The sequence below is a fragment of the Canis aureus genome, chromosome 22 (assembly GCF_053574225.1).
Source record: "Canis aureus isolate CA01 chromosome 22, VMU_Caureus_v.1.0, whole genome shotgun sequence".
Classification (NCBI taxonomy): Eukaryota; Metazoa; Chordata; class Mammalia; order Carnivora; family Canidae; genus Canis; species Canis aureus.
In genome coordinates, this window is record NC_135632.1 from 46,661,117 (window position 1) to 46,733,205 (window position 72,089).

The 72,089-nt window shown below is 37.9% G+C and overlaps 1 long non-coding RNA gene across 1 annotated transcript; it reads left to right on the forward strand.

Annotated features, from left to right (window-relative positions):
• The first annotated feature begins 1,241 nt into the window (after window positions 1-1,241).
• LOC144294387 (uncharacterized) lies at window positions 1,242-24,400 on the forward strand. Its single transcript, XR_013361786.1, has 4 exons — window positions 1,242-1,664; window positions 5,584-5,683; window positions 19,098-19,220; window positions 23,926-24,400. It is a non-coding gene; the product is annotated as an uncharacterized LOC144294387 (long non-coding RNA).
• Window positions 24,401-72,089: the final 47,689 nt, after the last annotated feature.

A 72,089-nucleotide genomic window follows, 5' to 3' on the forward strand; every position in this document is an offset into this window, starting at 1 on the left:
AGAGATTCCTCTTTCTTTACATCTAAAATATGAACACATTACAAGCAGGAATATGACAAACATGGGTCACACAGAGGTGAAACCACAACACTTCCATGACTGCCTCCAATGTAACAAGGACAATTTGAGTGTGTAGTTAAAGAGAAAGGAGATAACTATATTCTAACTTTTAATACTGGTTACATAAAGGGAGAAAGACTCTAAACATATTCATTAAAGTAAACGTTCCCATTTTCCTTCATATAATTCTGAATATTTTACAGTAACTTATTCATGTATGGTGTGAATAAAATAGCATGAAAGTATACCCTTAACTCAAAACAGGAGAGGGGCTTCTTATCCAAATTTCCTTTATGGTGATCTCACTTCCTTTCTTCACTTGAATCAGTGACAATATTCAGACTGCTGTGCTGCTAATTTAAGGTTTACAGAGTTTCCACTCATTTTTCTTGATCTATAAAATACTCTCATTTATATCCCTACTTTACAGATGAGAAAATAGAGGAACAGAGAGGCTGATTGATTTCCCCAAGGATGTGTGCGTGTGTGTGTGTGTGTGTGTGTGTGTGTGTATAGTAAGTTATAAACCTAGACTATCATTACAATATTTAGGAGTTTTCTCCCTAACAAAATAGAGTATCCACCTTCGTGCTAGAAAAAAAGCTGAACTCATAAAAACAAAGGGTGGAATGGTGGTTACAGACTCTTGGGGAGGAGGCAGCTGGGGGGATATGGTATAAGGGTACAAGCTTGAAACCAGTAGATAGATATGTCATAGAGATCTAATGCATAGTATAGAGATTATAGGCAACAGTACTGTATTCTAAACCTCAATGTTGTTAAGAGGCCAGATCTTAATTGTTCTCACCACAAATGAAATAATCATGTGACATGATAGAAATGTCAGCTAATGCCAGGGTGGTAATGATGTTACAATATATAAATGTATCAAACCAATGTGCTGTACACCTTAAACTTACATATTATATGCAAGTTATAACTCAATAATTTTTTAAAACATTAAAAGAACAACAACAGAGCTATTGCCCCAAATCCCAGTTTCTTCCCAAGGTTTTTGAATGTATTTTCAGTCTCTCATACTCTCATTCCATATTCAAGAGTGGTAGTCATGTGAAGGCATCTGGGTAAGAATGTGAAAGGAAAGCGAGATCTCATCTGAGAACTAGAGCAATGTTCTAAGAATGGCTTCGCAGCATTTGTTCAGTCTTACAGAAGGAACTTAGAATTTTCCTGTGAAGTCAGTAAGTTAAAATAAGACAAGCAAAATCTTTAGGAAATTAGTTTGCCCAGTGTCATGTTTCAAAAATAATAGTATTCAGCAATAGCAAGATTTTGTTTTAAGGTCAGGGCATTCAACTTTCTTGCTATTTTTAGTGACTTCACTACCTGAAATATTCAATGAATTATTCATAGCTGCACAGAAATGGCCATACCCTCTGTTGGTATTTTGAAATAATGACAGATTTCTAGAATGTTTGCTACAACTGAGAATGTCGGCTATGGGTAAAGAAGCAGCAGTGCCACCAGTTCCCAGCCCTTCTCTCAATACCTGGGAAACAAGCATGTCATTTTGCTAGGAAAATCTTTCTAACCTCCAATACAAGTGGCACTAGAGAAACCACGAGGGAGCTATTATTTTAGAGGTGGGTAATCATCATCATCATTTCCACTTTTGCGCTTCTTCTGTTGGCACTCATTCTTGGTCTGGTCCTTTTAAGTCACTTGATATTGCAATTTTTAAACTTGCAAGATAGATAGGCCTGCCAGAAGATATTGCTATGAAACAGTGATAATAATTGAAAGATGGTTCTGAAAATTATATGATGCCCCTCTTGCTAATTACTCTCCAGCAAGCAACTGAGATTATAATATTGAAAGAAACTCAAACCCCCAGCAGTATGGCTTATGGCTTATCCCCCATGTGTAGGCAGAGCTCTGTACTTTAATGACTGCTGTGAGACAAGAAAGGCAGAAGAAAGGAGGCCAAGGTGAGAGAGGTCCTGAGTAGGGGCATGGGTGGGATTTACTAGGGTGAAAACTAAACAAATCTTCAATGAAGTTTTCCTAATCAAAATTATTAAAGATTTAATTAAAAAAAAACATGGTGATGATGAATTAGTTGGAGTTATTTCAAAGATAAGGAAGAAGAAGAAAAGGGAGGGAAAAGAAAAGGAAAAAGGACTCACTGTAAAGTCTATCTTCAAGATTTTTAAGGGTCAAGTCAGACATGCCAAGACTCACATTCATACTTCACCTTGAGGAAGTGACTACACTACTGAGCATTAAAGTTTTCCTCACATGTAAAAGGAGGATACCTCAAAGAGTAGGGGCATTGATCACATACAGATACATCTGTACAAAACCTGGCACACAAGGGGAAATCAATAAATGTGTATCAACTTTCTTTCCTCTACTCTTACTAAAACAAATTCCCATGGCCTGAAAACACATATACATCAGCATCTACCCAATCTAATCTATAGTAATGATTGGGGAAGTAGATCTCCTTAATAAGTTACTGTCTCCATTTCTTCCTCATGTTGGTTGTGCTATATTCCTGTACTTTCCAAAGTATAAAAATTATTCCTGTCTCTTTTTAGAAGGCACACCTTGTAGATTTGGAAGGGAAGACCCAGACGTCTTAGTGCCAAACCAAACCAAATAAACAACAAAAAGCCTGATTTAGCAACTCCCAGGGGCATCAGACTTATTGGGCCAGCTACCTAAGGCCTTCTAACACCAAGGGGATTGCCAACTTTTACCAACATATGGCTCTTTAAATATTTTCTTTACACTAAGTAAATTGTATCAGCCATTTAAAAGTGATAATTGATTTTCCCTTTTCAATATGATCAAGAACTGGGAATTTTTAGTTCACAGGATTGATACAATGATATTTTAGGAAAGAAGCTGTGATAACTTTGTTTGTTACAGATAGAGCTTCCTCTCTGAACCTACACAGAATCAACTTCAAATTCTAACTGTGCAACTTACTACTTGTGCAATGAATAGCAAAGTCTTAAACCTTCTGAGTCTCAGTAATTTTGTTCTTATATGGAGGGTATTTAATGACCTCCTCTGTGCATAAGACTGTGAGTTTGAAACCAAACAATCATGCAAGTGGATAGAGCCAAGAATGTGGTAATTCTCCAGTAAATGTTAGATCACTTACAAAATTTCACTATAACCTAAATTTAAATCTTCTTCCACTCAAAAAATTTTAAAGTGGTATAAATTACTGGACTTAGAAGGATTTGTTCAGTAGCCTACAAGACCTTGAATATAAGGATATAAATTAAATAGAATTTCAAACCCCCTATATATACCTTTTCCCTCCCTATTCCTTAAGTAATGTCATATACCATTTTTACCATCCTGTGTAGACTTTCAGTTATTGTGGTATACTTATCTGCTTCTCTGGGTAGGTGGGATCTAAGTCATTAAAACACTGATTGTATCGCTCCCACATTTTTATTGTGGTATGCTTAACCATGGTATTTGTTCCTGAGTACATATCAAATTAGATATATAATTTGTTGAAGATTTCAAAGAAAGTCTCAAACATGAATAAACGGCTTGACTATGAGGTGAAGGAAACTATTTAAAAATGACTTTTATTTGAAATTATAGAATCAAAATCTATCTGGAATTGGAAAGTGTCTAGGTGATCATACTGTCCAACCTCATTTAAAGCTGTAGAAATCAAGGTCCTAAGAAATAGAATGGCTTCCTTGATTATAGAAGTTTTAAGTACAAGAAGTCCCAGGATCCTGAGATTTGGAGTCTTTTCAATAACAGGAAGAAGGCGGCAAAGGAAAAGCCAAGGAGTCATCATGATATTCATGTTCAGAGATCTTAAGGATTGTCACCTGTTTTCTATCTTAAGGCTATATCCCACTATCCCAGCTAGAAGAAAAAGTGAAGCATTATCTTTGGTTCTGCAGTATCCCTTTGTGGTTCTTAGGTCAGTGCAAGGACTTCATAGTAAGCCCCTAAAAATTATAGTATGCAGTAGAGTAAAATGATTTCATGTATTAGAATTAGAAAGTGCTATTTAATTTCCATTTGACTTAAAAAATAGTTATACTGTTCCAATTTTCCCACCTAAAATATGAGAAATAATTATAGTACCATTATAGATTTAGTTTATGAAATCAGTAAAAAATGTATGTAAAGTGCATTATATTATGCTTAAGACCCATGTGTTTTCAATAATTAGTTCTTTCCTCCCACTGCCAAATGAAGAACACAGAGATAGTCAACCACATAGAGTAACCCGACATCTGATGAATGAATGATGGGAGGTCCAGGCAATTTCTGTGTGAGCTTGGAAAGAAGACCTCAAAATGAATTCATTCTTGGAGATCCCTGGGTTGCTCAGTGGTTTGGTGCCTGCCTTCAGCACAGGGCGTGATCCTGGAGTCCCAGGATCGAGTCCCACATCGTGCTCCCTTCATGGAGCACTTCTCCCTTTGCCTGTGTCTCTGCCTCTGTGTGTGTGTGTGTGTGTGTGTCTCATGAATAAATAAATATTTAAAGAAAAAAATGAATTCATTCTACTCAGTGTTTATGCCAACAAAAGCTTCCATCCAACTTAGAGGATGTAAGGTATCCTCCATCGTAGTAAGACTTGAGCCTGCACAATTGGAGTTCTTATCATTGTGGAATGTAGCTGCTGAGTAATGGTTTTCAAATTTGGAGAGTATATAAACCTGAATTAGTCCAGAGATCACATCAGTATCCTTCTATTTATTCAAGTATTTATGAACTTTTTTTTTTATGATAGTCACAGAGAGAGAGAGAGAGAGAGAGAGAGAGAGGCAGAGACACAGGCAGAGGGAGAAGCAGGCTCCATGCAGGGAGCCCAATGCGGGATTCCATCCCGGGTCTTCAGGATCGTGCCCTGGGCCAAAGGCAGGCGTCAAACCACTGTGCCACCCAGGGATCCCATTTATAAACTTCTTATATTGACCTATCCTTCTCTAAAGGAGGAGGGAGAGTTGAAAAAGAGAAAAATAATGACAAGTATGATACAGGTAGTAAACAATCATTCATTGATAAACTTGTTTACAGGACATGAAGGTATCCACCTGGGATATATTGTCTCATTTAATATTCACTATAATATTTAAGATAGACATTATTTCCCCCATTCCCAGAAAGGCTAAACACTTATCTGATGACTCAACCCAAATAGATTAAACCTGGAATTCAAAGCCACGTGTCTGACTCCCAAATCTAAATTATTTTTACTCTTCTAAACACATTATTAGTATGGCCAAGACATGATCAATATTGACAAATATGAAAAAAAATAGGGATGTTATTCTGTATCTGATGAGAGTTTTTGCATAAATATTTAGAAAGAGCATTTTCAGTCACTACCCAACATTGGGAATAGAAAATAATTGCATACATTATTAATTCTGGTGACCATTTATTTCTGCTCTCCTATTAATAACTGAGGGCTCAGTATAAACAAGAAGTAAGGATAATTGGAGGAGGGGCAAGATGGCAGAAGAGAAAGGTCCCCAAATCACTTGTCCCCACCAAATTACCTAGATAACCTTCAAATCATCCTGAAAATCTACGAATTCGGCCTGAGATTTAAGGAGAGAACGGCTGGAATGCTACAGTGAGAAGAGCTCGCGCATCTATCAAGGTAGGAAGACGGGGAAAAAGAAATAAAGAAACAAAAGGCCTCCAAGGGGGAGGGGCCCTGTGAGGAGCCGGGCTGAGGCCGGGGCGAGTGTCCCCAGGACAGGAGAGCCCCGTCCCGGAGGAGCAGGAGCTGCACCGACCTTCCCGGGTGGAAAGGGGCTCGCGGGGAGGTGGAGCAGGACCCAGGAGGGCGGGGATGCCCTCGGGCTCCCGGGGACACTAACAGACACCTGCGCCCCGGGAGAGTGCGCCGAGCTCCCTAAGGGCTGCAGCGCGCACTGGGGACCCGGAGCAGCTCGGGGGGGCTCGGGGGCGGCTCCGCGGAGGGGGCTGCGGGGCGGGAGCAGCTGGCTGGGGGCTCGGGGGCGGCTCCGCGGAGGGGGTGCGGGGCGGGAGAGCTCGGGGGGGCTCGGGGGCGGCTCCGCGGAGGGGGCTGCGGGCCGGAGCGTGAATCCAACAGCGCAGGCTCCGGAGCACAGGGCGCCGGGACACAGCCCAGGATCCGGCCTCCCTGGGACAGGCAGAGGCCGGGAGGGCCCAGGACAGCAAGGACGCTCCTGCCCGGAGCTGAGCAGATCAGCGGCCCCGCCCCGGAGCCTCCAGGCCCTGCAGACGGAGAGCTCTGTGGTTACTGCGGGGGCTGACTCCAGGGCTCCAGAGCTGGCCCCGCCACTGCGGTTGTTCCTCCTGGGGCCTCTCGGGGTAAACAATCCCCACTGAGCCCTGCACCAGGCAGGGGGCAGAGCAGCTCCCCCAAGTGCTAACACCTGAAAATCAACACAACAGGCCCCTCCCCCAGAAGACCAGCTAGACGGACGAGTTCCAGAGGAAGTCAAGGGACTTAAAGTACACAGAATCCGAAGATACTCCCCCGTGGGTTTTTTTGTTTTTTGGTTTTTGGTTTTGTTTTTTTTTGGTTTTTTTTTTTTTTTTTTGGTTTTTGATTTCTGTTGGCTTCCCCCACCCTTTTTCTTTCTTACTTTCTTTTTTCTTTCTCTTTTTCTTCTTTTTTCCTTTTTTTTCCTTTTTTCTTTTTCTCCTTTCTTTCCTTCTCTCTCTCTTTCTCCTTTTCCCAATACAACTTGTTTTTGGCCACTCTGCACTGAGCAAAATGACTAGAAGGAAAACCTCACCTCAAAAGAAAGAATCAGAAACGGTCCTCTCTCCCACAGAGTTACAAAATCTGGATTACAATTCAATGTCAGAAAGCCAATTCAGAAGCACTATTACACAGCTACTGGTGGCTCTAGAAAAAAGCATAAAGGACTCAAGAGACCTCATGACTGCAGAATTTAGATCTAATCAGGCAGAAATTGAAAATCAACTGAATGAGATGCAATCCAAACTAGAAGTCCTAACGACAAGGACTAACGAGGTGGAAGAACGACTGAGTGACATAGAAGACAAGTTGATGGCAAAGAGGGAAACTGAGGAAAAAAGAGACAAACAATTAAAAGACCCTGAAGATAGATTAAGGGAAATAAACGACAGCCTGTGGAAGAAAAACCTATGTTTAACCGAGGTTCCCAAGAACACCAAAAGGGACAGAGGGTCAGAATATGTATTTGAACAAATCATAGCTGAAAACTTTCCTAATCTGGGAAGGGAAACAGGCATTCACATCCAGGAAATAGAGAGATCCCCCCCAAAATCAATAAAAACCGTTCAACACCTCGACATTTAATAGTGAAGCTTGCAAATTCCAAAGATAAAGAGATCCTTAAAGATGCAAGAGACAAGAAATACCTGACTTTTATGGGGAGGAGTATTAGGGTAACAGCAGACCTCTCCACAGAGACCTGGCAGGCCAGAAAGGGCAGGCAGGATATATTCAGGGTCCTAAATGAGAAGAACATGCAGCCAACAATACTCTATCCAGCAAGGCCTCATTCCGAATGGAAGGAGAGATAAAGAGCTTCCAAGACAAGCAGGAACTGAAAGAATATGTGACCACCAAACCAGCTCTGCAAGAAATTTTAAGGGGGACTCTCAAAATTCCCCTTTAAGAAAAAGTTCAGTGGAACAATCCACAAAAACAACTGAATAGATATCATGATGACACTAAACTCATATCTCTCAATAGTAACTCTGAACGTGAACAGGCTTAATGACCCCATCAAAAGGCACAGGGTTTCAGACTGGATAAAAAAGCAGGACCCATCTATTTGCTGTCTACAAGAGATTCATTTTAGACAGAAGGACACCTACAGCCTGAAAATAAAAGGTTGGAGAACCATTTACCATTCAAATGTTCCTCAAAAGAAAGCAGAGGTAGCCATCCTTATATCAAATAAACTAAAATTTACCCTGAAGACTGTAGTGAGAGATGAAGAGGGACACTATATCATACTTAAAGGATCTATCCAGCAAGAGAACTTAACAATCCTCAATATATATGCCCCAAATGTGGGAGCTGCCAAATATTTAAATCAATTAATAACCAAAGATAAGACAAACTTAGATAATAATACACTTATACTTGGTAACTTCAATCTAGCTCTTTTTATACTCGATAGGTCTTCTAAGCACAACATCTCCAAAGAAACGAGAGCTTTAAATGATACACTGGACCAGTTGGATTTCACAGATATCTACAGAACTTTACATCCAAACTCAACTGAATACACATTCTTCTCAAGTGCACATGGAACTTTCTCCAGAATAGATCACATACTGGGTCACAAATCGGGTCTGAACCAATACCAAAAGATTGGGATCGTCCCCTGCATATTCTCAGACCATAATGCCTTGAAATTAGAACTAAATCACAACAAGAAGTTTGGAAGGACCTCAAACACGTGGAGGTTAAGGACCATCCTGCTAAAAGATGAAAGGGTCAACCAGGAAATTAAGGAAGAATTAAAAAGATTCATGGAAACTAATGAGAATGAAGATACAACCTTTCAAAATCTATGGGATGCAGCAAAAGCAGTCCTAAGGGGGAAATACATGGCAATACAAGCATCCATTCAAAAACTGGAAAGAACTCAAATACAAAAGCTAACCTTACACATAAAGGAGCTAGAGAAAAAACAGCAGATGGACCCTACGCCCAGCAGAAGAAGAGAGTTAATTAAAATTCCAGCAGAACTCAACAAAATCAAGACCAGAAGAACTGTGGAACAGATCAACAAAACCAGGAGTTGGTTCTGTGAAAGAATTAATAAGATAGATAAACCATTAGCCAGCCTTATTAAAAAGAAGAGAGAGAAGACTCAAATTAATAAAATCATGAATGAGAAAGGAGAGATCACTACCAACACCAAATATATACAAAGGATTTTAAAACATATCAGGAACAGCTATACGCCAATAAATTAGGCAATCTAGAAGAAATGGACGCATTCCTGGAAAGCCACAAACTACCAAAACTGGAACAGGAAGAAATAGAAAACCTGAACAGACCAATAACCAGGGAGGAAATTGAAGCAGTCATCAAAAACCTCCCAAGACACAAGAGTCCAGGGCCAGATGGCTTCCCAGGGGAATTCTATCAAACGTTTAAAGAAGAAACCATACCTATTCTACTAAAGCTGTTTGGAAAGATAGAAAGAGATGGAGTACTTCCAAATTCGTTCCATGAGGCCACCATCACCTTAATTCCAAAACCAGACAAAGACCCCAACAAAAAGGAGAATTAAAGACCAATATCCCTGATGAACGTGGACGCAAAAATTCTCAACAAAATACTAGCCAATCGGATCCAACAGTACATTAAGAAAATTATTCACCATGACCAAGTAGGATTTGTTCCCGGGACACAAGGCTGCTTCAACACACGTAAAACAATCAATGTGATTCATCATATCAGGAAGAGAAAAACCAAGAACCATGTGATCCTCTCAACAGATGCAGAGAAAGCATTTGACAAAATACAGCATCCATTCCTGATCAAAACTCTTCAGAGTGTAGGGATAGAGAGAACATTCCTCGACATCTTAAAAGCCATCTACGAAAAGCCCACAGCAAATATCATTCTCAATGGGGAAGCACTGGGAGCCTTTCCCCTAAGATCAGGAACAAGACAGGGATGTCCACTGTCACCACTGCTATTCAACCTAGTACTGGAAGTCCTAGCCTCAGCAATCAGACAACAAAAAGACATTAAAGGCATTCAAATTGGCAAAGAAGAAGTCAAACTCTCCCTCTTCGCTGATGACATGATACTGTCCATAGAAAACAGAAAAGCCTCCACCCGAAGATTGCTAGAACTCATACAGCAATTTGGCAGCGTGGCAGGATACAAAATCAATGCCCAGAAGTCAGTAGCATTTCTGTACACTAACAATGAGACTGACGAAAGAGAAATTAAGGAGTCAATCCCATTTACAATTGCACCCAAAAGCATAAGATCCCTAGGAATAAACCTAACCAAAGATGTAAAGGATGTATACCCTAAAAACTATAGAACACTTCTGAAAGAAATTGAGGAAGACAAAGAGATGGGAAAATATTCCATGCTCATGGATTGGCAGAATTAATATTGTGAAAATGTCAATGTTACCCAGGGCAATATACACGTTTAATGCAATCCCTATCAAAATACCATGGACTTTCTTCAGAGAGTTAGAACAAATTATTTTAAGATTTGTGTGGAATCAGAAAAGACCCCGAATAGCCAGGGGAATTTTAAAAAAGAAAACCAATGCTGGGGGCATCACAATGCCAGATTTCAGGTTGTACTACAAAGCTGTGGTAATCAAGACAGTGTGGTACTGGCACAAAAACAGACACATAGATCAATGGAACAGAATAGAGAACCCAGAAGTGAACCCTCAACTTTATGGTCAACTAATATTCAATAAAGGAGGAAAGACTATCCACTGGAAGAAAGTCAGTCTCTTCAATAGATGGTGCTGGGAAAAATGTACATCCACATGCAGAAGAATGAAACTAGACCACTCTCTTGCACCATACACAAAGATAAACTCAAAATGGATGAAAGATCTAAATGTGAGACAAGATTCCATCAAAATCCTAGAGGAGAACACAGGCAACACCCTTTTTGAACTCAGCCACAGTAACTTCTTGCAAGATACATCCACGAAGACAAAAGAAACAATAGCAAGAATGAACTATTGGGACTTCATCAAGATAAGAAGCTTCTGCACAGCAAAGGATACAGTCAACAAAACTCAAAGACAACCTACAGATTGGGAGAAGATATTTGCAAATGACGTATCAGATAAAGGGCTAGTTTCCAAGATCTATAAAGAACTTATTAAACTCAACACCAAAGAAACAAACAATCCAATCATGAAATGAGCAAAAGACATGAAGAGAAATCTCACAGAGGAAGACATAGACATGGCCAACATGCACATGAGAAAATGCTCTGCATCACTTGCCATCAGGGAAATACAAATCAAAACCACAATGAGATCCCACCTCACACCAGTGAGAATGGGGAAAATTAACAAGGCAGGAAACCACAAATGTTGGAGAGGATGCGGAGAAAAGGGAACCCTCTTACACTGTTGGTGGGAATGTGAAATGGTGCAGCCACTCTGGAAAACTGTGTGGAGGCTCCTCAAAGAGTTAAAAATAGACCTGCCCTACGACCCAGCAATTGCACTGCTGGGGATTTAACCCAAAGATACAGATGCAATGAAACGCCAGGACACCTGCACCCCGATGTTTCTAGCAGCAATGTCCACAATAGCCAAACTGTTGAGGGAGCCTCGGTGTCCATCGAAAGATGAATGGATAAAGGAGATGTGGGCTATGTATACAATGGAATATTACTCAGCCATTAGAAACTACAAATACCCACCATTTGCTTCGACATGGATGGACCTGGAGGGTATTATGCTGAGTGAAGTAAGTCAATCGGAGAAGGACAAACATTGTATGTTCTGATTAATTTGGGGAATATAAATAATAGTGAAAGGGAATATAAGGGAAGGGAGAAGAAATGTGTGGGAAATATCAGAAAGGGAGACAGAACATGAAAGACTCCTAACTCTGGGAAACGAACTAGGGGTGGTGGAAGGGGAGGAGGGCGGGGGATGGGGGTGACTGGGTGGCAGGCACTGAGGGGGGCACTTGACGGGATGAGCACTGGGTGTTATTCTGTATGTTGGTAAATTGAACACCAATAAAAAATAAATTTATTAAAAAAATATATAAATAAAATTAAAAAAAAGAGTAAGGTTAATTAAGACAGATATTTAACTTTGGGAGGCTTATTAGTATAAAAAAGAAGGAAAATAAGAATATATGGAAGAAAGAATAGATATTTTCAGATTATTTTAAGAGTTTTTTAATATTCAGAAATATTTTCAAAAGACCCATTAATTCCAATACTTAACATTTCTTTTAGGAATCCTGATTGAATCTTGACTTATTTGCTCAGCTGTTTATAACAAAAGGATCATTATGTTCTTTGATTCTGCATCACACTTTCCACATAATGGCTGTTTTATTTTGAATGAATTGATAAGCGAGCTTTCAGAGGAATATCACTAATATACTTAAAAGCACTTTTCACGGCATCAGAACAATGCTTCTACTTCAGTTCATAATTGTCATCCCCATCCCTCTACACCCCACCCGCTTCAACTTTCACTGTTACAATTCCTAATGGTAGTTTTCCTGAACACTGCCTGTGAACTTAAGTGAAGGAAAATTTATGTCAGGATGTTCTGCTGACAGAATATATGCCCAGGAGAGATGCCATCTACAAGGTGAGAAAGGAGCACATGAAGTTAAGGGAAGAGCAGGGCTGCTGACATCTCAGAGCTCCATAAGCCAACTTACAACTTCTTGAACTCACCTTACTAAGCTTACACATCAATCTTCTGCCTCCTAGATTCATACGGGCTCAACCAGCTCCAAACACATATACTCAAAAAAGATTCCCATGTATTTCAACTGACTCTGTGTCCAGCTCGTCATTAGTGTATGAAAATGAGATTTCAGAATTACAGGGATTAAGTAGTGGTCTTCGTGTCACAGTGGGAAGGTTTCCATGATGAAAGAGCAAGAGAGAACAACTTTTGCACACAAATTTCATGAAGCCAGACTTACTTTAATGTCCCCCAACACAAAACACAAGTAACAAACAAACTTAGACATATACTTAAAAAATATTTAAAGTTTGTATGAGAAAACCTTTAAAATAATTACCCATTATAAAAAATTCATTTGAACAGAGAGAAAAAGAATATGTTCATGTAAAGGGAGACCAAGGAATATTGCACATGTATCAATTCTTCCTAAGTAAATGTATAAATTTCATGTTATCCCAATGAAATGCATACATTGACCATAGCGTTGAGGGCCCATCTGGGTTCTCTATTCTGTTCCATTGATCTATGTGTCTATTTTTCTGCCAGTACCACACTATCATGATGATCACAGCTTTGTAGTACAACTTGAAATCAGCATTGTGATGCCCCCAGAGCAGATCCAGCTTCTGGTTTTCTTTTTCAATAACCCCTGGCTATTCAGGGTCTTTTCTGATTCTACACAAATATTAAGGTGGTTTGTTCCAACTCTCTGAAGAAAGTCCATGGTATTTTGATAGGGATTGCATTAAATGTGTAAATTTCCCTGGGTAGCATTGATATTTTCACAATATTAATTCTTCCAATCCATGAGCATGGACTATTTTTCCATCTCTTTGTGTCTTCCTCAATTTCTTTCAGAAGTGTTCTGTAGTTTTTAGGGTATAGATCCTTCACCTCTTTGGTTATGTTTATTCCTAAGTATATTATGCTTTTTGGTGCAATTGTAAATGGGATTGGCTCCTTAATTTCTTTCTTCAGTCTCTATGGTCAACTAATATTCAACAAAGCATAAAAGACTATCCACTGGAAAAAGGATAGTCTCTTCAATAAATGGTGCTGGGAAAATTGGACAGCCATGTGCACAAGAATGAAACTAGACCATTCTCTGACACCATTCTCATACACAAAGATAAACTCAAAATGGATGAAAGATCTAAATGTGAGACAAGAATCCATCAAAATCCTAGAGGAGAACACAGGCAACACCCTTTTTGAACTTGGCCACAGCAAATTCTTGCAAGATACATCTATGAAGGCAAGGGAAACAAAAGCAAAAATGAACTATTCAGACTTAATCAAGTTAAAAAGTTTCTGCACAGCAAAAGAAACAGTCAACAAAACTAAAAGACAACCTACAGAATGGGAGAAGTTATTTGCAAATGACATATCAGATAAATGGCTAGTATCCAAGATCTATAAAGAACATATTAAACTCAACAACAAAGAAACAAACAATCCAATCATGGAATGGACAAAAGTCATGAACAAAATTTCACAGAGGAAGACTTAGATATGGCCAACAAGCACATGAGAAAATGCTCCACATCACTGGCCATCAGGGGAATACAAATCAAAACCACAATGAGATACCACCTCACACCAGTGAGAATGGTGAAAATGAACAAGACAGGAAACAACAAATATTGCAGAGGCTGTGGAGAAAGGGGGACCATCTTGCACTCTTGGTGGGAATGTGAACTGGTACAGTCACTCTGGAAAACTGCGTGGAAGTTCCTCAAAGAGTTAAAAAATAGAATTGCCCTACAACCCAGCAATTTCACTGCTGAGGATTTACCCCAAAGATACAGATGCAGTGAAATGGCAGGACACCTGTACCCCAATGTTTATAGCAGCAATGTCCACAATAGCCAAACTGAAGGAGCCTCGGTGTCCATCAAAAGATGAATGGATAAAGAAGATGTGGTCTATGTATACGATGGAATATTACTCAGCCATTAGAAATAACAAATATCCACCATGCTTCATGTGGATAGAACTGAAGGGTATTATACTGAGTGAAGTAAGTTAATCGGAGAAGGACAAACATTATATGGTTCCATTCATTCTGGGAATATAAAAATTAGTGAAAGGGAATAAAGGGGAAAGGAGATAAAATGAGTGGGAAATATCAGTGAGGGTGACAGAACATGAGAGACATCTAACTCTGGGAAATGAACAAGGGGTGGTGGAAAGGGAGGTGGCAGAGGGTTAGGGTGACTGGGTGACAGTTACTGGCAGTGCACTTGACGGGATGAGCACTGGGTGGTATGCAAAATTTTGGCAAATCAAACTCCAATAATACTAACAGTTGTTATTTATAGAGTGCTCCACTAAAAAAGTAGCAGAATACATATTCTTCTCAAGTGCAAATGAAACATGCAATGAGCTGGACTATATCCTGAGTCATAAAATAAGCCTTAACAAATTAAATATGTGCATTCATTTATCAACTTTATATTTTTTCTTGGATCATAAAAAATTAAAATAAAAATGAATAACAAAAGATATTTAGAAACATCCCTAAATATTTGGAAATTAAACATATAAACATAAATAAACTAAAGGGAAATCTCAAGGGAAATTTTTAAAATATTGACCTAAGTAAAAGTGAAAATAGCATATCGAATTTGTGAGAAGCAGCTAAAGCAGGGTTGAGAGGGAAATTTATAGCATTAAATGTTTATGTTAGAAAACAAGGAAGATCTATGCTTCTACCTTAAGAAACTAGAAAAATATGAACATATTAAACACAAAAGAAGCAGAAGGGGGGGATCCCTGGGTGGCGCAGCGGTTTGGCGCCTGCCTTTGGCCCAGGGCGCGATCCTGGAGACCCGGGATCAAATCTCACGTCGGGCTCCTGGTGCATGGAGCCTGCTTCTCCCTCTGCCTGCGTCTCTGCCTCTCTCTCTCTCCTCTCTGTGCATTCTCATAAATAAATAAATAAAATCTTTAAAAAAAAAAAGAAGCAGAAGGGAAACATAATGAAAACAAAATAGAAAAGCAATAGAGACTATCAATTAAACCCAAAGCTGGATCCCTGAAAAGATCAGTAAAATTGATGTCTTTAGCATTGCTGACCAAAAAGAAAAGGAGGAAGAAACAAGATATCCATATAAAGAATGTGCACATCACTAATGATCCCAAAGCCATTAAAAGAACACTGAAAGAATACTAAGAAAAATCCTATGCTCATTAATTCCCACAATTTAGATGACATGTACCAATTCTTTAGAAGGCACAAACTACTAATTCCCACTAAAAAAGGAAAAAGTAATAGAAACAACCCTATATCTAGTAAAGCTTTAATTTTTGTTAGAGATTTATTAAAAATGAGACAGAAGATTGTCAGATCCAGATTGTTTCAAAGGTGAATTATACAAAATATTTAGGGAGAAAATAATAAAATTTCCACAAAATCCCTTCCATAAAATAGAAAAAAAGAAGGAATAGTTCCCCCTTTTCCTCCTCATTGTATAAGCCCAGCGTTAACATAAAACTAAAACCAGGCAAGCACATTAAACTGTAGTTCAATATCCTTCATGAATATAGACACAAAAATTCTTGACAAAATGTCAGCAAATTAAATACAACAGTATCAAAAAGGATAACTGTAATAATCAAGTGGGGTTCATTCTGGGAATACAAGACTGATTTAACATTCAAAAATCAATCACTGAAATTCACAGCAATGACAAACTAAATAAGAAAATCATATTTTCATTTCAATAATTACAGAAAAAAATGAATAAAATTCAACATCCATTTATGATAAAAACTCTCAGCAAAGTAAGAATAGATGGTACCATCCCTATCCTACTAAAGAGTATACACAAACATTCCATATCTTATTTCATATTTATTGTTGATCATACATAATTATCTTTTCCCCAAGGATCAGAGATAGGGTCAGGATGTCTTCTCATGTCATTCCTACTCAATATCAAACAGGAAGACCTACCCAGTATAACAAATAAAGAACAAAACATTCAGAATAGAAAGAAGAAATAACTTCTGTACTTCGTAACAGCCTGAATGTCTCTGTAGAAAATCTCAAAAAACCTACACACACACACACACACACACACACACACACAAAATCCTCCTGAAACTAATATGTGAGATTAACATGTAGAATACCAAGTCGTTACATAAAAACCAATTGTTCTGTATGCTAGCAATATGCAACTGGAACTTGAAACTGGAGGAAGAAACAATATTAATCACAATAGTACCAAAATAATGAAGTATTTAAGGATAAATATATCAAAACATGTGCAAAATATGCAGGCTAAAAATTACAAAACAGTGGTGAAAAAGAATCAGGTATGAAGCTAAATAGAGAAATGTATCATGGTCATGAACTGAATATCCAAGATTTTAAATGCCAGTTCTATTTGATCTATAGACTCAACACAATCTCAATCAGAATTGTAGCATACTTTTCATAGGCTATGACAAGCTGATCTAAAGTTATATGGAAAGGTAATGAATCTATAATAGTTATAACCATTCTGGGGAAAAAAACTGTGTTGGTAGACTAAAATTACTTGATATTAAGACTTACTATTAATTGCAGTAACTAAGATACTGTGGCGTTGGTGAAAGAGCAGACATTGATGGGTGAAACAGAAGGGAGAGCTCAGAAATGTACCCACACAATATAATCAACTGATTTTTTTTCACATAGGGTCAAAGGCAATTTAATAGAGAAGGAACAGTTTTTAGGACAAATGGTGCTGATGTGTTAGAACCATTTGGATATCCACATGCCAAAAAGCAAACATTGACATTACATCTCATACAAAGATGAACTAAAAACAGCAATATAAAATATAAAATTACAAAACTTCCAAGAAAAAAAGAAATACCTATGTGACCTTGGGTTTGGCAATGAATTTTTAGATACTACATCAAAGACATGATCTATAAAAGAAAAAATGAAAAATTAGATTTTTCAAAATGACAAGCTTTGGCTCTTCAAATGATTTTCTTAGAATGAAGAGACAAAATGCAGACTGAGAAAATTATTTTCAAGTCACACATCTGATAAATGATTTTTATCAAGATTATTTTAAGAAGTCTTACAATGCTATAATAGGAAAACAAACTACCCAATTAGAAAAATGGGCAAAGTATCTGAAGAGACACTTCATAATCCTATGAGACAGAAAGAACAGGAAAGGCAATATAAAAAGTTCTAGCTATTCAAGGATATTGACTTTGATCTGTTGAGCCATAATGTCATATCCCAAAAAAAGAATGCTTCAGAAGACCTTTGGAAATTGACTCTGGTCCTATTTGAATATTAAACTTTGTTGCCTCAGATTACTCTGTAGTTTTAATAGTTTTATCTTTTGTTTAACTCAGCTGGAGCTTTAAAAAAAAAGCTAATATAATCATCTAATAAAAATGCAAATATTGGAAAGAATATGCAGTGAAAATTTAATCTTCCTTTTATGCTTGACTTTCAAGCTCTTACCCAAAACCCTAATGCTAACTCAAGCTGTAACCCCAATCTTACCCCAGTTTCTTGTGCAGTGTAGATTATTCCAGTAAGTTCATGCACAATAATATGCACATAGTTTTGCATCTTGCATTTTTCTTGTCAACACACACACATACATACACACAGAGTATTTAATGTGATATGCTATTTTGGTGATGTACCATAATTTCTTTTACCAGCATGCATTAATAAATATTTTTGTGCTATGAACAGTATTGACATTTAAATCATTGTCTTTTCATATATGTGTAGGCATTTTTTTGCTCAACAGTGTGTGTGTGTATATATATATATATATGTATATATATAATATTCCTTAATATTTTGAAAAAAACTCATGGACATACAGACTCCAGGGTTGGACTAGTGCTAGAGATATTTTTGGAACAATCCAAAGTATTTTAAGTATTATTTATTTATTTATTCATGAGAGACACAGACTCTCATGAGGCAGAGACATAGGCAGAGGAAGAAGCAGGCTCCCTGGAGGGAGCCCAATGTGAAACTCGATCCCAGATCCTGGGATCACTACCTGAGATGAAGGCAGGTGCACAACCGCTGAGCCACTTGTGTGTCCCCTAGATTATGTTTTCTTAGCTATTTCATTTCCCTATCTACTTCAACCATTGAGTTCACTTCAATAAACTGAGCATGTGATGCGTCCATCCATGTGTCAAGCACTGCACTAGGTGCTCTAAGCAACACTGTAGAGGCAAAGACACAAATCCTAGAATTAGCCAGCCTGAATCTAAGTAGAATGAAATTACTAAATAAATGTAAAATATCTTCATTGAATTTATAATTTAATTAATGTCTTGAAAGAGATAACAGCTATGCTAAGTCTGGGAATGGTGGGGCATCCATGGTGATGGTTGTATGCAATTGAGTAGAGAAAATGGCTAAAGATCTGCAAGATGTCCTTAGACATTTGAAGCATTGAGAATATTTTCAGTCAATTATATTTAGAGAAAATCAGATTGTTAATGACTGTGGTTTAGGGATCCACAATTAGATTAATTGACTAAAAACCCAGGGAAAGAGAAATGCTCATGGCAAGAAGAGAATCAAGGGAAGGTAAAATCATGAAAATTAATGACAATCTCTTTTACCATCAACAGGCTCTCCTTTGAACCGAGCCACTTGTGCCAGGCTATTACTGCAACAAACAATCAAGTCTGTCTGCTCCTAATAAGTGCCAAGATGCAGGGGGTTAGTTCTGTACTCTCTGCTCCAGGGTTTAGGTTAGTGCCTGACAACATGGTAAACACAGAATAAGTGTTAGTTGTATTTTCTCATCCTTCCTCTGCTCTCTACTACCCCCACCCCAATTTCTCCTGGCTGTGGACCCCAGGTATCAACTCTTCTTTTGACTCGTCCATTTTGTTATACCACTAAATTGATGTCCACACTTGGATTAGCTCTGCCCACATCCGTGATTTCAATACCCATGATGGGTGTACAGAAACTTTCTCCATAGAAAAGGTCCTGCTAGTTGGACCTCACAAACAAATAATCCCATCCCTGCCCGGACCAGAAAAAGAGGTTCTATGACACTTAGAGCAATAGTGACCAAAGAAGAAAATTAGAAAAGAGAAGTTGGATGTAAATAAACAGGGCAGAAAAAATATCTTTAGTTCATTTTCTCATCCTATCTCTGATTTTTTTTTTTTTTTTTTTTTTTTTTTTTTTTACTCATGAGAGACACAGAGAGAGGCAGAGACACAGGCAGAGGGAGAAGCAGGCTCCATGCAGGGAGCCCGACATGGGACTCAATCCCGGGACTCCAGGATCACGCCCTGGGCCAAAGGCAGGTGCTAAACTGCTGAGCCACCCAGGGATTCCCCTATCTCTGATTTTTAATATCTCAACTTTCATGAGAGCACTTTATTTCCAATTTAATTTGATCATTAAATCATATAGAATATCATTTATTATTCCTATATAATATTTAGGCACATATTAATTTCAGATACTTAATGTTCTATGTTAAATTTAGACATTTATCCTAAACAAAGGGCAATATTTAAAGAAAAACTTTCCTCTGAAATGTCTTCTATCCCTCTCCCTGATCCTGGAACACATGTGAGTTGGCCCATTCTGTGGATCTGCAAACCAACGATCAGATGTATGATATGTTTGAAGTGGCTTGCTAGTAATGACAAGTACAGCTTCCAATTCTAAATCATAGTTGCTCTAAAAGTTTCATGTAGGTAATAATTTTCTGTGCGGTGTGTTAAAAACTGCTTTATAATAGCAACTCCCACAAAACCTCTTCAGTTATATGGGTCTGTTAGCATTTTATTTTAAACACCATTTTGACAGGTGCATTATGTAGTTATTATATTTTCCATGCATAGAACATTCTTGACATTCACTTCTCTTATAGTTTTCTATTAGAAAAAGAAAAAGTTCAGGGAAAAAAAATCATCTTCTTGGCTGAATGAGAATAAAAGAGAAGTCCATTTTTTGATGAGTCTTTGTGTCATTGACCTGAAGTAAAACAAACACAAAACTCATTCAGACAATTTTCATTCATTCAGGTACTCACAAACTCGTTCACTTATTCCGCATTTATTATTATTTCTTTTTACCATGCATATGGACGTGTGCTAAGCACAGGAAGCTAAAGACAAAGACCGAGTTTGTGACTGCATGAAATTCATCTTCTTACATGGGAAGCAGTAATGCAGACAGGTAATTACCACAAAGCGGTCATAGATATGCTAGAAATAGAAGTGGCAGAAAGACAAGTGGGAGCCAGGAAAAGCCTCACATAAAAGGTGTCTTTCCTCAGAAGGGTCATCTTTCATCAGATCAATATGGAGAAAAGCATTCAAAGCTGAGGAAATTGCCTACACAATTACAGAGAGGAAGGAAGAAGCTGGAGGGCTGGGTGCACATGATAGCTCAGTACAGATGAGAGTGAATAACCTGGGCTGGAGTGAGACAGTGAATGGTGTCCCCATCATCAGAGACAGACAGTGGGTACCTCGGGAGTAATTCAGTCTTCAGGGCTGCAGAAATGGGAGGATGCATATGGTACAATCATGGTGTGGTCTTTCTGTGATATTTAGAGCTCTCCTTATGTGATCTTAACGTCTTTCCTTTCACCTCCCCTTTCTCTTCCTCACTCCAGCCACAAGGGCCTCTTTCCTGCAGTTTCTTAAGGAGGCCAAGCAGATTCACCACCTCCACTTCTCCCTCTCAAGGCTTTAGTCTTTAGTGCCTTTAGTGCCTTTGTGCTTAGTCTTTCATCTGTTTGGTTTGTTTTCCTTCCAGTCATCTATGCTCTTGTTCCCTCACTATATTCAAATCTCCACTCAAAAACACCTCCTTAGGGAGTTTTCCCAGACCATGTATAAAATAGAAGCATTTCATTATACATATGATGTTTTTACTTTCTTTTTTTGCCAAGTGACACTTTGAATTATATGAGATATTTCTTTATTGTCTGTATCCCTTACTAAAATATAATTAAGCCCTTTCAGGGCAGAGACTTTTTTCATTACCATAGAGCAGCAACTAAACTATCCCCTGACATGCAGGTAATGGTCCATATTTTCTGAATGGTAAATACACCAAAGAGATGTATTTCTCTACACAGATAGACACTATATAGTTGTTACAGCACCCACCACGCACTATACAATACCACAGTGGAAAAGTTGGTGAAATTGTCCTTGATGTAATTTTAGTTTCATTTTTTGAAAGAGCTTAGAGAAGGACTCTTTACTAACATGAAGTAATAAAGTCTCGAGAAAGAACCTTCTGTGCCTCAGAACCTTTTGTTATGGGAAGTGGCACCTTTTCACCCACTATCTTCCCTCAAAGGGTGACAGCCCTAAAACAGGAAAAGATTTGATAAGCAAGTGGTTTGCTAACTAATTTCTTTCCCTTAGGTACTTTGTTGAGTTTGGTGTGAAGCTAACAAAGAAACTGTTATCTAAAGATCTTGTTCTGACTACCCCAGAACAGCACATATCTCCATATCACCAGTCAATCTTATCTCTAATGGCTATAGAAAAATCCTTTGCCCCAGTAACATGTCAAATTTACTCTGAGTGTAGACAGTCTTTTTAAATCAAAGTGTCCATCACAGGGGAAGAAATAGGTTGTTCAGACCTTGGGAAGAAGAGGAAAGAGGATTTCTTTCCTTATGTTCTTTCAGCACAAATCATACAGTTTCCATTAATATAGTCTCCTTTAGGGTATCTAGCCTTTAGTGGGTCATCTGGGGTCTGAAGTTAGCAATGGATTAAAGTATGAAAAAGTTGAGTCAGCTAACAATGACTGCCTCAGAAGGTTTGCAATATGGATGATGTATATTGCTTTATATAGTTCTGTGAATTCAAAATTTTCCAGGATAATTGTGTATTTGCTTTATAATCAGATAATAAAATAAAGTCCACCTATATTTTTCCTAACCAATAAATTTAAAAATTCAGTCCTCATGCCTTCAGGATCTGTTGAACATAGAAGTTCTTCCTCTAGGCTTGGGTAAGTGCAGGCCATGACTTACTAACTTTCTCTAGTAGTAGAATTTTGGTTTTAGATGTGGTCATCTTACTAATATTTTTTTTGATGTTCCCATGACATCGTTTCTGAAAAGGGGTCATCAATGACCACTCTGCACTGGAAAATCAATAAAATTCTGGTCATTCCCTCCTTTCCTGTCACCACTCTTACTGAATGGAGAGAGGAAAAACCTATCTCAGAGAGGTGCGGTATAAGGTATCATTCTGATTCAGTGCATTGTCATTTCTATTGTGTTTTTGCATTCAAACTACAAAAAAAGTTGAAGTGGTATCCCTGGTCTTTATTTATACCCTTGGTTAACTGGAATTGTTCCATGATGGTTTTCCTGTAACGTCTACAGCTGCTAAATTGAGTGACAAACTGCCCTGCTTTTCCTATTCTCAACCTGCTACTTACTTTGCAGATGTGTATATTATTGCCTTTTACAAGAGAAGCATTGGTAGGTTATGCTTCTGCCTTCCAATGTCTTGGAAAGTAGCTGTCAAGTGCTACAGCTTTCAAGTTAAGCAACCTTCTTTTTCACTTCTGGCATTACTGCCTGCCAGCTGTATGACCTTTTACTTAGTCCTTTTCTTCATTTGTGAAATAAGGGGATACCATGTAGAATTATTTTGGAGACTCAATAATATAGCACAAGTGAGGCTTCAGGACTGGGCCTGATACCTAGAGCTGAGAGAATGTTCCTTATGATATTACTGGGTATGTTCACCAGAGTCATTACCAAAGGAATCATTAGCCATTGTTAGATAAATAACTACTTGGAGCCACTCACCTTGGAGCACCTGTCATATTACTAATCCACTGAGGAACAGCTATATTGCACACCAGCTGCTCCAGAAAAGGATGATCTAACACTGTGAGATACCAAATCACCCCCGTCCATATCTTGTAAGGTCCACCACAGGGAATCCATATGTGCCACAGAGTCTGTTTCAAATAAGTCCACTTCAAGCATTTTTTCCTAGCTCAGTAAAAATCCCTCCAGTCCTTTTTCATGTGATGCTGTAGGTGACATTTGCCCATTAGCTTACATAGATATAGATGATAATTTCTTGCAATCTGTTCCCATGTGTAAACAGAAGAAACTTAGAAACTCTATTCTCAGAATCTGAAAATCAGTTTATACATGTTATAAGAACTTGAATCAAACTTTTGATGAAATGTATCATAAGTTCTTAGTATTATTGTTGTGAGTAAAGGATGCTTCTAGTAGTTTCAGGGGTAGAATTGTGTTGGACTTGTAAACACAGGTTTATAGTGGAAATAAATTATTGTACAATATAAATGATAAAAATGCTGCTTTCTGGATCCCCCCGAACTTGTGCCCCAAATGCTGAGTGTAAAAATCTCATTTGAGAGGAGCTCTTAAACTCACATGGCTCTTACCACCTCCTTCTGCTCCCTTTATAGACAGAGAGAAAAAGAAGAGTGAGAGAATGTATACACACCTGGAAGTGTCAGTGATTAATGCTCTTACTCCATTGTGTCTTCTGAAGAGCCAAGGTCCATGGGTCTGCCTGCCCTGTCTTTTGTCTTCTGTGACACCCATAGAGAACAGTTTGATGATCTAACAGAGAAGTGGTGCCTCCTATTCTGTTAAGGCAATCAGTGGAGTGAATGAGTAATGAGTGAGAAGACATTAATACCACTGGTGCTTAATGAACTCAATCGTCTTTGCTGCATACCCCTAATTTCCACAGCCTGCTAAATAAAAGTTTATTTATGTTCTTTAGTGTATGATAATTTCCACATATGAGCTTTAATAAAATAAAAAGAGGTACAGGTAGAAGCACTACAGGAAACTAATGAAAGTAAAAATGAAAAATGGAAAAAATAATAAATTTTTATTAGGGATCCCTGCCAAGAAACCCTTGAATGTGATAACAAATCTTACTAAGAAAAAATATTACTTAACAATGATGTGCTATCTCCTCAGCAACAGAGCTAGGCATCATAGCTATAGGACATTTTAAAGCAAACCCCAGTTCTAGCCTTTCATTAATTGCCATTTTACTTTATGCTTTGGCTGCAACTGGTCTTTCAGTATCACAAAAAAAATAAAAATAAAAAAATAAACAAACAAAGACTCTTAAATTATTTGCTTACCTGAAAGGAGTTTTACTACTCTCCAGTCCATCAATTACAGATGGTTTTGCCTTCTGGATTATCCTCCCATACCCCTAGATTCTCACCTCTTAAGGGGGAGTCTTTTCTTTAATGTAGCAGAGAACACTGTGAATATTCTGGGCCATGGGATCCAGATCTATACAGCGCATCTCTGTTAAGACACAGTGAAGTCTTTGGATATAGAAGGAGTTTGATCCAGGTGGAAAGCACATGAGACCTGAAGCTGGTACTAAGAAGGAGGCCATATGCCGGTAACTGAAGGGAAAGAAATATCTGTAACTTTGATTAAGGTTTGAAAATCCCAGGGACAAGGCCAGCCAAAAGAAGAAAAAATAACAATGAGGCCTGAGAAAGAGCAACCAATGAAGAAGGATGAAAATCTAGACTGGTGGCCAAGTCAGGATTTTGTTTCCAAAAAGGAGGAAGGGATTAACTATATCAATAGCTATTCTAATCAGATAGGGACTAGGATTTGAACATTAGACTTAATAACATAAAGGCTATCTTAAAAAGTATTTCAGTGGAATAATGGGGGAGGGGAATCACTGATTAGTCTGGTTATAAGACAAAATGGAATGAAATGAGATGGAGACAATGACTATATTAAGTACTTGGAAGTACTTTTGATGAGAAAAAGAGCAAATAAAAATGGGTGGTAGTTTGAGAAGAAAGTGAGTCAGTTAGATTTAGTTTGAGTTCGATTTTTAATATAGAAGAAATAGCATGTTCATATGCTAATAAAAATAAGTGATTTATATTAGGAAACAGATAATATTTGACAGAAGGGAATATTGCTGAAGTTTTATTCTCATGTAAACAAGACAGGATGGGGGAAATGCTTTTAGAAAGAAAGGCAGATAGTTAATCTGTTATAACATGAGGGAAGGCAGAGCATATGTACATGATTTTCGATAGGTAGGTGAGTTGTAAACTCATGAGAAATTATCTTCTGATTGATTCAGTTTCTGATTTCTTCAATTTCTCAGTGAATTAGGAAACAAGATCATCAAATGAGAGGGAAAAAATGCTGTGAACCTAAATTGCTCCAATAAATGTGAATCTTCACTTAAGCCTCTTATCGTATGCCAAAACTCACTCAAAATGGATTACAGATTTAAATGTATAATTTGTTGAAGAAAATATAGGAGAAAATCTGCAACACCTAGGATTTGGGGGAAATTGTTATTTATGATACCAAAAATATGATCCATTAGATAAAAGAATCAGTAAATTGGACTTTATAAAAGTTAAATGTTTTTGTCCTGTGAAAGACACTGTTCTCAGATGATAACCTACGGACTGGAAGAAAATATTTGCAAACTACATATGTGACAAAGGACTACTACCTAGAATATAAAGAACCCTCAAAATTCATCAGTAAAAAAACAATCCAATGTGAAAGGGAGTAAACAAGGAAGAGAAATTCACAGAAGAGAATAAACTGATAGAAAATAAGCACAGGGATCCCTGGGTGGCGCAGCAGTTTAGCGCCTGCCTTTGGCCCAGGGCGCGATCCTGGAGACCCGAGGTCGAATCCCACGTCAGGCTCCCGGTGCATGATGCCTGCTTCTCCCTCTGCCTGTGTCTCTGCCTCTCTCTCTCTCTCTCTGTGACTATCATAAAAAAATAAAAATTAAAAAAAAAAAAAGAAAATAAGCACACAGAAAGGCTGATCACCACTATCAGGGAAATGTCCCGCTTCCATACTGTAGGTCTATGGGGAAAGTACTTGTAGCTTTTCATCACCATTTAGATTATTCTATAACCATTATTTAGACAAGTGGGCTGAGGAAAATCACTATTCATCTACAACAGAGTAGAGTTGGGAGTGCACAGGTTGGAGAGAAAAGACAAAGAAAATCAGAACCAGTGAAATGGAATTGCTAGAAGAAGACAAATGGAAAATGTAATTTAAAAAATAAATAAATACTTCCATGGGAATTCAAGTACAGCAGCAAAGAGACTCCCTCACACTTTAAGACAAGGCTTCACAATTAAACATTTTTTAGATGAATTGAAGAACAGACTACCCATTTTTGAGACTTCAATTAGTGGCCTGAGAGATCAAGCCAGAAATCTCTCAAAACATTGAATAAAATAAAAAGAAGCTGAAAATCATAAGCAAGAAGATAAGAGCCCCAGAAGACCAATAATTTTATCTTATTAAATATATGCATTTCAGAAGTAGAAAAAAAGAACAAAGAGAATAGAGATAATAATTAATCAGATAATAGAGGAAGATTAACACTGAAGAGAAAGGTCAGTCTTTACACTGAACATGTTCAAAGTTCTAGGCTAGATTACTCAGAAAAAAAAAAAAAATCCACAAACGGCATTCCTCCTAGGCATATTTGGTAAAATCCAAAGTCTCTAAGGACAAAAATATATAAGCTCCCAGGTCAAAAGAATTAAAGAAACATAAAATCTGACTATCAGAACCTTCAGCTGCAAAAATTTGCATTTAGGTGTCAGAGGAGAGAAGTCAGAATATTGGTTACCCTTGAGATAAGAGACAAACTTCCAGGGCTCTAGAAATATTCTACATCTTGAAATGAGTGGTAACTACAAAAGTGTAAATAGATGATGGTATTTGTTAAGCCACATACTAAATATTAGTGCCGTTTATGCAATCTATAGTATGTAAGTTATACCTCAATAAAATTTTTTATTATAAAAGTGAGGAAATGTATCTATACACTTAAACATCATTTAAAAAATGATAGTAGGGACACCTGGGTGGCTCAGCGGTTAAACACCTGCCCCTGGCTCAAGGCGTGATCCTCTGTCTCAGGATCAAGTCCTACATCAGGCTCCCTGCCTGGAGCCTGCTTCTCCCTCTGCCTATGTCTCTGCCTTTCTCTGTGTCTTTCATGAATAAATAAATAAAATCTTTAAAATAAAATAAAAAAAATGATTGTAATAAGAGTTCTAAATTTAGAATAATATTAATTGACAAGTATCTCTATGTTTATATTCTTATCTACTTTGTCATCTATCTATCATCTATCAATCTATTTATCTAACTATCATCTATCTAAATTTTGGGGAATTTTAGGAATTTTTAGAATAATCCACACATCCCATTCCCTCCTAAGAAAAATATCTGAAGCATGCATCTAAAAACCAAATAGAACAGAGGCCTTTGTGAAGAAAAGAAATAGTAAATGTGGGATTTATGGATGTAGATAAGCTTATTTCTACTAGTACAGCTATAGTGGTTGTTAAGTATTGAAACCTTTCCATACTGCTTGGTATGTAGCTACTGACATAATCCCTGAACTCTTTCCCAAATCCTGGTGTTTGCCCTGGACTCTTCCCCAAAGATCCCCTGGGCCATCTCACAGTCTAGCAACAAAAGGCTGAATGTCTAGACCATTAGGAAGTCTCGAGGTTTAAAAATTTATTGTCATAGAGCTATAGAGTGCACACGTAATTCTACTCTTTTGTTTCTCCTTGATTTGCTTAGTTAACTTTTTATTTTTATTATACCACTTATTTCTTTACTATAGCTCATTCAGAAATTTGCATACCCAGCAATTCATAGTATTCAAGTAAAAATATACATATGTGTTTATGACTGTGATGTTACATCTCTATTTCATGTATACGTGCTATCTCCACCCTAAGCTCCTTGTTGCTATAATAGCCAGTTAAAATACAGGGATAGAACATAGGATTGGATTTGAAAGTTGGATCAACAAGGAAAACTTTGTTAGTATGAATAGGCCCCAAATAGTGCACGTACTGTACTGTAATATGTTATTTAGTATTTACCTGAGATTCTGATTTTACTGAGATAGATTGCATTTACTCCTTTAAGAAATAGCTATGTAAAAAGAAAGAAAAGAAAAGAAAAGAAAAGAAAAGAAAAGAAAAGAAAGGAAAAGAAAAGGAAAGAAGGAAGGAAGGAAGGAAGGAAGGAAGGAAGGAAGGAAAGAAAGAAAGAAAGAAAGAAAGAAAGAAAGAAAGAAAGAAAGAAAGAAAGAAAGAAAGAGCTATGTATTTTCCTGAGAGGACAAAAAGGAACACATTTTTTTTCCCTGTTCTTGTTGTGTATGACACACCAATCTAAACACTGTTTTCTACAACATCTCATATATGATCACAAAAGCTTTTGAACTTTGAAGGAGGTTTTTTTATTTCCTTTTTTATGGCCTCAGCATTATTAAATAGCTTGTACAAGGTTAGAGTGTTAGGGACTGAATGCGTCCCCAGAAAATTCTTATGTTGAAGCTCCAATTCCCAATGTGATGGTATGAGTAAGAAGGTCATGAAAGGTAGAGTCTCCACGATGGGACTAGTGCCCTTGTCAGAAGGAAGACACACCAGAAAAAAATTAATATTAATATTAAAAAAATAGAAATCCCACATTGGACTTCAGGTTTCCTGCTCATTGCTTCTTCCCAGAATTTTCCTGGTCTGCCTAGTTTCCACTTTAAAAATTTATGACTCAGGTAGACTGTCTTCCTGGATATTGTTTCCTCTCTCTTCCACTGATGCTTCCAACATTACTGTATAGATTCCAAGCAAATTTAGATTCATCCTAAACAGTCTGAAATCCCAAGGAACCCCACAGACTTCCTTCTGTAGTGCTCTCTGCTCTTACTCAGAAATGGAGAAGTAGATGATGGTAGAAAGAGATGTCAGGGTTATGACTATAGACTGAAGCTGGTGATGTGAGAATAAGTTGAGGTAGTTTGTTATTGGCTATGAAAAAAATCTGATGATTCTTAGAAGGAATAGAAGAGTCCATTTTGTTTTGTTGCTCTGGTATTGTTTTAAAGGTGAAGAGGAAGGCATATGGGTGTAATGGCTGAAGGTGCTCTTAGAGAGAGGACATCTTGCATTGCAGTCTCTGAAAAGACTATCCTGTTAAAGCACAAACTGAAGGGGCTGCATATTTTTGCTATATTTCGTACAACAAATTGGAGTCAGGGCAATAACAGTACTATAAAACTCTTGTTTTTAATTACCCTCAAATAGTAAGGATAATCACAACATTTATATACATTTTAGGCTCTTAGAACAAGTTCAGTAAGTAAAACCCATTGATGTAGGATGAAGTATAGACACTAGTAGGACATTCCTTGTTGTCATAAAAGGGAGCTGTGTTTGCCACCTCACATTTGCAGTAACATCATTACAAAAGGTAGTATATCCGATGACTGCATTTTCTGCTTTGATTTCTGCCATCTGCAGAATCTCCTTTTTTCCTCTTTCAGAGAAACTTTACTAGCCTCTTGTGTGCCCATAGAGTCTCTGCCTCATGTTGGTATTCCCCAAATAATGTCAGTACCTTGGTCACTTGCACTGTTGATAGCAAACAGCAGTCAGTTATTTTAAGTTATTTTAAGTGCATTTGATGATAAATGCACTCTTAATAGATCAGGGAGACAAATGGAGTCAAACTGCAAATCCATGTGATTTCCTAAGAGTTTATTGTAAGGGTGAGGTTAATTCAATTTCAACATGATATATAGAGAGCATAATTTTTATGACACAAACATTTGTACACTATACAATTGAGTTGCAGTAACAGGCATCCAGGGGTAATGAGGTGATTCTCCCATTTTGTGAGTTGACATATTGGAGAAAATGTTGTCCTTCATTTGCTACTGTAGCAGCTGAACAGATGTGAGCCACCATCACTTCTCCTAAGGCGCATGGCCTTCTTTCCAAGACAGAGTTCCCAGGAAACCAAAAAATTCACAGCTGGACATGCTCATTTGTTTCTTATAGCATATTTCCTCATCAAAGCAGTGGTTTTCAAATTCTCTGTTTTTTGAAGCACCGATATTCCAAAATACGATCAAGGGCATTTTGTGTTTAAGGAAAAGGTGGGGCTTTGGAGTCCTTACCTCAGATTAACCAGAACAATTTCTCTTTCGTCATTTTTATATTTTGGACTTCTGATTGAGACTTTAATTTAAAAATGGATTCCACTTATTTTAAAAAGTTTGAATACCACTGATTTGTGGTTTAATTAGAATTTTTTTTAAAGACTTTATTTATTTATTCATGAGAGACACAGAGAGAGGCAGAGACACAGGCAGAGGGAGAAGCAGGCTCCATACAGGGAGCCTGATCGAGCCTGACTCGATCCCGGGACTCCAGGATGACACCCCGGGCCGAAGGCAGGCACTAAACCACTGAGCCACCTGGGGATCCCCAGGTTTAATTAGAATTTGAGCAGAGAATCCACTGAAGACAAGTCAATGGTCAAATGGTGTGAGAGAGAAAAAAGTAAGCAACAAATTATTTTTAGGCCTGCAGATAATTGAATCATTGACCCAAACATTTTGTGTAGTTGTCATAAAAACAAGCTATTGTGTATTATAACTCTAAAGGGAATCACAGAAAATCTGCTCAACAAGTGGGGTTTGGATTCAAACAAGTGATGAGGCCTTGTTTAATCTGATTCTTCTTTTCCTCATTTTAAAAGAGGGCCTGAAAAAATAAATAAATAAAATAAAAGAGGGCCTGTAATATCTATTTTATAGGGGTAATGCAAGAATAGAAAATATAGCAGGGGTGAGCTAGTATTCCCAAAAAGTTTGGTTGCTTTGCCTTTTTTCGTTCCAGTTCTCATTTAGAAAATCATCACATAAAGACCAATTCCTCTTAATTGGTTGTTAACAAGTTTCCAGTCTTCTGTATTTCAGTGCCTTAAAGAAAAACAGATATTTTGAGCTCAATCTCAACTCAGTCATCATAAAAACAAGAGGGTAGGTACAAAGAATATGTATGTGGAGACAGTAGCCAGAATTTGCCATGAATTGCATTAGGATTCACCTGTATCAGGTTGCCTGGTGATATGAGAGTGTTGGGCTTTTCTAAGAGGGACAGTAGTGCCCAGACTCAAATCCTATAGTCTCACAACTCCCAAGTTCTCCATGTGAGAAAACTGACATTGGGAGTCTAGCATTTCTCAGTACTTCCCTAAACCATCGATACCTGACCTCAAGCCACTTAATATCCATGATCTAGTGCTCATGGCACCCATCCTTTGTGCTTATTGCATACAAGAGTATAGGACTCTTGGCTGGAGCACAACACCACACCGAATCCATCTATCCCAATGAAAGAATGCTGTTCCACAAGATCTGAGAAAATGGGGACCATGATATTTGTCAGCCTTTTAATCAAAACCCAGATTGGCCCCAGTGACCTTCTTTGGTGTTTGTCTTGAGCACTGTGCTCATAAACTGTAGCTGTGACAATAATGCTAAAAGCTTCCCTCTCTTGAAGAGCTTCCACTCTAAAAAAGTAATTATAACAAATATCTTCTCATACAAAAATATGGAGGGCACATGGAAGCTGTACAGTCAACACTAGAACTGGATTCATTGCCCAAAATGTAGCTGGCCGTGTGTCAAAAGTTTAAACATAATTAAATGACCAAGCTGACCTCTATTTAATTGAAATCAGTGAAATTTGAGCAAAAATATTTGATTTTGTGCTCTTTTTTTAAACTATATGTGTTATTTAGTTTAAAACTACTTGATAGCCAAAGGAAATACTGATTACATTTTAGGGAGATATATTTAATCTAATGAGATAACCCTGCTATAAATGCTTTCACAAAAATTTATACATGAACAAAAGAATTAAGTTATTCTTATTGTTTCTACTATGTTAGTGTCCTTTGGGACTGCTATGTTTAGTCCTAACATGTCAGAGTCTATGAATTTAAAATAAATTGAACTCTCTAATACTCTGTCATTCAGAGATTTAAAAAATGAAAAAATGCCTTTTCCCCAGCTTAACTTTTTCCTAAATTATGATTCTTTATGAAGACACACATTCTTTTGGATAAGTCATTTAGTGGAGAAACTGGTGGCAGCTTAGCAGTTTGTTGCTATGTTATCAATGTACTTTTATTATATTTATTATAATCAATATTTATAACATAATTATATTTACTTAAATATTACATTTATATCATGATTGTAATTAGGCAGCTTGAAGTCTTCCATCAAATGATGAATAGCTCCTAAGTTCACACAATTTCCACACAAAGTGAAGAGCAACTCACTACCCCAATGTCATGAAGCTTCAAGTCCAAGAGGGGAGACAAAGATCAAAAAACTGCTCATTTATTTAAAATGTACTATACATGTGAAAGAGTAATTAACATGGGATAAGTCAGCATGTAACAGGGAATCCTAATCTATCTCCAGTGACTAGGAGCGAAAGACTTACCTATAATGGTGGTTTATAGCCTGAGGCCTAAGAAGTGGAAAGAAGGAATGCACTAAGAGGAAAAGAAGGCTCTTTCTGTACAGAATCCAGGTCTGGGAAGAGGAGAAAAGGAGGTTATGGTGGCAGGACTTATATTCCACATGGAGGAATTTGAACATAATCCCCATGGCAGTGGGGAGCCTCAGATGATCCAACATACTTTAGGAAGACTGCTCTCTCAATTTGGGTTAGAAGTTGGAAGAAGAATAAGAAGGTAGTAGCAGTTACAGTCCAGAATGGAAATGATGAGAGCTTGAACTGGGGCACTGGAGGTGAGGATAAACAGGAAAAAGCAGATTTGAAAGCAATCATAATATACAGTTGCCATAACTTTGTGACACCTTGTCCTTGCAGGACTGGTGAAATTGTTTTAGTTTTGGTTTGTATTGTTTGTTTTCTGGAAGAGAGTAAGCCTGCAAAACTAAGGCTTTTTAAATTTAATTTTTTAAAGATTTTTATTTATTTATTCATGAGAGACAGAGAGAGAGGCAGAGACACAGGCAGAGGGAGAAGCAGGTTCCCTGCAGGGAGTCCAATGTGGGATTGGATCCCCACATTAGGATCACACCCTGAGCCAAAGGCAGATAGATGCTCAACTGCTGAGCCACTCAGGCATCTGAAAAGGCTTTTTTAAAAAAATTAACTTATTTTTGTAAGTAGCCTATCTGTGCTCCTAAAGGGTTAATTTGGAGAGTTAGAGACAGTTGGTTCTCATTTGCTATGACACATGTCAGGATTTGGATGTTCACATTTAGGATCAGAATGTTAGAGAAACTTTCTAGAATTGTTTGGCACCAAGTTGTTGATATTATGGAAAATTGACTTAGCTTGTGTCAGGAGAGCATAGAAACTGCAACATGGGTGGTGGTCCATGGAAAGCAGGGTAAGCTACTAGAAGCTTCTGGTATCATGGGCCCTTGTGATCACAGCTAGGAAAAAAAAAAATCTAAAATCTATGCATTCTTCTCTGACTGGCAATGGGCCCCACAAGCAGCCAGATCTTCAGATTCTAACCCACACATCCTGGTAGTATTTACTGAATTTTGCAATCCAAACTTAAATATCTATGTTACTTTATTTATTTTTTTTTAAGATTTATTCATGAAAGACAGAGAAGGAGAGAGAAAGAGAGAGAGAGAGAGGCAGAGACACAGGCAGAGGGAGAAGCAGGCTCCACTCAGGGAGTACGATGTGCGACTCAATCCAGGGTCTCCAGGATCACACGCCCTGGGCTGAAGGCAGCACTAAACCGCTGAGCCACCCGGGCTGCCCTATCTATGTTACTTTAATATTGCTATTAACATGTCCCTATTTGCTACCAAACATTCCCAATATTTTTCATTGTCTAAGGCAGTACTGTACTTGTCTAGCTTAGCTTTTATTCTCTTCTGAGATGAATACTCCCAAGTTTTGATGTTTACTGAAAAGATACCACTACACAGAACATGGACTGTCTTGGTGAATGTTCCATGTGAACTTGAGACAAATGTCTGTCTACTCTCCGTTATTAAATGATGTAGCTATAGATGCATATTATATTCTGTTGATGGTATTATTGAGTTTAACAATTTTTTTTCTGATTTTTGCCTGCTGTATCTGTCCATTTTTGTAAGAGGGATGCCAAAATCTTCAACTAGGATAGTGAATTTATTTATTTCTCCTTAACTTTCCATTAGTTTTGCCTTTTGTCATTTGTCACTCTGGTGTTCAGCACTTTCCTATTAGCAATTGTTATATTTTCAAGAACTTACTCCTTTATCATTCTGTAATGCTCTTCGTTATCTCCCCTTGCTTTGAAGGTTAATTTGTTTGAACTTAGTATAGCTACACCTGTTTTTTATTACCATTAACATGGTATATATTTTTCCATCCATTTACTTTTAATAATATGTATCTTTATATTTAAATTAGATTTTTAAAAAATATTTTATGTATTTATTCATGAAAGACACACACACAGAGAGGCAGAGACACAGGCAGAGAGAAAAGCAGGCCCCATTCCGGGAGCCTGATGTGGGACTCGATCCCAGGTCTCCAAGATCATGCCCCAGGCCAAAAGCAGGTGCTAAACCACTGAGCGACCCAGGGTTCACTAAAGTACATTTCTTATAGACAATATTTAATTGGGTCATACATTTTGAACCACTCTCACAAACTGTGTTTTCATTGATGTGTTTGGACCATTAACATTTAACATAATTATTAATAGAGCTGAATCACTATTTTTTTAATAAATTATTAAAAATTTATTATTTATTTTAATAAATTTATTTTTTATTGGTGTTCAATTTCCCAACATACAGAATAACACCCAGTGCTCATCCCGTCAAGTGCCCCCCTCAGCGCCCGTCACCCATTCATCCCCACCCCCAGCCCTCCTCCCCTTCCACCACCCCTAGTTCGTTTCCCAGAGTTAGGAGTCTTTATGTTCTGTCTCCCTGTCTGATATTTCCCACACATTTCTTCTCCCTTCCCTTATATTCCCTTTCACTATTATTTATATTCCCCAAATGAATGAGAACATACACTGTTTGTCCTTCTCCGATTGACTTACTTCACTCAGCATAACTTTCCAGTTCCATCAACGTTGAAGAAAATGGTGGGTATTTGTCCTTTCTTATGACTGCGGAATATTCCATTGTATACATAGACCACATCTTCTTTATCCATTCATCTTTCGATGGACACCGAGTCTCCTTCCACAGTTTGGCTATTGTGGACATTGCTGCTAGAAACATCGGGGTGCAGGTGTCCTGGCGTTTCATTGCATCTGAATCTTTGGGTTAAATCCCCAACAGTGCAATTGCTGGGTCGTAGGGCAGGTCTATTTTTAACTCTTTGAGGAACCTCCACACAGTTTTCCAGAGTGGCTGCACCAGTTCACATTCCCACCAACAGTGGAAGAGGGTTCCCTTTTCTCCGCATCCTCTCCAACATTTGTGGTTTCCTGCCTTGTTAATTTTCCCCATTCTCACTGGGGTGAGGTGGGATCTCATTGTGGTTTTGATTTGTATTTCCCTGATGGCAAGTGATGCGGAGCATTTTCTCATGTGCATGTTGGCCATGTCTATGTCTTCCTCTGTGAGATTTCTCTTCATGTCTTTTGCTCATTTCATGATTGGATTGTTTGTTTCTTTGGTGTTGAGTTTAATAAGTTCTTTATAGATCTTGGAAACTAGCCCTTTATCTGATACGTCATTTGCAAATATCTTCTCCCATTCTGTAGGTTGTCTTTTAGTTTTGTTGACTGTATCCTTTGCTGTGCAGAAGCTTCTTATCTTGATGAAGTCCCAATAGTTCATTCTTGCTATTGTTTCTTTTGTCTTCGTGGATGTATCTTGCAAGAAGTTACTGTGGCCGAGTTCAAAAAGGGTGTTGCCTGTGTTCTCCTCTAGGATGTTGATGGAATCTTGTCTCACATTTAGATCTTTCATCCATTTTGAGTATATCTTTGTGTATGGTGCAAGAGAGTGGTCTAGTTTCATTCTTCTGCATGTGGATGTCCAATTTTCCCAGCACCATTTATTGAAGAGACTGACTTTCTTCCAGTGGATAGTCTTTCCTCTTTTATTGAATATTAGTTGACCATAAAGTTCAGGGTCTACTTCTGGGTTCTCTATTCTGTTCCATTGATCTATGTGTCTGTTTTTGTGCCAGTACCACACTGTCTTGATGACCACAGCTTTGTAGTACAACCTGAAATCTGGCATTGTGATGCTCCCAGATATGGCTAACTTTTATAAAATTCCCCTGGCTATTCGGAGTCTTTTCTGATTCCACACAAATCTTAAAATAATTTGTTCTAACTCTCTGAAGAAAGTCCATGGTATTTTGATAGGGATTGCATTAAACGTGTACATTGCCCTGGGTAACATTGACATTTTCACAATATTAATTCTGCCAATCCATGAGCATGGAATATTTTTCCACCTCTTTGTGTCTTCCTCAATTTCTTTCAGAAGTGTTCTATAGTTTTGAGGGTATAGATCCTTTACCTCTTTGGTTAGGTTTATTTCTAGGGATCTTATGCTTTTGGGTGCAATTGTAAATGGGATTGACTCCTTAATTTCTCTTTCTTCAGTCTCATTGTTAGTGTATAGAAATTTCATTGATATCTGGGCATTGATTTTGTATCCTGCCACGCTGCCAAATTGCTGTATGAGTTCTAGCAATCTTCGGATGGAGACTTTTGGGTTTTCTATGCAGAGTATCATGTCATCCACGAAGAGGGAGAGTTTGACTTCTTCTTTACCAATTTGAATGCCTTTAATGTCTTTTTGTTGTCTGATTGCTGAGGCTAGGACTTCCAGTACTATGTTGAATAGCAGTGGTGAGAGTGGACATCCCTGTCTTGTTCCTGATCTTAGGGGAAAGGCTCCCAGTGCTTCCCCATTGAGAATGATATTTGCTGTGGGCTTTTTGTAGATGGCTTTTAAGATGTCGAGGAATGTTCTCTCTATCCCTACGCTCTGAAGAGTTTTGATCAGGAATGGATGCTGTATTTTGCCAAATGCTTTCTCTGCATCTAATGAGAGGATCATATGGTTCTTGGTTTTTCTCTTGCTGATATGATGAATCACATTGATTGTTTTACGGGTGTTGAACCAGCCTTGTGTCCCAGGGATAAATCCTACTTGGTCATGGTGAATAATTTTCTTAATGTACTGTTGGATCCTATTGGCTAGTATTTTGTTGAGAATTTTTGCATCCATGTTCATCAGGGATATTGGTCTGTAATTCTCCTTTTTGGTAGGGTCTTTGTTTGGTTTTGGAATTAAGGAGATGCTGGCCTCATAGAACGAATTTGGAAGTACTCCATCTCTTTCTATCTTTCCAAACAGCTTTAGTAGAACAGGTATGGTTTCTTCTTTAAACGTTTGATAGAATTCCCCTGGGAAGCCATCTGGCCCTAGACTTTTGTGTCTTGGGAGGTTTTTGATGACTGCTTCAATCTCCTCCCTGGTTATTGGCCTGTTCAGGTTTTCTATTTCTTCCTGTTCCAGTTTTGGTAGTTTGTGGCTTCCCAGGAATGAGTCCATTTCTTCTAGATTGCCTAATTTATTGGCATATAGCTGTTCATAATATGTTTTTAAAATCCTTTGTATTTCCTTGGTGTTGGTAGTGATCTCTCCTTTCTCATTCATGATTTTATTAATTTGAGTCTTCTCTCTCTTCTTTTTAATAAGGCTGACTAATGGTTTATCTATCTTATTAATTCTTTCACAGAACCAACTCCTGGTTTTGTTGATCTGTTCCACAGTTCTTCTGGTCTCGATTTCGTTGAGTTCTGCTGGAATTTTAATTAACTCTCTTCTTCTGCTGGGTGTAGGATCTATCTGCTGTTTTTTCTCTAGCTCCTTTATGTGTAAAGTTAGCTTTTGTATTTGAGTTCTTTCCAGTTTTTGAATGGATGCTTGTATTGCCATGTATTTCCCCCTTAGGACTGCTTTTGCTGCGTTCCAAAGATTTTGAAAGGTTGTATCTTCATTCTCATTAGTTTCCATGAATCTTTTTAATTCTTCCTTAATTTCCTGGTTGACCCTTTCATCTTTTAGCAGGATGGTCCTTAACATCCACGTGTTTGAAGTCCTTCCAAACTTCTTGTTGTGATTTAGTTCTAATTTCAAGGCATTATGGTCTGAGAATATGCAGGAGACGATCCCAATCTTTTGGTATTGGTTCAGACCCGATTTGTGACCCAGTATGTGGTCTATTCTGGAGAAAGTTCCATGTGCACTTGAGAAGAATGTGTATTCAGTTGAGTTTGGATGTAAAGTTCTGTAGATATCTGTGAAATCCATCTGGTCCAGTGTATCATTTAAAGCTCTCATTTCTTTGGAGATGTTGTGCTTAGAAGACCTATCGAGTATAGAAAGAGCTAGATTGAAGTCACCAAGTATAAGTGTATTATTATCTAAGTATTTTTTCACTTTGGTTATTAATTGATGTAAATATTTGGGAGCTCTCACACTCAGGACATATATATTGAGGATTGTTAAGTCCTCTTGTTGGAGAGATCCTTTAAGTATGAGATAGTGTCCCTCTTCATCTCTCACAGTCTTCGGGGTAAATTTTAGTTTATCTGATATGAGAATGGCTGCCCCTGCTTTCTTTTGAGGACCATTCGAATGGTAAATGGTTCTCCAACCTTTTATTTTCAGGCTGTAGGTGTCCTTCTGTCTAAAATGAGTCTCTTGTAGACAGCAAATAGATGGGTCCTGCTTTTTTATCCAGTCTGACATCCTGCGCCTTTTGATGGGGTCATTAAGCCCGTTCACGTTCAGAGTTACTATTGGCAGATATGAGTTTAGTGTCATCATGATATCTATTCAGTTCTTGTTTTTGTGGATTGTTCCACTGGACTTCTTCTTAAAGGGGAATTTTGAGAGTCCCCCTTAAAATTTCTTGCAGAGCTGGTTTGGAGGTCACATATTCTTTCAGTTCCTGCCTGTCTTGGAAGCTCTTTATCTCTCCTTCCATTCTGAATGACAGCCTTGCTGCATAAAGTATTCTTGGTTGCATGTTCTTCTCATTTAGGACCCTGAATATATCCTGCCAGCCCTTTCTGGCCTGCCAGGTCTCTGTGGAGAGGTCTGCTGTTACCCTAATACTCCTCCCCATAAAAGTCAGGGATTTCTTGTCTCTTGCTGCTTTAAGGATCTTCTCTTTATCTTTGGAATTTGCAAGCTTCACTATTAAACTTCGAGGTGTTGAACGGTTTTTATTGATTTTAGGGGGGGGAATCTCTCTATTTCCTGGATCTTAATGCCTGTTTCTCTTCCGAGATTAGGAAAGTTTTCAGCTATGATTTGTTCAAATAGATATTCTGGCCCTCTGGCCCTTTTGGCACCCTCGGGAACCCCAATTAAACGTAGTTTTTTCATCCTCAGGCTTTCGTTTATTTCCCTTAATCGATCCTCATGATATTTTAATTGTTTCTTTTTTCCTCAGTTTCCCTTTTTGCCATCAACTTGTTCTATGTCACTCACTCGTTCTTCTACTTCGTTAGCCCTTGTTGTTAGGACTTCTAGTTTGGATTGCGTCTCATTCAGTTGATTTTTAATTTCTGCCTCATTGGATCTAAATTCTGCAGTCATGAAGTCTCTTGAGTCCTTTATGCTTTTTTCTAGAGCCACCAGTAGCTGTATAATAGTGCTTCTGAATTGGTTTTCTAACATTGAATTGTAATCCAGATTTTGTAACTCTGTGGGAGAGAGGACTGTTTCTGATTCTTTCTTTTGAGGTGAGGTTTTCCTTCTAGTCATTTTGCTCAGTGCAGAGTGGCCAAAAACAAGTTGTATTGGGAAAAGGCGAAAAAGAGAGGAGAGAAAGAAGGAAAGAAAAGAGAAAAAGAAAAAAGGAAGAAAAAAAGAAAAAAGAGAAAGAAAAAGAAAGAAAGGGAAAAAAAGGTGTGGGAAGCAAACAGAAATCAAAAAGAAGAAGAAAAAATAAAAAAACCACGGGGGCTATCTTCTGATTCTGTGTACTTTAAGTCCCTTGACTTCCCCTGGAACTTGTCCGTCTAGCTGGTCTTCTGGGGAGGGGCCTGTTGTGCTGATTTTCAGGTGTTAGCACTTGGGGGAGCTGCTCTGCCCCCTGCCTGGTGCAGGGCTCAGTGGGGGTTGTTCACCCCGTGAGGCCCCGGGAGGAACAACCGCAGTGGCGGGGCCAGCTCTGGAGCCCTGGAGTCAGCCCCCGCAGTAACCACAGAGCTCTCCGTCTGCAGGGCCTGGAGGCTCCGGGGCGGGGCCGCTGATCTGCTCAGCTCGGGGCAGGAGCGTCCTCGCTGTCCTGGGCCCTCCCGGCCTCTGCCTGTCCCGGGGGAGGCCGGATCCTGGGCTGTGTCCCGGCGCCGTGAGCTCCGGGGCCTGCGCTGTTGGATTCGCTCCCGCCCCGCAGCCCCCTCCGCGGAGCCGCCCCCGAGCCCCCCGAGCTGCTCCCGCCCCGCAGCCCCCTCCACGGAGCCGCCCCCGAGCCCCCCCCGAGCTGCTCCGGGTCCCGCCGTGCGCGCTGCAGCCCTTAGGGAGCTCGGCGCACTCTCCCGGGGCGCAGGTGTCTGTTAGTGTCCCCGGGAGCCCGAGGGCATCCCCGCCCTCCTGGGTCCTGCTCTAACTCCCTGCGAGCCCCTTTGCGCCCGGGAAGGTCGGTGCAGCTCCTGCTCCTCCGGGACGGGGCTCTCCTGTCCTGGGGACACTCGCCCCGGCCTCAGCCCGGCTCCTCGCGGGGCCCCTCCCCCTTGGAGGCCTTTTGCTTCTTTATTTCTTTTTCCCAGTCTTCCTACCATGATAGAAGCGCGAGCTCTTCTCACTGTAGCATTCCAGCTGGTCTCTCCTTAAATCTCAGGCCGAATTCATAGATTTTCAGGATGATTTGAAGGTTATCTAGGTAATTTGGCGGGGACAGGTGACTTGCGGACCCTACTCCTCCACCATCCTGCCCCTCCCTTCTCCTGAATCACTATTTACCATATTTGTTACTACTTTCTATTTGTTACTCATCAAAAGTATTCTTCATTTCTGTTACAGTGCGGTTTTTTTTTTTCATCTCTAATATTTCTTTTTGGTTCCTTCTTAGGATTTCCATCTCTGCTTACGTTTCTCATCTGTTCTTGCATACTGTCTACTTTATCTCTTAGCATATTAATCATGGTTGAACTTCTTGATCTGATAATTCTAATATTCTCTACCATATTTAATTCTGATGCTTTCTCTGAATCTTCAAATTGTGTTTTTGCCTTTTTTATGTCTTATAATTTTTTGATAGGCATTATGTACTGAGTAAAAGGAATGGCTATAAATTAGACATTATAGTGGTGAAGAATGGGGGAGGGGAAATGTTCTGTAGTCCTAGGATGAGGTCTCAGATGCTCAGTGAGTCTATGCCTCGAACTATGAATTTCACAAGGACTTTTCAGGTTTTTTCCTCCCCCCTTAAGTGTCACACATTCGTTAAATTTGGCTGGAGTTGGGTATTTCACTTCCCCAGGTCAGTTAGGCTCCAATAATACTCTATCAGATTAGGGTCTTATTAACTAGTTTCCTCTGAGACAAGCCTTGCAAAGAACAAAGTGCTCTGGAGCATTTCAAAATGGCTCACTTTCCCCTCCACTTCAAAGAAGACTGAGAAGATTTTTCTCAGACACTTACTGTGGGAATCTGGTCAATCTTTTGAAGGTAAATCTTACAAAATTGTGGGGATCCCTTAGGATTGAGTCCCCTGGAATTTTTAAACTTAGTTTTCTACACTAAGCCCCCCACAATTTATCATTGACAGCTTGGGCTTTTCTACTGCCAGCACTAGTTCCTGAGTCTCCACACTAATAAGCTATGATTCCCTGTATTCATTTGTCTCTCCAATCTTGGAGACAACAGTTTTCCCTGTGTCCTCATCTATGAATTCAAGAAAAATTGTTGATCTTTTAGTTTTCCCAAATATTTACTTTTGTTAGAACAGGGTAGGAACTCTCAAGCTTTCTCACTGTCTTTTTAAAATTATACTCTCATAATGACTTAATGACTATGAGCACCTTTTCGTGGTTATTGGCATTTTGGATATCGTCTTTTAGGAAATTAAGATTTAAGTCTGGTCAATTATTCTCATATTAGGTTTTCTACTTTATTGTTAAATTATGACTTTTTTACATTATTTATAACATGTCATCAGTTGCATATGTTACAGATAAAGTCTATGTTTTGACGTTCTATGTCTTTGGTAAGTTATTGTAATTAATGCTGTGTAGGGGGTAAAGTTTCATGTTAATGATGTGAATATATTCTCCTATATTATCTTCTAGAAGCTTTTTTATTTCACCTTTTCACTTAGGCCTAAAACCTACCATAACTGATTTTTGTAATAGTGTGAAAGAGTAAATATTTCATCTCATATGTATATTTCTCTGCCCAGCATTGCATATTGAAAATAATGTTAATTTTTCCTATTATGAGATAGTACTATATTTGTCATAAATTAAATGTCCATATGTGTTTGGGTCTGTTTTTGAACTCTATTCTAGTGAAATCTCTATCTCTGAACTAATACTATATTGTTTTAATTACAAAAGTTTTATAATAATTTTTTCAAAGTTTCTCAACAATGTAAAACAAAATCTTCCCATTCCAGAAAACCTCCACAAAGATAAAAGAGAGAAGTTGGTTTTATTTTGGGTATAAGTTTAATGAGCATGTGATCTACACCACAGCCAGTCCACCCAGGTTTTAAAGACAGAAACTAATCTTATCCTTTGTATAGGCAAGCAGACATTAACCATTAGATACATATTCTCAAGATAAACAATAACTAGTCCTCAAGTAACAGGACTTGGGAACATTATTTGTCATATAATTCAAAATTTATGTGGTAATTGAACTGACCATCTGTGTTAGTTAATTGATTTACACAGAATAAAAATAAATATCATCATTACAAGAGGTAGTTGAGCAACTTGGAACCAGGGTCGTCTTAAAGTTAGGCTCCTGTGGGAGGGTGAGTGATAGCTGGATTGTCACCCTAAAGAGACAGCAGCCTGCACAAGGAGGCAACATAAACATGGCGATTTATACAACACCAGCAACAAATGGAAGATAGACCTGTTCATATTGATTTTAGAATGTGTTGGGTGATATCTTGAAAACGAGGGAGATAGCAGGTGCAGTTTTCCTCCTCGGTCTTCTAGAATAAACAAAGGGCCATCTGGGGGATGTGGGACAGCACAGTTACTTGCTAAGTAACCTGATAGCAGTGCAATAAACCCATGAGTTCTCCTGAAGACTTATCCACTCCAAGTCTGCTAGCCTTGGCAGTGGGCTCAGATGAAAGCTGCACACCATACAGTACCCAGCCACTATGCCACACCCAGCTGCTTCACAGAGCTGAGTCACCACCAAAGCATGCTGGGCCCAGCCATCACCAAACTATGTCCAGCCTTGCACCTGAGCTGCCCAAGTATAAAGCCCCCAGCCATCACTGCCCTTTGGGGGATCTGGCTTAGGACTAGTGACTCAGCACAAATTTTTCTAACCTTGCCACCCCACATTGAAGTACTTCAGCACGACCCCTCAGAGCTGGCCTGTCTGGGCCCCACTCACACCACAGAGACCAAGCAAAGACCATAACAGGCAGAGAGTCAGTGCAGACAACTACACTGAAAGGAAAGATGACTCAGACACAACAGCAGGGCATAAGCAACACACATGGCAAGCTCTTCTGGAGTGCCAGGTTCTAGAGAACAGGGGACACTGAACTACAGGGCACTCCAGGAACTCTTCTTCCTAAAGTCACTACGGTCAAGAGCAGAAGACACAGCTGACTTTCTTAACACAGAGGAACAGGCACAGACAGGCAGACAAAATGAGGAAACAGAGAAATCTGTCCCAAATGAAAGAACAGGACAAAGCCACTGCCAGAGATCTAAGAAAAGCTGGCATAAACAACATGCCTGATAGAGAATTTAAAGCAATGATCACAAGGACTTGAGAAAAGAGTAGAAGACATGAGTGAGACCCTTACCACAGACATAAGCAATAACATAGTGGAGATAAAGGGGCCAATAAATGAAAGGAGAAACATACTTGATGGAATGAGCAGCAGGATGGAAGAGCAGAGGGATGAATTAGTGACCTAGAAGACAGAATAATGGAAAGTATTCAAACTGAACAAAGGAAAGAAAATGAATTATGCAAAATGAGAGTAGATTTAGGGAACTCAGTGACTCCATCAAACATAATAGCATTTCTATTACAGGAGTCTCAGAGGGAGAGCAGAGAGAAAAGGAGCAGAAAATGTATTTCAAGAGATTATAGTTGAAAACTTCCCTAATCTAGAGAAGGAAACAAACACCCAGATCCAAAAGGCACAGAGACGTCCCATCAAAATCAACAAAAGCAGATTCACACCAAGACATAGTGCAAATAGGCTGGAAAAATACAGTGATAAAGAAAATGTTTAATAGCAACAAGACAAAAAAGGACAGGAACTTACAAGGGAAAACCCATAAGGCCAGTAGGAGAGTTTTCAACAGAAACTTTGAAAGACAGAAGGGAGGGGTATGTTTTATTCAGACTGCCTAAGTAGGAAAAATCTGCAGCCAAGAACACTCTCTGTAGCAAGGCTGTCATTCAGAATACAAGGAGACAAAGAGTTTCCCAAAGAAAGAAAAACTTCAGTTCATGACCACTAAACCAGCCCTGCAAGAAAGATGAAAGGTACTCGTTGAGAGAGGAGGAGACATCAAAAGTGACAGTATAAGGTGGGAAACACAAAAGCAATAAAATGAATATTTGTGTAAAAAAACAGGGAACTCTCAAAGTATATAATATATAACAACATATACATAGGTGTGGGGAGGAAAGAAGTAAGGAATGGGGTTAAATTTGGACAATTACCAACTTAATATAGACTGCTATGCACAGAGGCAGGTTATATACAAACCTAATGGTAACCACATGTCAAAAACTACTAATAAACATGTCAAGAGTAAAGAGAAAGAGTGGGATCCCTGGGTGGCTCAGCGGTTTAGCGCCTGCCTTTGGCCCAGGGCACGATCCTGGAGTCCCAGGATCGAGTCCCATATCGGGCTCCCAGCATGGAGCCTGCTTCTCCCTCTGCCTGTGTCTCTGCTTCTCTCTCTCTCTATCATGAATAAATAAATAAAATCTTAAAAAAAAAAGAGTAAAGAGAAATAAATCCAAATATATCACTAAAGGAAATCTGTAAAACATGAAAGAAAGACATGGAAAGATCAGAGAAAATCTTCAGAAACAACCACAAAACAAATAATAAAGTGACAATAAATACATATCTATCAATAAATAATCTGAATGTAAGTAGACTAAATACTCCAATTAAAAGGCACAAAGTAGCAAAATAGATTAAAAAAAAAAGACCCATCTATATTTTCCTTTTTTTCCCCATCTATATTTTTCTTACAAGAGGCTCATTTTATTTTTTAGGGTTTTTTTGGGAGGGGTCAGGAGACAGATAGGTAGAGAGAGTAGGAGAAAAAGGAAGGAGGGGCAGAAGGAGAGGGAGAGAGAGAAAAATCAAAAGAAGACTCCACAACCAGCAAAGAGAAGAGCTCAATCTCACAACCCTGAGATCATTAACTGAGCCAAAATCAATACTTGGTCACTTAACCAATGAGTCACCCAAACCTAAACTGGTCTAAGAGACTCATTTTTAAACCTCAAGATACCTGCAGATTGAAAGGGAGGGGATGGAAAAATATTCATGCATATGGATGTCAAGAGAAAGCTGAGTAGCAATACTTATATAAAATAAACTTTGAAACAAAATATTTAACAAGAGACAAAGAAGAACACTATATAATAATAAAGGGTATGGTTCAATATAAGAACTCTAAGTATTTATTCATTAACACAAGAGCGCCCAAGTACATAAAATCAAGGAACTAATTGATAATAATATTATAATAGTATGGGACTATAATACCTCACTTACATAAATGGACAAATAATCTAAAGGAAATTAACAAGAAAACAATGGTTTTGAATGGAACACTAGACTAGATGGGCTTAACAGATATATTCAGGACACTATATCCTAAAACTGCAAAATTCACATTTTTTTTTTCAAGTGAACATGAAACAGACTTCAGAAGAGATCACCTATTAGCCCAGAAAACCAATCTCAACAAATTCAAGAATGTCAAAGTCATACCATGCATCTTTTCTTACCATAATACCATGAAACTAGAAATTAGCCATAGGAAAAATCTGGAAAGGCCATAAATACAAGGAGGTTAAAATACATGCTACTAAATAATGAATGGGTCAACCAGGAATCAAAGAAAAAAAGTACATGAAAACAAGTGAAAATGAAAACAAAATCGGCAAAAACTTTTGGGATATAGCAAAACTGTTCTAAGAGGGAAGTTTATAGCTATGTATGTCTACATCAAGAAGCAAGAAAATTTGAGGTGGTTGGGGAGTTCAGTCAGTTAAGCATCTGGCTCGACTTTGGCTCAGGTCATGATCTCAGGGTTGCGAGGTTGAGCCCCATGTCAATCTAACTGGGGAGGCTGCTTAGGATTCACTCTCTTTCTCTGCCTCTTCCCTCACCTCTCCTTCTCTTTCACTCTCAAAAAGAAAAATGCAAGACAGATCTGAAATATACAACCCAACCTTACACCTAAAGGAGACGAATAATAGATTATATTAGAAATATGGGGTGGCTTGGTGGGTTGAATGTCTGACTTCTGATTTCAGCCTGGGTTGTGATCTTGGGGTCATAGGATCAAGCCCTGTGTGGAGCTGCATACTCAGCAGGGAGTCTGCTTGGGATTCTCTCCCTCCCTCTCCCTCTGCTCTCTTTCTGTCTCTGAAATAAATGAATCTTTTAAAAAGATTAGATAAGAAACAAATGATTTAGAAATTAGAAATAAATAAATAAATCAGGGGCAGCCCAGGTGGCTCAGCGGTTTAGCACTGACTTCAGCCCAGGGTGTGATCCTGGAGACCCAAGATCGAGTCCCACATCAGGCTCCCTGCATGGATCCTGCTTCTCCCTCTGCCATCTGTCTGTCTGTCTCCTCTCTCTCTCTCTCTCATGAATAAATAAAATCTTTAAAAAAAATAAATATATCAATAAAACCAGGAGACAGTACTTCAAAAAAAAAATCAATACAATTGGTAAACCTCTGGCCAGACTTATCATGAAACAAAAATATATATATGAATAAATAAAAGAAAGGACTAAAAAAAATAAAATTACAAAAGGGAGAGAAGAAACAACAACCAATACCACAGAAATATAAGCAATTATAAGACAATATGAAAAACTATATGCCAATAAATTGGACAACCTGGAAGAAATGGATAATTCCTATAAACATAAGCTACCAAAACAGAAATAGGAAGAAATAGAAAAGTTGAATAGATTGATAGCCTGCAAAGAAAGCTGAAACAGATAAAAAACAACAACAACATAAAACCTCCCAACAAGCAAAATCTCAAGACCAAATGGCTTCACGGGTGAATTCTACCAAATATTTAAAGAAGGAATTGGACAGCCCCGGTGGTGCAGTGGTTTAGCGCCGCTTGCAGCCTGAGGTTGATCCTGGAGACCTAGGATCGAGTCCCACGTCAGGATCCCTTCATGGAGCCTGCTTCTCCCTCTGCCTGTGTCTCTGCCTCCCTCCCTCTCTCTCTCTCTCTCTCTCTCTCTCTGAATAAATAAATAAAAATATTTAAAGAAGGAATTAATATCTATTCTTCTCAAACTATTCCAAACATTAGAAAAGGAAGTAAAACTTACAAATTTATTCTGTAAGATCAGCATTACACTGATGCCAAAACCATATAAAAACATCACTAAAAATGAGAACTACATGCCAATATCCCTAATAGAGACAAAAATCCTCAACAAAATACTAGCAAACCAAATCAACAATACATGAGAAAAATCATTCAGCATGATCAAGTGGGATTTATTTCTGGGATTCAAGAGTGATTCAACATTTGCAAATCAATCAATGTGATAAATTACATCAATAAGAGAATAGATACAACCATTTCATTATCTCAAACAGGAAAGCATTTGAGAAAGTCAGCATCCATCCATGATAAAACCTCTTAATAAAGTAGGTTTAGAGTAAACACACTTCAATATATTAAAGGCCATCTATGAAACCCCAGTTATCATCATCTTGAATGAAGAAATCCTGAGAGCTTTTCCCCTAAGGAACAAGAATGTGGATTCTCAACACTTTTACTCAATATAGTAATAGAAGTCTTATCCATAGCAATCAGAGAACAAAAAGAAATAAAGGACATTCAAATTGGTAGGGAAGAAGTAAAACTGTCACTATTTGCAGATGACATGATACTATATATAGAAAACCAAAAAGACTTCACCAAAAACCTGATGGAAACAATAAATGAATTTAGTAAAGTCACAGGATAGTAAATCAATGTACAGAAATCTGTAGCATTTTTATACACCAAAAGCAATCCCATTTACAATTGCACCAAAAAATAATAATAATAAGATAACTAGGAATAAACCTTACTAAAGAGGACGAGAGACCTGTTCTCTGAAAACTACAAAACACTGATGAAAGAAATTTAAAACACAAAGAAATGGAAAGACATTCCATGCTCATAGATTGGAAGAACACATACTGTTAAAATGTCTACACTACTCAAAGCAATCTACACGTTTGATGCAATCCCTAACAAAATACCAACAGCATTTTTCACAGAAGTAGAACAAGCAATCCTAAAATTTGTATGGAATCTCAAAAGACCCCAAATAGCCAAAGCCATCTTAAAAAAGCAAAGCAAAGTCAGAGGCATTACAGTTCCAGGCTTCAAACTACATCACGAAGCTGTAGTGATCCAAACAGTATGGCACTGGCATAGAAATAGACATATCAATCAATAACAAAATAGAAAATCCAGAAAGGAACCTACAACTATATGGTTAATTAATCTTTGACAGAGCAGGAAAGAATATCCAATAAGAAAAGGAGAGTCTCTTCAACACATGATGCTGGGAAACTGGACAGCAACATGCAAAAGAATGAAATTGGACCACTTTCTTACACCATACACAAAAATAAATTAAAAATGCATTCATGACCTAAATGTGAATCCTGAAACCATAAAAATCCTAGAAAAGAACACAGGTGGTACCTCTTTGACATGGGCCATGGTAACGTGTTTCTTGATGTGTCCTGAGGCAAGGGAAACAAAAGTAAAAATATACTATTGGGGCTACGTTAAGATAAAAAGCTTTTGCACAGGATGGAAACAATCAGAAAAATTAAAAAGCAACCTGTAGAATGGGAAAAGGTATTTGCAAACAGCATATCCAATAAAGAGCTAGTATCCAAAATATATAAACAAGTTATCAAACTCAACACCAAAATAACCCCTAAATAATCCTTTTAGAAATGGGTAGAAGACGTGAACAGAACTTTCTCCAAGCAAGACCTACCAATGGCCAACAGACACATGAAAGGATGCTCAACATTCCTCATCATCAGGGAAATGCAAATCAAAACTACAATGGGATATCACCTCACACCCATCAGAATGGCTAAAAATCAACAACACAAGAAACAACAAGTGTTGGCAAGGATGTGGAGAAAGGAGGACACTCTTGTAGTGTTGGTGGGAATATAAACTTGTGTAGCCACTGTGAAAAACAGTATGGTGGTTCCTTAGGAAGATGAAAATAGAACTATCCAATGATCCAGCAATCACACTACTAGATATTCACCCCAAGAATACAAAAATACTAATTCAAAGGGATACATGCACCCCTATGTTTGTTGCAGCATTATTTACAATAGCCAAGATATGGGAGTATCCTCGTGTCCATTGACTGATGAAGGTATAAAGGAGATATGGTATATAAATACAATGGAATATCACTCGGCCATAAAAAGAATGAAATCTTGCCATTTGCAATGATGTGGATGGAGCTAGAGAATATAATGCTAAGTGAAATAAGTCAGTCAGGGAAAGACAAATACCACATGCTCTCACTTATGTCGAATTTAAAAAACAAAATAAATGAGCAAAGGGAACAAGACAGTGAGAGAGACAAATCAAGAAACAGACTCTTTTTAAAAAAGATTATTTACTTATTTATTTTATTTATTTTATTTATTTATTTAAGACACAGAGAGAGAGGCAGAGACATAGGCAGAGAGAAGCAGCCTCCCTGCAGGGAGCCTGATGAGAGATTATATCCTAGGACACTGTGATCACGCCCCGAGCCAAAGGCAGGGGCTCAACCACTGAGCTACACAGGCATCCCCAAACTCTTAAAGATAATAAACTGATGGTTACCAGAGAGAGAGGGGAGCATAAGGGGATGAGGATTAAGTAGTGAACTTGTGTTGAGCACTAGGTTGTATAAGGAATTTTTGGATTACTCTATTGTACACCCGCAACTAATATTACACTATATGTTAACTGGAATTAATTTAAAACAAAACAAAAAACCCCAACAAAATGTGGAAATAAAAAATTGCCAATCAAGGATAATCTACCCAGCAAAGACATCCTTCAGAATTAAAGGAGAGATAATGGTTTTCTTATAAACCATAGCTGAAGGAGTTCATCACCACAGGACTGGACTTTGAAGAAATGTTAAAGGGAATTTTTAAAGCTGAAATAAAAAAGACCCTAATTAGTAACAGGGGAACATATGAAAGTATAAATTACATAGGTAAATAGTTAAATTAGAAATAATATTGTAACGATGGTAGGCTAATCACTTATAATCTGCTATGAGGTTAAAAAAATAAAAGTAGTAAAAATAACAAAACATGTTAATGGATGTACAAAATAAAACAAATATAAACTGTGACATCAATGACAAAACATGGGGAGTAGTATAAGTAAAAGTGTAGAACTTTAGAATACATTCCAACTTAAGCTGTTATTTTTATCAGCTTAAAATAGACCACTAAAATTCTAAAATGTTTTATGTAAGCTTTATGGTAACTACAAAGCAAAAACTTATAGTAGGTACACAAAAAATAATGAGTGGAATCTGAGCATGCCAGTAGAGAAATCATGAAATCACAAACAAAGGAAGCAAGAGAAGAGACAAAGTAATTACAAAACAGACAAATTATATATAAATTTATACAAATTAATTTGTATATAATACATACAAATTATATATATATAAATTATATATATAATTAACAAAGTAATTACAAATTATATATAAAATATATATAATTATATATATATAATTAACAATATGGCACTAAGTTCATAATTAATAATTACCTTAAATGTAAATAGATTAAATTTTCCAATCAAAAGACAGAGTGCCTGAAGAGATAAGAGAGCAAGACCTAAGTATACACTGCCTACAAAAGTACAGTTATTTGCATTTATTGCCTGGGTTGCACTTAAATTATACATTTATTGGTTTTAAGAGGGTACTAGAAAGCAAGTCATTGATCAAAAATCTATTAATGCCACACAATAGTTTAATGCCTTTTGAGTAGATAGTAACCTACTTTTGAAGCAATGATTAAATAAATCACTCCTGTAGCTTTTGATGATTCCTTTATCGGGTTTCATTAGTGTCCAGTTTTGCATATATTACCTTATTATGATCAGAGTCCACTTAATATTTAATTATCTTGTGTTCAAACACTGAAAAAGTTTACCTTTTTGTAGGTGTTAGGAATTCTTTGAAAACATATCATGGAGCTAGAATTGTCTTCTTTGAGAATATGACAGATTCATTCTCTATATACTCCAGGCTTATAGAACAAATTTTATACTGCAGAGAACAGAAAAATAAAAGCTGTACTTGTCTTTATAGCTAAGAGTCTGGACACAATTTAGTTTCCATCAGTTGAAAATACTTGCTCTAACTTGAATTTGGATTTAAATAAGGATGCAGTATGCTAGGCATCTATTTTGCAGGTACTGGTTACAATGGAACTATCCTGCCCCCAAGAAGGTAAAGTTTGTTGCAATTTCTGATATTCCACATCATAAATGATGTTTCTAAAATTAATGTTCTGGGAGGAGCTTTCTGTTTCCCATATTTTAACTAAGATTTGTTCCTACAAATTGGCACAATTTCCTGGCTGAGGCAAAGGAAGCACTTTTCTTTATGAATCAGTGTGTTATGTTGTTCTCAGAGTCATCCCAAGAGGCCCAGCCTGGAGGCTCCTTTCCTGGCTCTTTCAACAGTTTTATAAATCTAGTCCTGTAAATTACATTCCATATCTGCTTAAACTGTCAAGAGTGTTAGTTATCCACAAGGGATCTCTGACTGATATAATATCTGATACCCAAATGAGCTGCAGACAAGAATGGCATCCTTCAAAGTACTTGTTGAAAACACCAATATTGTGGACTGGTTAGTAATAAGATCTTGGACAATAAAGGTAGCTGACAGCTTAATCAGGAGTTGATTCCAATGACTGGTGTTGTTCTAGAAGATAGCTTTACTTAAGCAAATCAACATGGCCCTGGTATAAGATATGTAACTACTGATCAGGATAATGCTTTCTTCTCTCTTTTCTGATAAGCAGAAAATAGCAGAAGTATTATCTCCTGGGGGGATATCAGTCTACCTTGACTGTCTTGCCTCAAGGATACATCAATTCTCTGATTCTCATAATTCACTAAGTGAAATAAGCTAGACACAAAAGGACAAATTTGTATGACTCCACTTACATAAAATATCTATAATACGTACATTCTGAGACAGAAGGTAGATTAGAGGTTTTTAGGAACAGGGAAGAGGGCAAATGGAATTATTGCTTAGTGGGTGCAGGGTTTGAGATGACAGAAAAGTTTTGGAAATAGGTCATGGTGATTAAGTACACCACATTTAAGTATAATTAATGTCACTGAATAGTATACTTCAAAATGGTTAAAATGGCAAATTTTCTACATGTATTTTAGCACAGCAAACTTTTTAAAAAATGAAATTGAAGTCTTTCTAATCATTTTATGTAGAGGGGCTCTTGGTTCCTGGGCAATTAATTCCACCTTGAATTATGAGTAGACCTCCTGCAGTAAGTGATACCATGTTTCTCCACTGGAATGGGTATGTATCCTAGAGTGTCAGAGATAATGCATTAGTTACACACAAGTATTCAACAATCTCCCATTTGGAGAGTGTAAAAAGATAATAACACAAAGATTGTCACAGTTCCAGGTTCCATATTCCAAATACAGAAAGCTAGGTAATTCTCAGTCTATAAAATAATTACCATAAGTAAATTTTTGTTTTTGAAATTTAGTAGTAGGGCATGTTGAAAGTCATAACAAATAGAGTGTTATCTAAGAGAAGAAAAATTTTGGTTTCATGCCTATCTATTAAACTGATCTTCTAAATCTATAACTTACATATTTGTGGTTTGTTGAAAGAAATATTCCTATACTCAATGAACATTTCTCATCTGCATTCCCCTTAAGAGGTTAATTTAGCCTCTATGGAATTAAGATGTCTGAGGGAGGGGAGAACCCACATATACTTTCATTTCCTTTCTGGAAAGGCATCATTTGAGGCATTGCTGTCTTCCTGCAGTGTCAAGAAATTGGAATGTAGTCACCTCAGGCACCAAACTACTCTTGAAATTCTGTTCTTTTTCCTGCAGTTTATCTAATTGTCTCAATTCCCTTCACATCTGAGAGCTGTGTGGCTGGTAGTTTTGAAAGCAGGTGTGCTTATCTCTGTGGGCATGTCTTAAAGGAATAAGAGCCCAGCCCAAGGAACTCCACAGACTTGAATCTTTAAAAACAGAAACTGCTTTTCTCTCTAGCAATTTGTGTCTGCTGGCTGTATGGTGCAGCCTGCATTTATGTCCTAACAGCTTTCTATATGAGTGAGAGCTGCTCACAGGCTCTCCAAGTATCACTTCTTAGAGCCCGTGGAATATATTTCTCCCTTCTCAGACAGAGGTCATTGTGGTAAATTTTAGCTGGTGACATTGTTCCTCATTCATACTACCTTGCATTGGATAATGGCTTATTTTAAGTATCAGAGTAAAAGTGATACTGGAATCCAAGGAGTTTGTCTTTACTGTTTCCAATTAAATGCTGCATTTTCCTTCTATATTTTACAAATTTGATTGTTTTCAAGAAGTAAGGTAAATTAAACCCAGTGGACTATCTGCCATGCCTATAGCTTTAAGACAGCTGAGGAACAGGTGGTCTAAAATCCAAAGCCCTTTCAATTAATTTAGTAGACTCACTTGGATCTAATTCTATGAAAAAAACCATTTAGCAGCCATCAAGCTGTCAACCAGGGACCCTTGAGTGAAGAGACAGGCAAAGCAATAAGATTAAAGTAAAGCAATTATATTTGCCAAGTAGACTTTATTTCATGAAAAGTAACAGCAACACCAACAGGTGTTGTATCGGATCAACTAAGTTTGCGTATTAATGTGTTTTTCTTTCTAGCTTTTCTGAAAAGTCCAAAAAGATGGTCTTTTTTACTTTTATGACCAAATACTACCCTATTTAATGCCTAACCACTGACTGGAGTTTGCAGTCCTTTTACTATATGGGTGGAAACATTTTCTGTTTTAAAGACAAGGTCCCTGGCTTTTTATTGATTATTACTTTTGAAACATACAGGTCTCCTAGTCCTCATTTATAGAAGCTCTAATACATTAGAAACACCTAAGGATCTAAGGCAGGCCAGCAGAAGATATTTCTAACATTTAAAACAAGTAAGTAAATTCTGGAATGTAAAAGAACCACTTGTACAGCAGAAAGATAAACAAAGGAACATGATATTTGTTTGGGAAGCAACCCGGTGTCCATCAATAGTTCAAATAATGAAGATGTGATTATATATATATATATATGTAATAGAATGTTACTCAGCCATAGAATAATGAAATCTTGCCATTTGAAATGATGTGGATAAAGCTAGAGAGTATTGTGCTAAGTGAAATAAGTCAGAAAAAGATAAATACCATGATTTCACTCATGTGAAATTTAATAAACAAATGAAGAAAAAAAGAGACAAAAATAAAGACTCTTAACTACAGAAGACAAACTGGTGGTTACCAGAAGGTGATGGGTATAGGAATGGGGGAAACAGGTAAAGGGGATTAAGAGTACAAATCATGATGAGCACTGAGTAATGTATAGAATTATTGAGTCATTATATTAAATACCTGAAACTAATAACGTTATGTTAACTGGAATTAAAATAAAAACTTAAAGTGCCAAAAAACCCAATACTATGATCATTTGTCATCAATATAGATCTTATCTTTTTAAAAAGGGAACAGAATATATATTTTTGCATGTTTATTATATTTCAATAAGAAGTTAAAAGGATTGAAAAGTAAACACAGTAGACTATTTTAAAAGAGATACCAATGATCCTCCTCCAGACTGACATTAGACAACTAGAATGATATCAAATACTATCAGGGATATAAGAAAACATGATATCTCTTGCACTCTTAGTGGGAATACAAACTGGCACCACCATCCCAGGGAAGAAAAAATCTAGCACTATTTAGGACACAGCCCCACTCTTGGAAATATATCAACTTTCATTTAGGTCTACAGGAAACATGGAGAAGCTCACCAGCACAAGTAATCATTCTTTGAATGGAATATAAAAAATGTAATGAGATATGGCACATGAAGTGCTGGGGATGCTAGTACCTTTCACATACTAGAGACCATAAACATTATAGCTAGTGAATAAGAAGATAATGGGACATACCTGGCTAACTGCTGGATGAAATGTGGAAACCAAAGCTATCCATTTAAATGTTACTCCACCAAGACCCTTTGTAGCAGTAAATAAGAAAATTTCCTCTTGATTTGTAGGCTTGTGGAGAAAACTGGAGGGGAAAAAAAAAGCAACAAAAAATTACTGGAAGAAGAGTAGGTGCATGAGAAGAGGTAATGAGGCCTGAAGCAATTCTGGTTTTTAAAGTGTCTCTGGAGCCACAGGAAACCTCAGGAAGTCATTCTGGGCCATACAGATGATGATGGCCTGGAAAGCCACCAGAGCAGACAAGGACTCATGAAGTGACAAGACAAGCAAAGAAAATATATTTAGCTGACATGATGAGTGGCAGAAATGTAATGAAAATATAAGGCCTTGAAGATGAAGATAAATCAAAAAGCAATAAGACAGGCAGAGGTGAACTGGCTGGAGAGCTAATGAAGTTTAAGCTTCAGAGTCCCTCCCTTGCACAGGACCACTAGAGGGTCTGCACCTAATATGGTAATCTTCTTTATAAAGATAATCTGCCCAAATTTTATAAACCTAACAGAAGTCAAGTGTATCCCACATAATATCTCCTCCGTAGAGATATGCCTTGTTGTCACTTTGTCCTACTTAGGTTGAGAGCAATGACCTTACAGGTACCATTTGTCACATTGTGTAACTCCTAGAGCTTGGCCCAGAGAGTTAGGTAGAAAGGGTCCCGGGGATCAGCTGGCACTACCATAGTTTCATTTCCCCTCCTTATCAGTGCAAAATAAATGCTGTTGGGGATTACCAGAGCAGCAGCAGCCAAGACACCAAGTGAAAGAGTGTCTTCATCCTGAGTCCCACACAGGGTGAAGGAAGCAATCAGGGGTGCTACTGCCTCTGACATGTGTAGCTTATCAAATTAATTACACAGTTCAGCTTTCTCCTATGTGCCCAGAAATAAAATATAGAAGAACTAGAAATCCTTTGAAAAGGACACCAATAGGTCACTAGCCAGATTCACATTTAATATCATGAGGATTGATTGCTTTTCTACCTGGGGTTGCATGAGGAGACCACGGAAACCTGCATAATTGCTACATCTGAGTAGAGATTGTCAGCATCCCATCAACCTGGAAACCCGTACTGCCTCCTGCAGAGTCTTATTATTGCTCTCAGTTAGCTAAATAAACGTGTAATCTGTAACCGCTGGCATAAATTACCTATTTCACAGCCTGCTCCAGAGCATGAAGAAAATCAGGAAGAGACAAAGAGATTCTTTCTTGTAATTCCATCCACTGAGGGCAAATTGATGAAACAGTTTATGCAGCTCATTAATTAAGTGAGCTGACCCCTGAAGGGTAAATACACAGCAGCTGGAAGTGTCCAGCCAATCAAAGCAAGTAGATGCAGATATGCCCTCTGCACTGCAGCTTGACTTAACAGAATTTACTGTTGTTTAGCTTCCTTTCCTCCTTTTCAAAGCTGGAGACTGGCAGCTTCGGGGTCACCAGGGAGGTTCTTGGGCTGCAGTTTCTTGGGCCCCATCCAGACCCACTGAACAGAATCTGCATTTAAAGATCCCCAAATGATGCATATGCATAATAAAGTTTGAGAAGCACTAGGTTAAATGAATAATATTTAGATATTCCAAAACTCACCCTAAGGGGACGCCTTGGTGGCTGAGAGGTTGAGCATCTGCCTTCAGCTCAGGGTGTGATCCTGGATCCGGGAATGGGGTCCCACATCAGGCTCTCTGCAAGGAGCCTGCTTCTCCCTCTGTCCATGTCTCTGCCTCTCTCTGTGTCTCTCATGATAAATAAATAAAATCTTAAAAAAAAAAAAACTCACCCCAAGGCTCTCTGAGGTCTAAGCTCATCATTGAGAGCTGAGAACACACATTGTGCATTGTTAACACAGGCTCTAGAATCACACCAAAAAAAAGTCAAAGCAAAACAAAAAATACACAAATGCTGGGTCATCCTTTACCAGTTGTGTGCCCTTCGATAAATTGTCTACCTCTGTGGCTTCAGTTTCCTTAACTATAAAGTGGGATAACAATACAGTTGACTTTTGAACAACATAGGTTTGAACTATGTGAGTCCACTTATATACAGATTATTTTTTATAAAGACAGTGCAGAAAATGTATTTTCTTTATGATTTTCTTAACATTTTCTCTAGCTTACTTTATTGTAAGAATACAGTATCTAATACATATAACATATAAAATCTCTGTTAATTGACTTTATGTCATCGAAAAGTCTTCCCATCAACAGTAGGCTATTAGTAATGTTTCAGGGTAGTTACACACAGATTTTTGGCTGCTCCAGAATTGGCGCCCCCAACCCCCATGTTGTTTGAGGGTCAACTGTATTTCTTTATAGTATTGTGCTATGCAACAAGCCCTCAATAGAAGTTTGCTTTTAATATTACCATGATTTGGAGTATAGAGACTTAAGCCATGATTTGGGAAAGCATAACTGGATCCAATGACCTCAGCTGCTAGCCTTGATTATATGAGTGCTGACTCTCTGCTGGTCTCCTCAACTCAGTTCTCTGCAGCAAATACATGGACTCCCTCGGTAACATTATTTGAATCCTAAACACTTCTCTTGCCTCTCAATGCAACTGTGGGATTAGCTCATTTTTCTAGCAAGCTTTTCCCCCCCCCCCCCCCAGGAGTTGCAGCTTTTAAAAATAGACCAAAGTAGAAAATGTGCTGGTCTTTGCACAAATTATTTGCAGTTCAGCAACATATCAATATTCAACTGGACCATCTCCACATTTAGCCATCTCAAAGGAGTAGATACAGAAAGAAAAATTCTAAGACTTTTTTTTATTATTCTGGTAGATATTGGGTTAATCCAAAAGCCCAGGTTTCTAAAATCCAGAAAAAAATAACTTTGGGAATCAGGTGGGATATGGAGAAAGTCCTGACAGGTGGTCTAGGGGGATGAGGAACTATGTTCCATATAAACAATATTCATATGGGGTTATCCCTCTTCTATCCCTAACTATTTGATTTTATTATCTCATGCAATTCCTTGATATGCTCTCTCTCCCTTCCAGAAAATAAACAAAAATATCTTACAACAATAGGAGGAAAGTAGAACATAAGAATGAGAATCCAACACAACTAGGTAGGTGCAGATGAAAGAATACTAAGTAGTGATAATTCAAGAGGATATTTACCTCATATACTTCTCTTACTTCATTGTAAAGTGGATCAAGTCATTTCTACTTCATAAGTTGGAGGTAAGATTCTTACAGGGAACTTGAGAGTAGCTGCAAACTTTAAAGCAGTTCTCAAACACTACAGGGTACCAAAATCACCCAGGGAACCTGTGAAATATCTATTTCTGGGTTCCATCCCTGATGCTTCTAATTCAGCAGGTCTGGAGAGGAGTTTAAGAATTTGCATTTCTAACAAGCTTTCAGGTGATGTTGATGCTGCAGGTCCCTGGACCACACCTGCACTGGGAAGCACTGATCCAAAGCATATTTCATATTTGCTTCTCTCCTTCTTTCTCCTTTTGCAGTGACAAATACAACCAAAAAAGAGAGTCTAAAATGCTCTGGTAAAGGGACTTGACAATGATTGCATATGAATATATTAGTTTTTTTTATATTTATATCTGTTAATATTAAATTGAATTTTTACTGCCAAGCCTGGCCCTTCCCCAGGACTCTGGGTGGGCATTGGAGGCAGCACGGTGTAGTTCTTAGGAATAGGGATGGGGCAGGGCTCTACAGTGGAATTCCTGCTTGGTCACTCTTCTGGTTATACACTTAGTCAAGTTACTTGATACTTTTGTGCCTTTTTTTTTTTTTTTTGCTGTTTTTTGTTTGGTTTTGTTTTAAATAGAGATCATATTAATATATCCCTTTTACTGTTTTTGTGAAGATTAAATAAATAAATATAAGAAAACCATATACAATAAGATTTGGCACAATGTCTTTCAATTTGATTTATGTATGATTATAGGCATGAGAAAAATTCAAATTTCAGGGTGCCTCTAAGTGTTATAGGTATTTTCCTCCATGATTTTTATATAAATTTCACTTGGTCTGAAGAGGTTTAGTATCCTCACTTTTTAATAGAGATGAAAAAATAGAACCTCTTGGGGTTATTTGGGTTATTTGCCCAAACAAATGGAAGAGTCAAGATTTGCTCCTCAGGCTTATCCTACTCAAAGTCTGTGATTTTATTTGCCCTCCTATACCTCCTCCCCTTTGCCTCACCTCCCTTCCCTCTCTCTTATTAACATGCATATTTTTTGGAGTATAGAGCTTGACGAATTCTTTGAAGCCACCCTACCACACTTCCCAGAGCATTCTCCTGAAGGTCCAATGAAGTATTGAACCCCATGAAGTATTTATTTGAGAATATAGTGAAACAATATCACGAGGCTCAATCACATTCACTTTGGTGAAAATAAAATTAGATTTATCTATCTGTTAAGGACTACTGTTCTCATTGTAAAATGTTAAGGTTGGAATAAAGTCCTTAAATGAGAGCTTTAAAGTAAGGATTGCACATAAAAGCAAACAGCTTCACTTCACACAACAGTATTAGGGATTAATTTTACAATTCTATTAATAGAAATATTTCACAAAGACTCCAGGTTCAAGAAGGAAGCCTAAACATAGATAATTTCCCCTTTCTTCCTATTTCCACTGAAATAAAAGTACAGAAGTAGGCTAAAGAATAAACCAGTAATACAAAAGAGAATGAAGAATGCTCCAGAGGTCACCAATGTGTAAGACACTACAACAAAATTTTTAAAGATTAAAAACAGTTCAAGTGCTAACAGAGATACTTTTAACAGAGATAATAGGCAGAATAACTACAACTTATGATATATTAAGAGGAACTGTGAGAAGAGCTAGGAATATGTCTGCTGTAGAAATACTAGAGGAACTCTGGACTTAAAGATGGCAGGCAGCAGTGCTACGACAAAGATTATGTGTGCAGATCTTTTACCAAGGACACTGCATCAGTCAGCAACCCCATTATCCCCAACCTCCTCTTGAAGAGCAATTTCTAGAAGGACATTGAATAAAATGACTGCAAAAAGCTAGGGATGTTGATGCCTTAGGAAAAACAAAACAAAACAAAACAAAACCTCCTCATTTTGACATTTGGTGCACTAACATTGTGATATTCAACTCTCTGCATGCTCACTTTAAAACTAAGCCTGTCAGTGCATCACTGGGCCTGCTGTATATAGCACCCAATCAAACTAGTCAGTAGGGGCTCTAACAGAGCAGGTTACCCAAACTCTTAGGATTCCCAGGCATATGAGGAAAACAGGCATATGAGACAACACACAAAGAGAACAAGAAGTAAATTTTAAAAAGAGAAACAAATAGAAATAAAATGATAAGAACAAAGATACCAAAATAGAAAATCATGTTTTCAAGGAGTCTTTAGGTTCAGACTCCAAATGACTAGAAGTTAGTAGACTGAATACGCAGACCCGTTCTGGTTAACCTAGAATTGGTAGTACACTTGGCCTCTTGCCAGAAGCAAATGTAAATGCAAAAGGTCTTATTATATATAAAACAGAATATTTCATAATAAAGAATTTCAATTCACTGGAAACATACAGCAAATCTAAATTTGTAAAGTCTCAAGTTATAGGAATGCAAAAAGTATACAATTTATGGGAGAAATTGACATACCCACAGTCTTACCGAAAGATTTTTAAATATTTCGAAGGTCCAATGAGATTGAGAAAGAGTTCACTTTTTGCAACATTATGAGGTCTTAGCTGGTGAAAAAAAAATCAATATAAAGAAGTAAAATGTATAAGATGAAGAAAGAAGCAGTAAAATGAATCATACTCATATGTGTAATGATTATATAATAGAAAAACTATTATCAATTAGAATTTAAACACAAAAATAGTGTTCTATAAACCAACAATTAGAAAAAAAATTTGAAGACCATTTAGATTGTTTGTATATTTTTTTATTGGAGTTTAATTTGCCAACATATAGCATAACACCCAGTGAACATCCTGTCAAGTGGCCCCTCAGTGCCCATCACTCAGTTACCCCATCCCCCCGCCCACCTCCCTTTCCACTATCCCTTGTTCGTTTCCCAGAGTTAGGTGTCTCTCATGTTCTGTCACCCTCATTGATATTACCCATTCATTTTATCTCCTTTCCCCTATAATCCCTTCCATTATTTTTTATATTCCCCAAATGAATGAGACCATATATGTTTGTCCTTCTCTGATTGGCTTACTTCACTCAGCATCATACCCTCCAGTTCCATCCACGTTGAAGCAAATGGTGGGTATTTGTCGTTTCTAATGGCTGAGGAATACTCCATTGTATACAAAGACCACATCTTCTTTATCCATTCATCTTTCAATGGACACCAAACTCCTTCCACAGTTTGGCTATTGTGGACATTGCTGCTAGAAACATTGGGGTGCAGGTGTCCCGGCGTTTCATTGCATCTGTATCTTTGGGGTAAATCCCCAGGAGTGCAATTGCTGGGTTGTAGGAATAGGGATAGAAGTTCTATTTTTAACTCTTTGAGGAACCTCCACACAGTTTTCCAGAGTGGCTGCACCAGTTCACATTCCCACCAACAGTGCAAGACAGTCCCCCTTTCTCCACAGCCTCTCCAATATTTGTTGTTTCCTGCCTTGTTCATTTTCACTATTCTCACTGGTGTGAGATGGAATCTCATTGTGGTTTTGATTTGTATTTCCCTGATGGCAAGTGATGAGGAGCATGTTCTCATGTACTTGTTGGCCATGTCTATGTCTTCCACTGAAATTTCTGTTCCAGTCTTACGCCCATTTCATGATTGGATTGTTTATTTCTTTGCTGTTGAGTTTAATAAGTTCTTTATAGATCTTGGATACTAACCCTTTATCTGATATGTTATTTGCAAATACCTTTTCCCATTCTGTAAGTTGTCTATTAGTTTTGTTGACTGTTTCTTTTGCTGTGCAGAAGCTTTTTATCTTAAGTCCCAGTAGTTCATTTTTGCTTTTGTTCCCTTGCCTTCATAGATATATCTTGCAAGAAGTTGCTGTGGCCAAGTTCAAAAAGGGTGTTGCATAGCAGTGGTGAGAGTGGACATCCCTGTCTTGTCTCTGATCTTAGGGGAAAGGCTCCCAGTGCTTCCCCATTGAGAATGATATTTGCTGTGGGCTTTTCGTAGATGGCTTTTAAGATGTTGAGGAATGTTCCCTCTATCCCTACACTCTGAAGAGTTTTGATCAGGAATGGATGCTGTATTTTGTCAAATGCTTTCTCTGCATCTATTGAGAGGATCATATGGTTCTTGTTTTTTCTCTTGTTGATATGCTCTATCACGTTGATTGCTTTACGAGTGTTGAACCAGCCTTGCATCCTGGGGATAAATCCCACTTTGTCATGGAGAATAATCTTCTTAATGTACTGTTCGATCCTATTGGCTGGTATCTTGTTGATAATTTTTGCATCTGTGTTCATCAGGATATTGGTCTATAATTCTCCTTTTTGGTGGGGTCTTTGTCTGGTTTTGGAATTAAGGTGATGGTGGCCTCATAAAATGAGTTTGGAAGTGTTCTATCCCTTTCTATCTTTTGGAATAGCTTTAGTAGCATAGGTATTGTTTCTTCTTTAAACATTTGATAGAATTTCCCTGGAAGCCATCTGGCCCTGGACTTTTGTGTCTTTGGAGGTTTTTGATGACTGCTTCAATTTCCTCCCTGGTTATTGGCCTGTTTAGGTTTACTATTTCTTCCTGTTCCAGTTTTGATAGTTTGTGGCTTTCCAGAAATGCATCCATTTCTTCTAGATTCCCTAATTTATTGGTGTATAGCTGCTCATAATACGTTTTTAAAATCGTTTGTATTTCCTCGGTATTGATTGTGATCTCTCCTTTTTCATTCATGATTTTATAGTCTTTTCTCTTTTGTTTTTCATAAGGCTGGCTAATGGTTTATCTATCTTATTAATTCTTTCAAAGAACCAACTCCTGATTTTGTTGATCTGTTCTAAAGTTCTTCTGGTCTCTATTTCATGGAGTTCTGCTCAGATCATTATTAACTCTCTTCTGCTTCATATAGGTTTTATTTTCTGGTCTTTCCCCAGTTTCTTCCCCAGTTTCTGCGAGGTTACCTTCTGTATTTGAGTTTTTTCCAATTTTTTGAGGGATGCTTGTATTGCAATGTATTTCCCTCTTAGGGCTGCTTTTGCTGTATCCCAAAGATTTTGAATGGTTTTATCTTCATTTTCATTAGTTTCCACGAATCTTTTTAATTCTTCTCTAATTTCCTGGTTGATTCATCTTTTAGCAGGATGCTTTTTAACCTCCACGTGTATGAGTTTTTTCCAAATTTCTTCTTGTAATTGAGTTCTAATTTCAAGACATTATGGTCTGAGAATATGCAGGGGATGATCCCAATCTTTTGGTATCGGTTCAGACCCAATTTGTGACACAGTATGTGGTCTAATCCAGAGAAAGTTCTATGTGCACTTGAGAAGAATGTGTATTCAGTTGCATTTGGATGCAAAGTTCTGTAAATATCTGTGAAATCCATCTGGTCCAGTGTATCATTTAAAGTTCTTGCTTCTTTGGAGATGTTGTGCTTAGAAGATCTGTCATTTGCAGAAAGTGCCGTGTTGAAGTCTCCCAGTATTAGTGTATTAGTATCTAAGTATGTCTGTACTTTGGCTATTAATTGATTGATATACTTGGCAGCTCCCACATTAGGGACAAAAATATTCATGATTGTTAGGTCCTCTTGTGGATAGATTCTTTAAGTATGATATAGTGTACCTCTTCATCTCTCACGACAGTCTTTGGGATAAACTTTAATTTATGTGATAAAAGGATTGCTATCCCTGCTTTCTTTTGAGGACAATTTGAATGGTAAGTGGCTCTCCAACCTTTCATTTTCATGTTATAGGAGTCCTTAGGTCTAAAATTAGGCTCTTGTAGATGCCCATTTCATGATTGAAACCCTGCATCTCTTAATGGGATCATTTAGCCCATTCACATTCAGAGTTACTTTTGAAAGATATGAATTGAATTTAGTGTCATCATAATACCTATTCAGTCCCTGTTTTTGTGGATTATTTCTTTGGGAATCCTCTTTCTTTTACAGAGACCCCCTTAATATTTCCTGCAAAGCTGGTTTGGTGGTCACATATTCTTTCAGTTTCTGCCTATCTTGGAAGCTCTTTATCTCTCCTTCTATTCTGAATGAGAGCCTTGCTGGATAGAGTATTCTTGGCTGCATGTTCTTCTCATTTAGGACCCTGAATATATCCTGCCAGCCCTTTCTGGCCTGCCAGGTCTCTGCTGTTAATACTTCTCCCCATATAAGTTAGGGATCTCTTGTCTCTTGCTGTTTTAAGGATTTTATCTTTGGAATTTGCAAGTTTTACTATTAAATGTTGAGGTGTTGAATGGTTTTTATTGATTTTGGGTGGGGGACCTATCTCCTGGATCTGAATGCCTGTTTCCCTCCTCAAATTAGGGAAGTTCTCAGCTATGATTTGTTCAAATATGCTTTCTGGTCCTCTCTCCCTCTCGGCACTCTCTGGAACCCCAATTAAATGTAGGTTTTTCCTTCTGAGGCTGTCATTTATTTTCCTTAACCTTTCCTCATGGTCTTTAATTGTTTTTCTCTTTATTCCTCAGCTTCCTTCCTTGCCATCAACTTGTCTTCTATGTCACTCACTCTTTCTTCTACCTCGTTAATCCTTGTCATTAGGGCCTCCTGTTTAGATTGCACCTTTTTAATTGATTTTTAATTTTGGTCTGATTAGATCTAAATTCTGCAGTCATGAAGTCTTTTGAATCCTTTATACTTTATTCCAGAGCCACCAGTAGCTTTATAATTGTGCTTCTGAATTGGCTTTCTGACATCAAATTTAATCCAAATTCTGTAACTCTGTGGAAGAGAGTACTATTTCTGATTTTTTTGTGGTGAGTTCGTCTTTTTAGTCATTTTGCTCAGTGCAGAAAGGCTGTATGAGTGGGCTGTGTCAAGAATATCAACCACGACTTAAGTAAATTTCACCCTAGATGGTTCTGCCAAGGTCAGAGACCAGAATTTGAAAACAAAGATCAGAATGAAAGAAAACAAAAGGACCACTAAAGTTAAAAACAGATTTTAAAACAACGTAGTGAAAAATAAAAAGCCAGAAATCCTAAAGAAGAGAAAAAATGGAAAAAGAAAAGAAACAGAAAAAGGGGAAAAAAAAAAAGGGGAGTGACTGGGAGATGGTGGTGGTGGCAAAATTGTAGTGGAGGGAGAATGTAGTCTACCTGAGGGGTTCTAGAGGGTGATTCTCTTTTTCCTGAGTATATTAAGTTCTGTATGTTAGAAGATGCTCAGTCCCAAATTTATATAAACCAGAAAAATTTGCAGAGGGCCCCAACATTGACCACCAAAATATTGAGATAAAATGAGGGCAGAATGGGAATGAGGAATCTCACAGAATGAACCAGTACAGTATACTCCTTGGTTCTGGGTGCATACTGGTCATGTTTTAGAAGGTATTAACTTCTGCCATTGTAGAACAAAATGAGGCAGAAAAAATAAACACAAAACAAAACAAAACATATCTTGTATATCTCCCAAAATTGAGTATGTTGAAGGGAATCTAGAAGTGGAAAATATATATAGGGCTTGTCATTATAGAAATATGAAAGTCAAAAAGGAAGAATCTTAAAAATGAAGAGGTGGTAAAATATTGTAATTAAGGTGGGAATAGAGAAAAAACTTGGAAATTTACAGTCTGATACAAAAATGAGTTTTACTGGAAAAAGGAAGAAAAAAAAAGGAGGGGTACCCTGTGGTTCTATCTACTGTAAATCCCTCGACTTCCCTGGAGCTTTCCAGCGCTGGTCGGTCAAGAACTTGCTCTTCCCCTGTCCCTGCAGCTGGTCTTCTGGGGGAGGGGCCTGCTGTGCTGACTCGCAGGTGTGTGCACCTGGGGGAGCTGCCCCGCCCCCTGCCAGGTGCACGGCTCAGTGGGAGCTGTTTACCCCGTGAGGCCCCTGTTTCCTGGTGGCCCTGCTCTGTCCCAGGCACAGGGTGACACGCGGAGGAACCACCACAGTGGCGGCGGCAGCTCCCCAGCCCTGGAGTCAGCTCCCCCAGTAACTCCCGCAGCTCCCAGTCCGCACTGGCCTGGATGCTCCCGGGGGCGGGGGCGCGGACCTGCACAGTTTGGGGGCGCCCCAGGGCAGGAGCTTCCTCACTGTCCTGTGTCCTCCCCGCCTCCGCCCAACCCGGGGGAGCGCAGGGTCCTGGGCTGTGTCCCCCGCGCCCTGGGCTCCGGGGCCTGCGCTGCTGGAATCGCTCCCGGGGCGGCTCCCGAAGGCACAGGGCGCAGCCCCCCCCACCCGGAGCCGCGGCCTGAGCCGCTCCAGAGGCCCCGCGGGGCGCTGTCCCCCGGGCACCTCCTGTGTTAGTGACCCCGGGACCCTGGGGGGCCCCCCCGCCCCTCCCCGGCCTGCCCGAGTCCCTGCGAGCGCCTTTCGGTCGGGGAAGAATCCGCCGCCAACGTATAAAGTCCCTGCTACTCCCCGGCTCCTCGCGGGGGCCCCTCCCCACCGGATTCTACTCCCACCCCCGCCTCCCTACCTTGTTAGAAACAAAAAGCCTTCTCTCTGTAGTGTTTCAGCTGTTCTCTCTTTAATCTCAGGTCGAATTCGTAGGTTTTCAGTATGATTTGAAAGTCATCTAGGTAAGTTGGTGGGGCCAGGTGAGTTGAGGACCCTGCTCCTCAGCAATCTTGCCCTCCTCCCTGAAGACCATTTAAAAAAGACAAAATATATCCAATATCGAGACATCAATCCAGCAAAAAGATTTGCATGAAAATTACACAAAGATGCATAAAATACTCAATGAAGTTGCTAAAGATTAAAAAGGAAAAAATACATAAAATGTTACTGAAATATATTAAAGAAGCCCAAAATAATTGGAGAAACATATCATAAACATTGTTTAGACAACTCAATTTTAGAAAACTAAATTTGATGTATATTTTCAAATACCTCCCAGGTCATAATTTCACAAATCATTTTCATGAAAACTGAGAAAGTGATTCTAAATTTTTAAGGAATTGCAAATGATCAAGAAACTGGAGGTATTCTTTAAGATAAAGAACCTAGGTGAAAAAATTTACTCTATTGGATGTTTTAAGAGCAAATGGAAGTTTAATTCTCCTCTTGAAAATAAGGAAAATAAGGCTTCTCATATTTTAAAAAAGATTTTATTTATGTATTTGAGAGACAGAAAGAGAGAGAGAGATTGAGCAGGGGGAGCAGCAGAGGAAGAGGGAGAAGCAGGCTCCCCACTGAAGAGGGAGCCTGAGGCAAGGCTAGGTTCCAGGACCCCAGGTTCATGACCTGAGTCAAAGGTGGATGCTTAAGTGACTGAGCCACCCAGTGGCCCTAAGACTCCTCTTTTATAAAAGCATTTTCTTTTCATAAACCTCTACTGGTAAATGTTATAATTTTTTTAAGACTCTTGCTAGTTTTATAACCCAAGAATGTATTTCTCAAGAACTTTGGAGGCATCCTTTTGAAATATAAGCATCAAGGGAAATAGAACCTCTATCTTCCAGTCCTGGTGGAAATATAGGAACCAAACTTTTATTGATTGTAAGTATTTATTTTAATTTCAGTTAGTTAACATACAGTGTTATATTAATTTCAAGTGTACAATATAGTGATTCAAAACTTCCATACATCACTGATGCTCATCGCTACAAGTGAGCTCCTAATCCCCACCACCTGTTTTGCCCATCTTCCCATCGCCTCACCTCCAGTAACCATCAGTTTGTTCTCTATAGTTAAGAGTATGTTTCTTTGTTTACTCTCTCTCTTTTTTTCTCTTTGCTCATTTGTTTCTTAATTTCCACATATGAGCCAAATAATACGGTATTCTTCTTTCACTGTGTGACTTTTTAAATTTAGGATTACACTCCCTAGCTCTTTCTATGTCCTTGTAAGATTTCATTCTTTTTATGGCTGAGTAATATTCCATTTTATATGTATACCATTTCTTCATTATCCATTCATCAGTCAATGAACACTTGGGCTGCTTCCATAATTTGGCTATTAAACATTGCTCTAAACATTGAGATGCATGTATCCCTTTAAATTAATGTGTTTTTTTTTGTATTCTTTGGGTAAGTACTTGTGCAATTGTTGGATTGTAGGGTAGTTCTATTTTAAATTTTTTGAGGAAACTCCATACTGTTTTCCACAGTGGCTATACCAGTTTGCATTCCCACCAACAGGGCACAAGTGTTCCTTTTTCTCCATGTGCTGGCCAACACAGTTTTTCTTGTGTTGTTGATTTTAGCCATTTTAACAGGTGTGAAGTGATAGCTCATTATACTTTGAATTTGGATTTCCCTGATGATAAGTGATGATGAACATCATGTGTCTATTGGCTAACTGTGCATCTTCCTTGGACAAATGTCTGTTTATGTCTTCTGCCCATTTTAATTTGATTATTGGTTTTTTGGGTGTTGAAATTTAGAAGTTCTTTATACATTTTGGGTATTAACCTTTTATCAGATATGCCATTTGCAAATATCTTTTCCCCATTCCATAGGTTACCTTTTTAATTTTCTTGTTTCCTTCACTGTGCAGAATCTATTTTGATGTAACATCAACAGTTCATTTTTGCTTTTGTTTCACTTGCCTCAGGAGACATATCTAGAAAATAGTTGCTAGAGTCCATCTCAAAAAGGTTACTGTCTATGTTCTTTTCTAGGGTTTTTATGGTTTTGGGGTTCACATTTTGGCCTTAAGTCAATTTGCATTCATTTCTGTGTATGGTGTAATAAGTGATTCAATTTCTTTTGCATTTTCCTGTTGAGTTTTCCCAATACCATTTGTTGAAGACAATGTCGTCTTATCTTTGCTGCTTTGTGGAAGCTTAATTGATCATTAGTTGTGGATTTGTTTCTGGATTTTCTATTCGCTTTTATTGATCCATATGTATATATATTTTCGCCAATACTATGCTGTTTTGATTACTACAGCTTTGTAATATAACTTAAAGTCTGGAATTGTAATGCTTCTGGCTTTGCTTTGCTTTTCCAAGATGGCTTTGGCTATTTGGAGTCTTTTGAGATTCCATATGAATTTTAGGATTGCTTGTTCTACTTCTGTGAAAAATGCTGTTGGTATTTTGATAAGGATTGCATTAAATGTGTAGATTGATTTGGGTAGTATACACATTTTAATAATATTTGTTCTTCTAGTCCATAAACATGGAATGTCTTTCCATTTATTTGTGTTGTTTTCAATTTCTTTCATCAGTGTTTTATAGTTTTCAGAGAGCAAATCTTTCTTCTCTTTGGTAAGGTTTATTCCTAGATATCTTATAATTTTTGATGTATTTGTAAATAGGATTGTGCTCCTAATTTCTCTTTCTTCTGTTTCATTATTGGTGTATAGAAATGCAAAAGATATCTGTGCACTGATTTTGTATCGTGTGACTTTACTAAATTCATTTATCAGTTTTTTAGTGGAATATTTTGGGTTTTCTATATATAGTATCATGCATCTGCAAATAGCAAAAGTTTCCTTCTTTCTTATAATTTGGATACCTTTTATTTCTTCCTGTTCTCTGATTGCTATGGCAAGACTTCCATTACTATATTGAGTAGAAGTGGTGAGAGTGCACATCCTTGTCTTGTTCCTTACTTTAGAGGAAAAGTTCCAGGATTTCTCCATTCAGGATGATGATAGCTGTGGGGTTTCTAGATGACCTTTATTAAAATGTTGAGGCATGTTCCCTCTAAACCTATGTTGTTAAGACTTTTTATCATGGATGGATGCTGTACTTTCTCAAATGCTTTTTCTGTGTCTATTAAGATAATCAAATGATTGTGATCCTTTCACTTATTGATGTGATATATCATGTTGATTGATTTGCAAACATTGAATAACCCTTGCAACCCAGGAATAAATCTCACTTGGTCATGATGAATAATCTGTGTATTGTTGGAATAGGTTTGCTAGTATTTTTTAATGATTTTTCATCTATGTTCATCAGGGATATTGGCCTGCAGTTCTCATTTTTAGTGGTGTCTTTATCTCATTTTGGTATCAGGGTAATCCTGGCCTCATAGAATGAATTTGGAAGTTTTCCTTCTTTTCTATTCTTTGGAATAGTTTGAGAAGAATAGATATTAATTCTTCTTTAAATGTTTAGTAGAATTTACCCATGAAGCCACCTGGTCCTGAAACTTTATTGGGAGTTTTTTGATCTGTTTCAATTTCTTTGCAGATTATTGGTCTGTCCAACTTCTCTATTTTTTTTCCTGTTTTAGTTTTGAAGGCTTATATCTGTATAGAAATTGGTTTATCTATTTCTTCCAGGTAGCCCGGTTTTATTTATAGGCATATATTTTTTCATAATATTGTTTTGTAATTATTTGTATTTCTGTGGTGTTGGTTGTTATTTCTCCTCTCTCACTTGTCACTTTATTTTTTTGAAATTTTTTCTTGATGATTTGGACTAGAGGTTTATCAATTTTATTGATTTTTTTTCAAAGAACCACCTCCTGGTTTCATTTGTTCTATTTCTTTTTTGTTTGTTTCTGTATCATTTATTTTTAATCTAATCTTCATCATTTGCTCCCTTCTGCTGGTTTTTGGTTTTGTTTATTTTTCTTTTTCCAACTCCATTAAGGTAAGGTTAGGTTGTTTATTTGAGAGTTTTCTTGCTTCTTGAAGCAGGCTTTTACTGCTATAAACTTCTGTCTTTGGACCACTTTTGCTTCATCCCAAAGATATTTGACTGTTTTGCTTTCATTTTCACTTGTTTCATGTACTTTTTAACTTCTTCTTTGATTTCTTAGTTGAAGTAGTCATAGTTTAGTCATGTTATTGAGCCTCCATGTATTTGTGATCTTTCCAGATTTTTTCTTCTGGTTGACTTCTAGCTTCATAGTGTTGTGGTTGGAAGAGATGCATGGTTTGACTTTGATCTGAATTTTTTGAGGCCCCTTTTGTGGGCTAATATGTTA